The sequence below is a fragment of the Adiantum capillus-veneris genome, chromosome 18 (assembly GCF_014529385.1).
Source record: "Adiantum capillus-veneris isolate H3 chromosome 18, ASM1452938v2, whole genome shotgun sequence".
NCBI lineage: Eukaryota > Viridiplantae > Streptophyta > Polypodiopsida > Polypodiales > Pteridaceae > Adiantum > Adiantum capillus-veneris.
This window is the reverse complement of record NC_140948.1, coordinates 128810593-128882681: the sequence shown is the minus strand read 5'-3', so window position 1 is coordinate 128882681 and position 72089 is coordinate 128810593. Positions and strand designations below refer to the sequence as shown.

General features: G+C 43.6%; 2 protein-coding genes across 6 annotated transcripts in view; both read right to left on the bottom strand.

Moving 5' to 3' along the window:
* The window catches only part of LOC147436393 (uncharacterized), a 2577-nt gene extending 1151 nt beyond the window's left edge, over window positions 1-1426 (bottom strand). Inside the window, exon 1 of the mRNA XM_086489309.1 lies at window positions 1-1426. This exon is cut by the window's left edge and continues 1151 nt beyond it. Within this exon, the coding sequence (XP_086345435.1) occupies window positions 1-1242 (1242 nt within the window). The 5' untranslated portion in view covers window positions 1243-1426.
* Window positions 1427-34520: 33094 nt separating this feature from the next.
* On the bottom strand, window positions 34521-69936 carry LOC147436392 (uncharacterized). 5 transcript variants are annotated; one of them, XM_086489305.1, is made up of 12 exons: window positions 69541-69935; window positions 69422-69452; window positions 68912-69007; window positions 67906-68028; window positions 63626-63774; window positions 63454-63545; window positions 39215-39222; window positions 39061-39132; window positions 38808-38978; window positions 36118-36213; window positions 35728-35850; window positions 34521-35197 (listed from the first exon to the last, which is right to left on the bottom strand). In XM_086489305.1, exons 4-12 carry the CDS (start codon window positions 67990-67992, stop codon window positions 35153-35155), a joined length of 843 nt encoding a protein of 280 aa, XP_086345431.1. In that variant the 5' UTR covers window positions 67993-68028; window positions 68912-69007; window positions 69422-69452; window positions 69541-69935; the 3' UTR covers window positions 34521-35152. The 5 variants fall into 5 exon arrangements, with proteins under 5 accessions (XP_086345431.1, XP_086345430.1, XP_086345433.1 ...); XM_086489304.1 differs by lacking the exon at window positions 68912-69007 and having other exon boundaries at window positions 69541-69936; XM_086489307.1 differs by lacking the exons at window positions 67906-68028; window positions 68912-69007 and adding an exon at window positions 63871-63953 and having other exon boundaries at window positions 69541-69934.
* Between the last annotated feature and the right edge of the window lie 2153 nt (window positions 69937-72089).

Sequence of the window (72089 nt, the reverse complement as noted above, 5' to 3'; positions counted from 1 at the left end):
AGTACTGTAGAAATAATCATCATTATCACAGAGCATTTCACTGGTGCAATCGCACGCAAGTGACCGGTTTGAGGTGTGAGGTGACGATTGAAGCAGGTCATGGAGAGTATGCTTGTTGTGCGATGCAGCCACTGCGGGTGCGGCGCCGGGACATTTAGAAACCTGCATATCTTCTGCGCTCTCTTTGGCTGTGGACATGCTCTCTCTACTATCCAAGGCCACCTCATAATTAGACACATGTCCTGCCTTGGGAGTACTGTTTATTGCTAATAGAGGCTCAAGATCCAGTGCCTTTTGCACTTGATCAATTTGGGAATATTCCTCCAGCTCCTGCTTATCATCATGAGCAGCTAATTCTACTAGACCATCGACATGAGCTTCCTTTAAACCATGATCAAGATCAGCTTCCCTAACATCAGGAACAACAGCCTCCTCTACCCCTGGATCATGATCAAGAGCATCCTGTGGTTCGGCGCGATGACCACCTTCATTGTATGGCAGCGGCTCAAGCTTCCTCAGCATTGCCTGCAGCTCAAAGGAGTCAAAAAGAGAGCTCCTGTGATCAATTGCAGCACCAGTACCTTGCCCAAAGAAGGATATCAAAGAGGCCAACTCATTGTCTACATACAATGAGGAGGTACTCTTCCTGTTGCTGGTTCCAAGGAGACTATCCAACCAGCGACTGTGATGCAGCGGAGGATCATCTGCCGACACCGCGGCGCGATGTAGAAAAGGCAGCGGTGGAATAGAGGAGGATGGCGAAGGTAGATTAGATGATGATGTGGAATACAATATGTGATCAGCATGTGCTGCATCAAGTAAGTGTGGGGTGTCATGATATGAACCACACATGAGCTGATGATCTTCTTCATCAGAAAATAAAGATTGTGGACAAGCAGCACCAGAGCCGGCGCATCGCCATCGACTCACCGCCGCAAGTTTGTCTGCCTCCTGCTTGAAGCGCGAAGGTGGCAGGCGTCTACACTTGCTAGCTTTGTGCTCCACATGAGCCATTCCTTTACTACTCTCTTGTTGATTGTCATGTCCTCTACTATTTCCATCTGTGCTTATTCTCTGCATATACTTTCCCCTCACCATGAGAGCAGTGCTGCTGCCAGCTTGTATGCAGAGCGAGCCGCCACTGGCCGCCCCTCCACGCTGGTACCACGCCCATGCGGCCGCTTTGCTTCTCTCTCTTCCGTATTGAGCTCTCTCTGGTGATGATCCGGAGCTGGAGGGCATGGTGGAGAGAGAGAGAGAGAGAGAGAGAGAGGGGGGGAGATCAGAGAGCGCTCCGGGGGGAGGGCACCGCCAGCGAGCTTTCTGTAGAGAGGCAGCCTTTTGTCTGTGTGTGTGTGTGTGTGTGTGTGTGTGTGTGTGTGTGAGAGAGAGAGAGAGAGAGAGAGAGAGCGCTCTCAGGGGGCGGGGTTTAGAGTATAATAAGCGTTTCCACGTCGCAGCTGCACAACAGCGCTGGCGGAAGGCCACTGAAGCTGGATGACAATTTCATGATAATTCAAATTTAATTTTGAGAAGTTGTGGGCGAGGGCTGCCCAGCCTGCTCTGCAATGACTCTGCATCTCATACAATTACCTCACAAAAAAAAAAACATCCATTTCCAATCCCTTCCCTATCATCATCATTCATGCACACAAAATACAAATAATCAAATGTAAGCATGCTCACCCTATTTAAATTTAATAATTCCTGGAAAGCTTAACGTGTCCTTGTACAATGCATGTTCATTGTTCTTTGAATCTTAAATCTTTCTACTCTTCTCTATGTAAGCCTAGGTTCAGATGGGCGGATGTAAGCAAATCGAAAGGGGTGTGGAAAGTGTGTGGCACTCAACCATTGCTTTACATCTTCATAACAAGAGACCCCCCTCGGAAGAAGCATCATCCTTGTGGGCACAGGTAAAAACCAATCACGTGCTACTCTGCTCGCTTCTATTCATCCTTGCGGACGGCCTTTGTGAACAAGCAAGGCGAAAGTACTAGGAGGACTAGGGGAGTGTTGTCACAACCCCTATCTGAACCCGGCCTAAGCATCACCATCTCCCATGGGTCCCTCAGGATTCCAAAGAATCTAGGACCCAAATTAGGTGATGCGGTGCGGGTTTCATCTTCACCGTTGGGATTGTCGAGCTAACTACGGTGAAGTGCGAACTAGAGCATAAACTAGGGTAGTGTACATCTACCATGCCCACATTTCAAATAAGGTAAGGGGGCCAAAAGAGTAATGGCCCCCAATTCTACTTATGTGCGACGCCAATAATAACACATCCAGCATTCTAAAGCACGGACAACATGATGGCTTATAAGCTTACATGTTCATCTCGGGACTGTTAAGTCAAAGTTCGAAGTTCGAACATGCTCTACTTTTGGTCCTCGTGTGACACAAATATTGTTTTTGCTCCAATTTCCATTCAAGGATTGGCACGCCATGACAGATTGTCACAAGGCTTTTGCAGGGTGCTTATCTAGTGCATGTGAAGAGCACGACATAGGCGTAATAGCGAGATCTAGCTTCGAAGAGAAAAGTGTTGCCTTGTAATTATCTTGCCATAGTACAGCCCTCTCACCTTATGTAATGTGTGATAATGTGTTCCTAAGGCTGTCTCGTGGGGTATCCTCTTTAAGTCAAGAGAGCAATAAAATAGGAAAGTAAATTGTTCAAAGGAGCTAGCTTTGTTGTTTGAGCATTCATCCTTGGTGATCGAGGTCGTCGGTTTAGATGTGGCCGAGTGACCCATTGGCACTCACAGACGTACTTTGTCACATTGCAGGGAGTTCTGCGATTTGCCAAAAAAAATAAAATGGAGTAAACTATGGATGCCTTGTTTGGGCCCTTAGATCACCTAGTAATTTGGGCCCTTGATTTCCCTGGAGGGACCTTGCGTGAGAGATAGTGATGTGACATGGCCACCACATACAAACAATAAGACATAGAAAGCTTAATAGTTTGTCCTCGTGCAATGCATGTCCATTGTTCATTTTACACTCTTGTTGGCTTTCTATCCATAGTCTCAACTTCTCAAGGACTGCCTCCATCCGATGGATTCGGACCATAGCTTTCAAGCTCAAGTTAAGCCTTTGTACGACAACCTTTCACAAGCTAGCCTCCATTCTGTCCATATTTGCCGCACGATCATAGCCACCCTTTTCACCACGAATCTTGCCCCTCCAACATGGTGGCCCATCTTATCACACACATGTACCTCATGCCTACTTAGGCCTTAGATTTCTCCATTCCTTTATCTACTAGCTTAACATAATATGGCGGAAGGGGGAGTCCTTTACACGTGTCACAATCTGCGACCTTAAGGTTAAAGTTCAAAACTAAACAAAAATCCCTTTACACGTGATAAAGAGGGGGAGAGAGAGAGAGAGAGAGAGAGGCCGCCGAAGGCGGCCAGTCGTACTAGTCCTCTTTAATGTTTTGTGGTCCTCCCCCTCCCTCTCCAAAAAAAAAAAAAACACACACACACACACTTGTCAACACTAAATCACATAGGATCTTTGCTAAAGACCCTGTGATGGAATCAATGGTGAGGAGCGAGGCGCGTAAATCTCAAAGCAAATGGACGGTGAGAAAAATGCCCACGTGGGTGGAGCACACTTTTTTGTTTTAGGAGTTGGGTTGGGCACTCCCGATCGTTCCTCTCGTACACCAAAAAAAGGTGCGCAAGAAGAACGACCCAGACTATGCACCCAGGCTCTTAGGGTAGACGCTTTTGTCACTAGTTTTCTTTGGACTACGTGAGGCTTTGCTTCCCATCACATAGGCTATGGTAGCATGGTGGCCTAACTATGCACATGCATGCCTTTTGGTGTGCCCCTATGTCAATTTTTAAACTTATAAAGTGAACTTTGTTGGGCAAAAGTAACCTAAGGCAAAGAAAAAAGTAAACTCAGACGGCCAAGTCTACCTCGCATCCCACGTGCCTACTCTTGGCGGTTGATCCCATCACGGGGTGGGACTTAGTGTTGAGGCTCTCAAAAAAAAAACAAAGAAAAAAGAGTCAAGAAATCAAGAAGGAAGAAATGTGGCCAATTGAGTGCTTACAAACGAGAGAAAAAGTTTCAATGTTTAAAAACTTTATATATCAATTGGCGGCTCTCTTTTTTTTTAATGCTCATTGGAGCTAGAGTTGTATTATCTCAAAAAAAGAGCATGTAAACCGTGACATATCCTTTGTACAAGGACTTCCACCCAATAGAACACAGTTCTTTCAATGGGCATGTAGCCCTTTATAGGATTTGACGCCAGTGTCTTTACAATAAATTTCAAATCACAAGATTCTCATGAATCGTGATTGATTTCTCCTACTCTTTCTAGTGAAGCTTGCTCTGTTGCTTTCTTCTACTAAGAATAAGCCACCAGCACGTTTCCAAAACTTGTATTTTGTCCAATGGATCACATTTCTTCTGAAAGAGTAGCTTGTTTCTGGACTGCCAAATTGCTCTTAAAGCCGTCGCTCTTACTATATATATGTCAGTAAGGAGATCCTCATTATCGATGCGTCTAGAACCCATAGCCAAGTTGTGTCTAAGGAAGGGAGTGACCAACTCGAAAGACACCCATCTCTACAAACTAAACCTATGAAGCCTTTGATTGTTGTACATTCCCAAAATAGGTGTAAGAGGGTCTCTTCGGGTGTTTACATCTGATGCTCTTAATGAAGATCTTTTTGTGGAAGGTGCTATAGGGGGGCATGCACGACACCACGAGGAGGAGCACCAACTGGTAGGCAAGAGCTACCTTTTCTTATTCAATCTTTAAATTTTTTCCCAGTTTCATTTTACGGTACCCTTCTCTATGCAAAAATGTGAGAAAAAAGAAAATTTAGTAAACTCTTATGCTACACTCACATGATAGTCACATAATTGTTATATGACATTCCTGAGGACATATGGAGCCAGTGGCCATCCATCCGAGTGGATCTTGATGATTAACCTTGATTATAGCCTCCAAAAAATTCTTATAGAAAAATCTCAATGATTTCTCTGAATTGAGGCTCATGACTAGCCTTGTTGGGAAGATCTTTCTCTGGAATCTTTGACGCCTAGATGGACAACTATGGGACATCATTTGTATGCTTTACCAATTTTCTCAACTGCTCTTTTTCGTGGCTCGTCATTTCTCTAAAGGTGGCCAAGTCTTGCTTTAGCTCGGCAACTATGTCCTTCTTTTTAGTGGTATTGAGCAATGTTCTCCATGCTATCTGTAGAGTTGGTAAGAGATAGATAAGAAGAGGCTTGAGCTCTTTCAAGCACACACACAGATGGAGACAAAACCTTCTACTTCTTCTTCTTCTTCTTCATTCAGTCACGATAAGAAGTCTACAAAGAATAAACATGAAAATGTAGCATAAGGGAAACTAGTACTCTTTCCATACATGTGGTAATGATATGTGTGAACTAGTAATGTTTCCATATATGTGGTAGTGATATGTGTGAACACACTTAGGACCGTGAGGGCACTTTTCTGTTACTAGGAGGTTTTTTACCCCGTGCATTGTATGTACAACCATCAGTCTAGGGATAACTTAATCTTTCCACTGTGCACTAAGCAATATACTTTGTGTTGTGTTCCTTGAGCTTCTTCATCTTCTCCAAGGTGTGTGTGTATCCCTACAACCCTATTTCCAACAATTGATATTAGAGTAAGTTGCATCCTCCTCGGCATAGTCACCAACACCTACTTGCTTACTTTCTTCAATTTGGGTGAGAAGTCCCGTTGGGATGTTAAAGATGCGCAAGCTCGTGCATTGATTTCATTATCTGTGTATCACATTATTACCCCTCACATTCACTCAAAAAAATCAACAAAACAGTCTTGGGATACTTTGGATGATCTTTATGCAAGTCACGATGAGGCTAAAATTGCATTGCTACATAAAGAGCTAGAGTAAAAGATTATGCAAGAGTAAGATGGCATGGAAACTTTCCTTGCTGGTATCAAGGACATTAATGAGCAACTCATTTACAGGTGGTCATTTTTGACAGTTCACTTGTGCAGACTAAACTCAATGCATTGCCAAACTTTTGCTACTACTTGGATATTTCTGACCCAAGGAAAACCTGAAGCTATCAAGTTTGATGCATTATTCATACTGTTGTTGCAAGAGTCACTTTCAAGAAAGAACAAGGCTAAGCAGCATGCAATTGAGCACACTTGTTGTTGCTCAACGAAAAGGTGGTAACATCAATGTAGCCACTTCTCATGGTTCTTCAGTGAGAGTAGCAAATCACCTATTTCTAATGCTTCAGCTAGAAGCACCTCGTCTAGGATTTTTGGTGAAAAAGGTGAGAAGAAGATGCGTTGCCATTATTGCAAGGCTAATGATCACTTGATAAAGCAATGTCATAAGTTGAAGTCAAAAGAGACCAAGAAGAAAGAGAATGGATCCGTGTAGCTATTGTAAAACTTTTGGGAATGGAGATTGTGATGCTTATGTAAATGCCGAGTGGGCATTTAGTACAGAGTGTAATTACGATCCTTTTTTCCATGATGCATGTATATCAGTTGCTACAGATTCACCTGTGTGGTACTTTGATAGTGATGCTACAAAGCACATTACATCACATCGTGACTTGTTTACCTCTCTCGAGTTTGTGCCTCATGGGAATACGGTCACTTGTGCCAACAATGCCCCTTGTTCGATGAACGGAGTTGAAAAGATTGTGCTAACTACTATGAATCGAAGTTCTTTCACACTTGTTGATGCACTTGAGGTACCACACATCAAAAAGAACCTTTTTTCTATATTTGCACTTGCAGGACTTGGTCTTGTTGTCAAATTTGTGGATCACGAATGTGAATTTCATGATCTCAATTTTGGTGATGACATAGTTATATTTGGAATTTTGTGTCATGGGTTTTATAGGCTAACTTTTTATGACAAGTGTGGGCAAAATTTTGCAAATACAGTTGTGGATTCTAAGTTTATTTCAGATGCAAAACTTTGGCATGCACGTTTTGGGCATCTAAATTTTACGAGTATGCTCCATTTGCAGAAATGTGATATGGTTGCTTCTTTTTTGTCTCTTAAAGCACCTTCTAAGAATGTTTGTGAAGATTGTATTTTAAGTATGATGCAGCGTTCAAAGTTTCCAAAGGATGGTTCAGTAACAGCTACATGCAGGTTGCAACTTGTGCATAGTGATGTCTGTAGGCCTATGCAAACTCCATCCTTGGTCAATTACCTATACTTTGTGACTTACATTGATAATTACTCAAGGCATACACTCGGCATACATAGGTATATATGTGCTTCAAGCTAAGTCGAAAGTGTTCATGTGCTTCAAGCAATTTTTGTATATGCCTGAAAATGTCTCTAAATGTACTATAGATACCCTCCATTCAAATCGAGAAGGGGAGTATTCATCTCATAAGTTTATTGCATTTCTGGCTAATTGAGGGATAAAACACCAATGTACAGTTACATATACACCTCATCAAAATGGTGTTGCTGAAAGAAAAAACGGATCACTTATGGAGATGGCACAATGTATGGTCAAGAGTCAAGCCACATAGAGACATTACTATGTAAGTTTGACCTTGAAGACTGCAAACCTATTTCTACTCCGATGGAAATAAGTTTGAAATCAAGTCTTTATGATGTTGGTGATCTTACTGATGTCACTCTTTATCAAACTACTTGGATGCCTTATTTATGGATGCAATAGGAGGCCAGATATTTAGTTTGCAGTCTCACAAGTCAACAAATTTATGCATTGGTAGGCTATTAAGAGGACCTCTTGCTACTTAAGTGGAACTTTACATCATGGGTTGTTTTATCCCAAGGGGGATCATTGCCACCAAATTTGCATGCTTTTTTGGACTCATATTGGGCTAGTTGGTATGACATGTGAGTGTCCACAAGAGGTTTTTAGTTCATGCTCAACATTTCATGCATATTATGGTTGAGCAAGAAGAAACCTACTATGGCCACTTCCGATTGTGAAGCTGAGTACAAGGAAATCTCCATAGCTACAGTTGAGTGTGTATGCTCAGACGCCTTATGGCTGATTTGGGTGTTGGACAAGACACTACCAACATCATCTACACTAACAGTCAGAGTGCATTGGTAGTTTCAAGGAACCCATTTTTTCATGCTCGCACAAAGCAGATTGAGGTGCATTATTGCTATGTCAAATAGAGACTCTCAATAGGAGAGATCATCTTGGCTTATGTGTCGATATAGGACAACCTTGCAGCTCTATTCACAAAGGCATTGCCTCATGAGAATTTTGGAGCTTTCCACAAAGCTTTGGGCTTGATTCCCTTTGTGGATTGATCACGTCCTCAGAGCATAGCACTTCCCTATACACTATGTGTTAGCTCTCATTCATCGCATCACTCCCAAGGGTAATTTGTTACCATGTATGTGGTAGTTATGTGTGTGAACACACCTAGGACCACCTAGGGCATTTTTCCCTCACTAGGAAGTATTTTCCCCTCATGCATTGTATATACACCCGTCATTCTAGGGATAACTTAATCTTTCTATAGTTCACCAAGCAATAGACTCTTTTTTTGTGTTCCTTGAGCTTCTTCATCTTCTCCAAGTTGTGTGTGCATCCCTGCAACCCTATTTATAACAAGGACAACGGTCCAATGTGAACAGCTATTGATTTATCTAGATGGATAAATGTGCCATCACTCTAGTCAAGTTGGTGTAGTCCCACTATAATATCATTGGCAAAGACATGCATATCCTCTAATGCATGCCAGTGATCATGAATTTTGATGGTCGTCATCTAGCAGTAGTACATGTTGAGCACATCTCAACAAAAGCATCAGTTTGCTCATGTCAATCTCAAATCTAGTCTAAAATTTGAACATAGAACATTTGATTTGTAGGTTCTTCATATGTTAGGTAGACTACTAGGTAGAACCTTGGTAGTTCATCCTCATACATCAAGATAGGGGAATCTAGCACAATTTTAATATAATACAATACAGTGTCAATCTCTACCAGCATCGTTTTCCTGGTGACCTTGACCAGATGGAAAGACCCTTGAGAGCTTGTTCTTCCTCCCACACTATCATTCTGATCACCCTTCCTCTTCTACTTGATGTAGTGCTTTCCACTAGTACCACAGCCTTATGATCCTATATCTTTTGAGCAATCTGCAACTTATAAAGTATTTCCTTCATTTCATCCCTAATAACCTTCATGCACCTATATGTCGGTCTAACAGGACCTGGGTAGACTTTGTGTATTCATCGTAGCAAGCCTTCTAATCTAAGGACTCCCTTGTGCATCCAACTTGGGAATCATATATTCTAGAATCCAAAATTTGAATGACATTGGGATGAGATGGTAGCTCGCATTTCTCTTGATCGTGAATTTTTTGTGTTTTCCACTTAGACACATTCTTTTATCTCTGACATAAATCATTTTGAATCTTTCCACATCTGAGTAAGCATTGTCATCACATAAATCGGTCCAAATATAGATCTACTTCTCTCACCTTAGCTTCTTGTTCAAAATCAAAACTTGTGTTGAGAAAAGGGATTTAGATTGAGGGTTTGAATCTCTTTCTATTTGAATAGTTTTCCCTTTGTCCCTACATATAAAAACCAATTTTTTCTATGACGAATCAATTGACTAGCTATCTTGGATTTTCTTAGGCTGCTTGTTCGAAATCTAATTAGGTTGATTATCTGGAGTCTAGTCAGGTTGCTTCTTGGATGGATCTAGTGTTTGATCGGCCTATTAAGTGGCCCGTCTTTGATCTAGAGTATTCGTATTATCCTCATCATCATTTTCATTGGACTTAAGAAATGAATCTAGATCATGCTCAATGGAGTCATCTTCCTTTTCTTTGTCCTCTTCAATTTTGTGTTCCTCATCATGTGATCCTTTCTCAATTTCATGGATTGCTTAGAGGTGTTCAATAAGTTCCTAGATAGCTAGGTGACATTGGTGTATTTAGAAGCAGATTCTTCTAGGTCACTCTTTATATTCTCCACTAGACTTCGTTACTCGTCCAAACTCAGAGTTATGTTCCCTTCAAAATCTGTGATATCTATCAAAGATTATGTCCCCATCAAAATCTATGGTATCTAACAAAGTATATGTACCAATCTAACAAAGATTGGTACATATACTTATCCAATATTTCTTCCTTTATGACTTTGTGTATGGATTTTAAATCATCAACAGTTTCTTGCTTTTGGCTAAGGGTTAATTCATATTCAACAGTCTTCTTCCTAAGATCTATTACCCAGTTTTTGGTTTGAGCAGACAGATTTGAGTTGATGGCTCTCAGTTCTTCATTATCCTCCTTCATCTCCTTGATTGTCTTTTTGTATTACTCCCCATTTTATTGTTCTTCCTTAATAAAATTTTGGATCCAAGGACTTCAGACTTCCATTTGTCTATGTTGATGACCTTATGTGCTATTTGTTGCTTTAGCTCGGCCAATTTAGTAGATTCTTGGTTGGCTTGGGATTCAGTCATTTGGCCAAATGCACTAACTATGGTATTCTATATTCCCATCTGGATAGTTCTTATGTAGCAATCTATTATGGATTCCACATCCTTCTTTTCACTATCAAATCTCATCACAGGTATAGGGTAAGGTAAAGCTAGTTTCCCTAAAGTTTCCAAATATAGTTTTCCCAGAAGTGGTTGTTTTTGTAACACTTGTAGCCTATTTAATAGAAGTTATAGCGGTGGTGGTAGCTTGTGATGTAGTGGCACTGGTTGATTCTGGTTCACATCTCTATGTTTCTTTAATCTTGCTAGGCTTACATGGTTCTTGATATAGATCAATAGATGTTTCTAGAGTAGTACATGGTAGTGGTACTGGCAGTGTTGGTTGGTGATCTACCTACCAATTCATCTAACCCTTGAACCTGCTTGTCTTCAGATGTTCTTGTTGTTTTCTTTTCTTTGCCTTTCAACATGTCTCAGAAATCCTTTGACATATTTTGTTTCTTGGTGGGGTGTCTCAAATGGGTCCTTCCGGGTCAATTTCAAGATCATGTTTTTTTTGTGCCGTCCACTTCCAAACCATTGATCCCCTTACCACCCCTCATTTAATGTTTTGTGTTACTTAGTCTCAGTGCCCCCCCTCCCCCCCTGCAAATATAGTTTTCTCAAAATAGCCTTCTGGTCCTACCAGCTTTTCTCCTAGTGTTAGGACCCAGGGATGGGTAGGCACATAGGTTTTCTAGTGGAAAATTTTTCTATGCTTTCAAAAAATGTTGGGTTTTGATCTTACAAGTTTATGCCACTAAACTGTTGTACAAGATAGACTACAAGGGAAATTCCTATTTAGTGCTCTGGCCAACAACGTACTTAAGACCTTTTTAATCACATAGGTAGGATTTTTCAGACTTAAACCTTCAACAACAAACTTGTATGCAAACTTATTTGGTATAGCTGACATTGGAATACCCTCTCCTTTTGACTTTGTTTTGTTCTTCAGCTCTAGGGTTTCCTTCATAAATGTGTTGATTTCTCCAACTGTAAAGACTTAAGGGTTCTCATGGTTAGGGTATTTGAAGACATGTGCAAGCAAAGTAAAAGTTAACTGAATCTCCTTCTTATTGATGATGATATTGGCCTTTTTCAGTGTCCAAACTATCTACCACCTCCTATATCACTGACATATCTACATGAGTCTTGGCTACTTCCATCAAGATAGTTATACCCCAATTGTTGAGTATTTCTTATTTGCATCTTTAAACACGTTGTTGCCCCTATCTTGATATGAAATATCAACTACTCCCTCTTTCACAATCTGCTCTAGAACCTACTTCATAGCTTTAGAACCTTTTTTCTTCCCCATGGTAGAAGAGTGTAATGCCTATGGTGGATAGACCAACGAGGCATTTATCATAATGAGAGCTTCATAAAAAGTTAAAATCAATTAGGTTAGAGAGAATGCACCAATGAAATGAAAATGAAAATACTTGTGTTGGGATCGGAGAGCACACACACAGAGAGCCAACACGAAGAAGGAGATAGACACAGTGTGTGGCGGGGCGGTACTCACACTACAATGTGTAGTTATGAGTATAGTTATTATGAATGAGTAAATGAATGGCTGTACATGGGCGGCTGAACAACGGGCAGCCGGGCACACGGGCCTTTAACCCAACAATCTCCCACTTAAAGGCAGTGTGCCTTTAAAGTGGCCAAAGTACAGCAAAAGAAGTCAAGCCATACCCATCAGCGATCTGCAGTGTGCAAACCGCTGTGAGGCTAACGACTTCGTGAGTAGATCAGCAGGGTTATCGTCAGTGTGTACCTTGACAAGCTCTATGCGCTTGTCCTCTAGCACCTCTCGTATGAAGTGATACCTCACCTCAATGTGCTTTGTCTTCGCATGGAAGACAGGATTCCGTGCCAATACTATGGCACTCTGACTATCACAATGTAGAATCGGAGCATCACAAGCCATACCAAGATCTCCCACTAGTCGTGAGAGCCATACGGCCTCCTTGGCAGCCTCAGTGGCAGCCATATATTCAGCCTCTGTAGTGCTCAAAGCAACGCATGGCTGTAAACGTGATGCCCACGAAACCGGTCCACCTGCAACTGTGAACACATAGCCGCTAGTAGACTTCCTCGAGTCCACTGACCCTGCATAGTCTGAATCTGTATATCCGCAAACAGACATATCCTTCTCACCATAACATAGGGACAACTCTGAAGTCCCTCTCAAGTATCTGAGAATACCTCTCACTGCATCCCAATGACGCTTGCCCGGGTTAGACATGTACCTGCTAACCACACCAACTGCATGAGCAAGATCTGGACGCGTAGCCACCATGGCATACATCAAGGAACCAACAGCTGCGCATAGGGAATCTGAGACATCTCTGTAGTCTCCAAATCTGTCTGAGGGCAGTCATCATGGCTGAGTTTTACATATGGAGGCAACGGGGTACTAATGGCCTTCCCCCCTTCCATATGAAAACGCTCAAGCACCCTGTCAATGTACTCTTTCTGACTAAGAAAGAGCATCTTGCGAGAACGATCACGAGCGATCCGCATACCCAAAATATGACTGGCATCCCCAAGATCCTTCATGGAAAAGGTCTCATGTAGCCTATGTTTCAAGGCCCTGTCAATGTACTCTTTCTGAGTAAGAAAGAGCATCTTGCGAGAACGATCACGAGCGATCCGCATACCCAAAATATGACTGGCATCCCCAAGATCCTTCATGGAAAAGGTCTCATGTAGCCTATGTTTCAAGGCATCCACATCAGAGATACACTTCCCTGCGATCAGCATGTCATCCACATACAAAACCAAAACAATAAGACTACCATCTGCAGCCTTGCGAGTATAGAGGCATGGGTCCTCATAACTGCGTACATAGCCCAATGAACTCATGAATGCATCAAACTTACGATACCATTCACGAGATGATTGCTTCAGCCCATACAAGGTCTTAAGAAGCCGGCATACCATCTTCTTTGAACCATGAATAACAAACCCACTTGGTTGCTCCATGTACAAATCCTCGTGCAAGTCCGAATGTAAGAAAGCTGTCTTTACATCCATTTGCTTCAACTCCATGTCTTCTGTAGCTACCAAGGCAAACAACATACGCAAAGTAGACATCTTCACCACTGGGGAGAAGATCTCATCAAAATCAATGCCCTTCTGTTGCTTGAATCCTTTAGCCACAAGCGTTGCTTTGTACCTAGGCTTTGCATCCATTGAACACAATTTTATCTTGTAAACCCACTTGCATGGTAGTGCCTTCTTACCCTTTGGCAAAGGAGTAAGCTCCCACATTTTATTTTGGATCAACGAATCCATCTCTGACTGCATAGCCTGCTCCCACTTGAGCTTGTCAACACTGGACATGGCCTCATCATAACATGATGGCTCCCCACAATCAGTCAACAATACATAATCCATAGAAGGCACAAAACGCTGAGGCTGTCTTGCACGCCGCTCTGAACGCCTCAAAGACTGTGCAGGAGGTGCATCTGGCTGTCCCACATCTACATGATCTCCCAACAAGGGCTGATCTCCCACTTGAGGGTCAATGGGCTGCCCACGAGCAACCATGGGACCATCATACCGATGACCATCCTCCTCAAATATCACACGCCGAACCTCAATCGTTCACGGTGATGCTCTATACATAGAGTCCTCATGAAAAACAACATCATGGCTGCGCACAATCTTCCTGTCAATAGGATCCCACGATCGATAACCCATCTCACCAGAGCTACCATAACCCAAGAAGATACATCTCTTGCTCTTTGGATCCAATTTGCTGCGTTTTGCCTTAGGTACATGTACATAAGCTTCACAGCCAAAAACACGAAGGTGACCATACGAAGGTGTCAAACCTGTCCATACCTCTTCAGTCACTTTGAAGCCCAAAGGAACACTAGCTGAACGATTTATCAAATGCACAGAAGTGGCAACAGCTTCAGCCCAAAATCCATTTGACAAACCAGCCATAGAAAGCATACTACGGACTTTTTCCTGTATAGTCCTGTTCATGCGCTCTGCCACACCATTTTGAGGAGGTGTATAGGGAGCACTAAGCTCGCGCCGTATACCCTTCTCAACACATAATGTTGTGAAAGCATGAGACATAAATTCACCCCCATTGTCCGTACGTAAGCACTTCAACTTACAACCTGATTGGTTCTCAACAAGAGCCAACCATTGCTTAAATATATCAAACACCATATCCTTCTTACGAATGGGGTATGCCCATACCTTCCTGCTAGCATCATCAATGAACGTAACAAAGTACATAGCACCTCCAAGAGAAGCATTGGGCATCGGCCCACATACATCACTATGCACCAAAGCTAGCTTTTCCAAAGATCTGTGTAGAACACTTTTCTTATGAGAAGACCGAGCATGTCGACCATAAAGGCAATGCTCACAAAACTCAAAACCACCAAAATCTGAAACGGGAATGTAATCCGCACGTGCCAACAACTTCAAACCTTTTAGTGACATATGCCCCAAACGCTGATGCCATAAAGAAGCAGGAGGTTGCTCAGTGATCCCCACAATGTGATCAGCCACACTAGCTACACAAAGGGAATACAACGTATTCCTCTTAGCACCTTTAACCAAAACAAGGCTGCCCTTAGTGATCTTCCAACCTCCATCACCAAAAGATACATTGAAACCAAGTGAATCCAACTGACCCACACTAATCAAGCTTTTTGCAAGAGCCGGCACATGACGCACACGCTGCAAGACAAACGTAGTAGAGTTTGGCATAGCCAAATGAATATCCCCAATGCCATGAATCTGCATAGAATGCCCATCGGCAATCCTGACAGTACCTGTGCTCGAAGCATCATAGTCATGAAACCACGACCTATGAGGCGTAACGTGAAAAGAAGCACCACTGTCAATGACCCAATCCATAGGCATACTACGCTCATGAGTGAGAAGAAAAGCGTCATCAAAATAGGATGCAAGCAACACATCACCAAGCTCTTCACTAGTAGCACTAGTCGGAGCACATACATGGTCATCTTGAGAGCTACACTCTCCCTGTGTTGCATTTAACTCCTCAATCTTGACATTGGATTTAGGCTTGTCCTTAGCATCATGGTCTTTCTTCTTACCATCTCCATTTTCCCTTTTCCACTTGTAGCAATCCTTTTTGAAATGGCCTTTTCTACCACAATGGAAACATTCCACATCCTTTTTACTTGTGCCTGCACGGGACTTGCTTCTAGATTTACCCCTGTTGGACTTATACTTGTCCATAGTCCTGCCTCTGACAACCATTGCACTAGAAGACTTACTACCTGCATTATTCTTTCGATTAATCTCTTCCGTGAGAAGACTAGACTCCACATTAGTACTTGTCAACTCATTCGCAGGAACCGAGTTACTTATGGCTGTCCTAAATGTGTCCCATGACTCAGGCAACGTGACAAGTAAAAACATAGCTTTTACATTTTCCTCAAACGTAATTTCCTGCGTAGCAAGTTGGCTGAAAACTGTATTGAACTCATTCAAATGCGCATTCATGGAAGCACCTTCCTCCATTCGCAAATCAATAAGCTTTTTAATCCAATACACCATAGAAGCAGCCGAATGCTTATCATACATATCGCAAATCCGCTGCCATAGCTCATAAGCTCCACCCTGTGCATCTTTCACATTGTAATAAACAGACTTTGAAAGGGAAAGCCTAATGGTAGACCTGCACATCTCATCCAACTCCTCCCAATCATCCCTCTCCATGTTCTCTGGCTTAACTCCCTGCAACTTTAGAGGTCGAATCTGTTTCTTCTGCACCAAGACATCCCAAATCTGATCTTTCCAATATGAGAAGTTAGCACCATCCAACTTCTCAATATTGAAAACTGTGTCCTCTTTAGTGCCCATTACAACAAGAATGCAACAATGAGAAACCTGTAACCAACCAACAAACTGCCACAACAAAGTAGTGTTGCAAATCTGACAACACCTGCTGCTCAATCAAAGAGCAAACGCATAGAGTATAAATCAGCCCATAATATGGTCAAAAAACGTACGTAGAAATCCACAAAGAAATGCATAAACCCGTGACACCTGTAACTCAACCGGCCTAGGCAAACTGTGCCACAAAATGCATCAACAATGAGCTGTCATAGAGGCATAAACATACTCCATGTCTGAATAACCACAATAGAGACATAAGCTGACCAAGCTTACACAAATCCGTGAGCATAAATGGATCCAAGTGAGCATATAACCAATGCACAAGCTCAACGAAGTCCAATCTCTACTGTCAACCAAGTACCTATCCGTACTCAAACCGCAACACTGCAAGCAAGAGCAAACCCGCTCTATGTATAAGTGAACCAAATCTCCACAATATCATGCATAAAGAGTGTCTGTCAAACTGCCATATCCACATCCATCAACATACATAGATGATGTAAACCCGTAGCTCAAGAACACGCATAAACAGACTGCCGAGAAGAGTAGAAGCTCCCACTCAAACCACAACCATATACATGGCTGTCCCACAGTCAAAATACATGTTTTGTAACCACAGAAGAGACCTGTATCCAAAGCTCTCTGTAACCTGTAACCTGTACCCGTACCTGTACCTGTACCTGTACCTGTACCTGCACCTGTACCTGTACCTGTAGTCGAAGAAGACAATGTCGCCAAAACTCCCACTCTTTCTGTGTGTATGAGGCCACTCCAAGAAGAGGCTACACACTCTCAAATGAGCTGTGGGCTCACGTAAGTGGAAGACACTACAACAATGGAACCTGTAATGGCTATGGAAGCTCTGGTAGCAGAAAACTACCAAAGAGAGCTGAAAAACGCAGCTCCTAGTCTGTAGCTCGGATGGGATTTCTAATGGCACGAATGGCTCCGAAAGGGGGGTTAAACTGCAGGACACCTGCTGAAAATACTCGCAGAGTGCTGAACCTTCCAATGCCAAGCTCAGAAAAACCTTCTGCTCTTTGGAAATGCGCGCGTGCGCGAAACCGAAAAACGGCAATGAAACAGCAGCAAGTTTCAACACACTCAACAATGATGATGAAGCTCTCAATGCTCTCACTACCAAGCTCTGATACCACTTGTTGGGATCGGAGAGCACACACACAGAGAGCCAACACGAAGAAGGAGATAGACACAGTGTGTGGCGGGGCGGTACTCACACTACAATGTGTAGTTATGAGTATAGTTATTATGAATGAGTAAATGAATGGTTGTACATGGGCGGCTGAACAACGGGCAGCCGGGCACACGGGCCTTTAACCCAACAACTTGGATGATTAGAAAATAAGAGGGAGAGTTACAAGAGAAGCATGGTGGCCTTATATAGGCTCAATGGTGGAAATTGGAAATTAAAGAAGAAAGAGGGATATTGTCATAAAATCTAATATCTAATATCTAACCAACCCAAATGATTTTCTCATATTAAATTGATCACTTAATGTGGGAGAATAAACGGGAACAAGTGTTAAGATATAGACATGTGCTTATAGATCTATCTCAACACGGGGCCAATGGTAAAGGGGCCCAAATGAGAGATGGTCTATCAAAGAGCAAGGCTAACAAACGGAGCATAAGACCTTAGGGTTAGCTTCATTGAAGACCTCCAATAATGTGTGTAAAAGGCCTTTGACCTTAGGTAAGCTAGGGCTGAGCTTGAGGCGCAGGAACCCGACCCAGCTCGAGGTGCTTGTCCTGCTTGTCATGCTTGATGACTAAGGTGCTTGAGGTGCTTGATGATTGAGGTGCTTGAGATGCTTGAGGAGCTTAATTATTGAGATGCTTGAGGTGCTTGACATGCTTGAGATGCTAAGGTTGCACTTGAGGTGAGAACCCAGCCCAAGCTTAAAGTGCTTATGAGCCAATCTTGTGGTGGGAACTGGGCCTATGCATCAGGGGCTTGAGGTGTCAAAAAGTCAAAGATTCAATCCCTACAAGGAGGGGGCGATCCCTACATGAGGGGGGATGAGAGAGAACACCCACACACTCACACAAGGCATGCATGGTACAAATAAAGAAAAAGGGACACTTGTCAAGTTCCTCCTCATGGTGTGCTTGAAGCCTATTGGTTGGCCACCCAAGGGGTCCAATAATAATTTAGGAGATTTAATTAAATGATTTAGAATTTATCTAGCCCTCTCTCTCAAAGGGGAAAGGGGGACATTTGTCTCAAGGCTACCCTTGCTGCTTGTAATGCCTCATGCTTGTGATTGGCTAGGCCTGGAGGGGTCCAATGAGATTCAAGCATGAGCTACAAGGGGGGGTCGACCCAAGCAAGCTAGGGGGTTGCTTAGGGGATATACTCACCCACACACACTCACAAACACTCGCATTGTGTGCTATGCAAAGTGCAATAGCTCCTTCTCCTTCTCCAAGCAAGTAGAGGTTGAGAGCCTACACCAACACTCTTGGATATGGAGTGCAAATCCAACCAAGAGCCATGCTTCAATGCTTAAGCTGGCCATCTCCTTCTTCTTCATTACTATGCTATTATGTATGCTAGCAACAAGAGTTATGATAAGTGAGGAACTAATTCTTTCTCCTACGAAATGTTTCTTCTTCCTCTTCCCTACTCTCATCCCCTGCTAGCTCTCTCCACCTTCAAAGGTGTTTGAGGTCTTGGGACTGAGGCTTGGGATAGTTAAATCTTTCTTCAAGTTTATGTTATGTTTGTGATGCATGAAGTTTTCCATCTTCATTGCATCACCTAGGTCACAAGGAACACAAAGATTGTATTGTAACAAGTCTCTCTTAATGGGAGAAATCATAATACAAATGCATATTGGAGGGGGGACCGGCTCCACATAAATCCGGTCCTCAACTGTTGTCATGTTCTCTAAATTCTCTCTCTTGCAAAATTATTGTTCATGCCAAGTTAACTAATTGCTATGATTATGTTGCTATCTTCCATTATGTTCACCCGCTATGCTCACAAAGTCATTTCTCAAAAGTACTCTCATTAATTTCCGCTACTCTCAAATTAAATAGGCCAATTCCATTACATTGGTATCAGAGCATTTGGTTTCTCTTTTCTTGCTTAAGAAGAGAGGTCCTTAAGTAGCCTATAGATGGTTGATGTTGTTAATTATATTAGTGTAAGTGGAAGTGGGATCTATTATCGGTTTTGTTGAGCCCACTATGTGGGGGATGGTGCACACCTCAGGAGCTTTGGACTTAATAATGGAGTCTTTTTAGACTTGCCTACGGCTTTACCGTTATTGAGCCATAAGAAGTCCGAAAGGAGCTAGCCCTCGCAACTCTGCTATGTTAGACCTACTCCTCTACTCTCTATAATTAACCACTTTGAGCCGTGGGTGTAGATACTTCAGAGCCGATTTTCAAAGGCTAAGAGGAGTGGCAACTAAGGTTTTGAATTGCCAAAGCATACACTAAGTACATACATAAATTTTGCTAACATGGCTGACAATAATCAAGAGAGTAGAATGAACATTGATAGCATTGATTTTGCACATGAAGGTGCTAATGATGATGCTCCCATGTTTGTGAATTATCTCGTTACTAGGTTGCAGCAAGCTATGGGCAACCCTGCTTTGCAAGCCGAAGTTACTCAACAACTTCGTGCCTTTGGAATTTCCCTTCCTCTCCAAGAGGAGAGAGAGCTTAGGAGGCCTCTTGAAGAGACCCCCAAAAGAAGACTCTCTCCCATTCGAGAGGAGGAATCCAAAGAGCAAGAAAGCAATGAAAGTTTAAGTTCCTCTGAAGATGTGGCTCCACGAAGACGGCGGTCTAGACGATCGCCCACTCCTCCCAAGAGGAAAAGATCAACACATACTCCTCCTCATCACTCTAAAAGGCAAGAGAGGAAACAAAGGAAGAAAAGGGCTAGGAAGAGGTCACCCTCTTCTCCTTCTTCTTCACCTTCCTCCTCTTTCGACGAAAGTTATGGCTATTCTCCTAGAGAATACAAGAGGGGAGGACATCGCAAATCATTTCCTGCATGGCGAAGGTCACAAAAGCTAAAGAAGTTCAAGGAGGGAAGAAAGAGTATCTCTTTTCTCACCTATGATGGCACCTTTGGTGCTACCGACAAAGTGTTGGCCTTCATCCAACAATTTGATGCGGCCTTTGGAGATGAGGGCTTCACAGAGTCCTCCAAGCTACTCCATGTAGCTATGCACTTCCAAAAATCAGCTCGTCAATGGTGGGCTAGCCTTCATGGCAATGAAGAAGCCCCAAAGACATGGAAAACTCTACGAGTTTCCATCATGAAGCAATTCCTTGCAAGCGATGCAAAGGACAAAGTGCTTACCGAATGGCGCAGCTTGAAGCTCCTCTCCCATGAGTCTATCCACAAATATGTAGACAAGTTTTGGGATTTACATCTCAAGGCTATTGTCTTTCAAAAGATAGACTTTGTCGAGCAAAGGCAGCAATTCTGTGCCGGATTACCTGAAGAGATGGCCGAATACATCAACTCTCAATGGCCTGGTACTATTAGCGAAGTAATCCATCACACCATGGTTGCTTCACGCATCAATTTCCATCAAGGGGCTAGACGTAATGTCAAGCCCATGGAAAACAAAGACAAAAATGATGCAAAGGGGAAAACCAATGTTCAAAATACTTCCCAAGCCAATTCCAAAAACAACAACAATCGGTCCAAGGAGAAGGGAGTTTACAAAGGTAAAAAAAAACTCTCTCGTGAAGAGCTTGAAGCTTTTCGCAAGGACCATAAGTGTTTCAAGTGTGGGGAGCAAGGACATGGCTATCGTTCTTGCCCCAAGAAGAATACTCGCAATGAGACTCCTAGTGCTTCCACCATCGAAGCTCCAAAAGAGGATGCTCATTGCAAAGGATCATCACTTTCCTATGCTTGGGGAAAGGTAAGAGAGCATGATGACTTCATCTTGTTTGACCCTGGCTCTACTCTCAAATTCATATCAACGGAGTTGGCCACCAAGTTGGGCATTCAAGCTTTTGAGATGGGAGATATAGTAGTAGCTGATGCAGCTTTCAAGGGACAACAAGCCTCCGTTGCTCCCTTGATTGGGAAGTTGAGGCTTCATGTCCAAAGCTATGTCGACAAAGAAGACTTCTTCATCTCTCCTCTCCAACATGAGAATGTTACCTAGGGGCACCATGGTTTGATCACATGGCTGCCAACATGAAGTTCCCTGAAAGGAGAATCTACTTCACCTACAGGGGAAAGAACATATATATAGATGCTAGTGAGCGTGGTCGCACTATTCCACTTGTAAATCCTCTTGATTTTGATAAGTCAATGAAGAGATCAGTTTCTGCTTACATGATTTTTGTCAAAGAGTCTCTAAAAGATACTAATGTTTCATCAAATGTAAATGGTAGGAATCAAGAAGAGTTAGACTTGTCTAATTTTCTAGAAGGATTCCAAGATGTGTTCATCGATGATATCCCTATGGACTTACCTCCAAAACGAGGGGATGATGACCATCGCATTGAGCTCCTTCCTGGAAGCTCACCACCTAACAAGCCTCCTTATCGAGTCTCACAAGCTCAACAAGACGAGATCATGAGGCAAGTACAAGAGCTGGTAGACAAAGGGATGGTGAGGCCTAGTCCCTCTCCCTTTTGTTCTCCAGTCCTTTTAGTGCAAAAGAAAGATGGTACATACCGTATGTGTGTGGACTATCGAGCACTAAACCATATCACTATCAAAAACAGATTTCCCGTACCTCGGGTAGAAGATCTGTTTGATAAGCTACAAGGCTCTACCTACTTCAGTAGGATTGACCTTAAGAGTGGCTATCATCAAATAAGGATAGTGGATGAAGATATCTTAAAGACCGCGTTTCACACAATGTTTGGTCTTTATGAATATCTAGTCATGCCTTTTAGCTTGACTAATGCACCAGCTACGTTCAATCGTTTGATGGAGAAAATTTTTAGACCATACCACAAATTCACTGGAGTGTTCTTTGATGATATCATCATCTACTCCAAGTCTTTGGAGGAACATAAGCAACATCTCCAAGTGAATTTTCAAGCATTGACGGAGAAAAAGCTTTTTCTCAACCAAAAGAAAAACTAATTCTTCCTTCAAGAGATTCAATACCTAGGTCATATTATCTCTAAAGATGGTATCCGAATGGATCCATCAAAGTTAGAGGTAATAAAAGCATGGCCTAACCCAAGAAATCTACATGAGCTAAGAAGCTTTGTTGGTATGTGCGCATACTATAGACGCTTCATAGCAAAATTCTCTCAAGTAGCAGGACCACTACACGACTTAACTAAGAAGAACATTAAGTTTGTATGGACTGCTAAGGAGCAAAATGCTTTTGAAAAGCTCAAAGAGATGCTTACTTCCCAACCAGTCCTCGTGCTTACAGATCTCTCAAAGCCATTTGAGGTCCAATGTGATGCTTGTGGTGATTGCCTTGGAGCCGTTTTGCTTCAAGAAGGGCATGCCATAGCATATGAGATTCGAAGGCTCAATATTGATGAACGAGTCTTGGGCATTTATGAGAAAGAGCTTTTAGCTGTTCTACATGCCCTAGACACATGGAAGTACTACCTATTGGGGACTCCATTTATCCTATGAACCGACCACCAAAGTCTCAAGTATTTCATGATGCAAACCAAGCTTTCTGACGAACAAATGAGGTGGGCAAATTTTCTTTCGCAATTTAATTTCCATATTGCTCACATAGCTAGTAAGCACAATCAAGTGGCCGATGCACTTTCACGACGACCCAAAGTTAATGCGGTGTCTATAGGTGCTCACAATGATGTATCCTCTATGATAGATGAGTATGCTACTGACCCTGACTTTAGAGACATAATGTCAGCCCTTGCTTTGGGGAAGAAAGAGGAGCCATTCACCTTGCAGGATGATTATCTTCTCCACGGCAATAGGCTATGTGTTACCCATTCCCTTCGTGAGAAAGTTATGTATGAATCCCATGCTCCTCCATATGCACGGCATAGAGGTATTCAACCTACTCTTCGAGGAGTAGAGACGTACTTCTATTGGCCTACCATGAAAGTGGACATACAAGAGTATGTTTCAAAATGTGTAGTATGCCAAAAGACCAAGTATGATAGAGGGAAGCAACCTGGATTACTCCAGCCATTGCCTATTCCAAATTCACCATGGGAGAGTCTATCCATGGATTTCATCTTTGGATTACCCAAGTCTATCCATGGGAATACAAGAATATGGACAATAGTTGACAGGTTTAGTAAGCAAGCACATTTTATTCCTATCAAAAAGACTATTAAGGCACATCAAATGGAAACTCTCTTCATATCTCAGATTTTCAAGCACCATGGATTACCCACATCCATCGTGTCAGATAGAGATCTAGAATGACCAGTAATTTATGGAAAGGTCTATTTGAAAATCTAGGAACAAGATTGAATTTCTCTTCGGCCTATCACCCACAAACGGATGGCCAAAGTGAGATAGCCAATCTTACGATACTTGATCTACTCAAGACTTATGTTACCAAAGTAGATCAACGCTCACAATGGGAAAAGTACTTACCTCTTGTAGAGTATGCCTACAATAATACTGTACATACTTCTACGGGAAAAGCACCTTTTGAGATCATTGAGGGAAGACCTAAAAGTCCCTTTCTACTCAAAGTACATGGGAAGATCTTCGCCGCCGATGAGTCTAGCCGTGACCTACAAGAATCTTTTCAAAAGATTAGGGAGGCTATATCCATCTCTCAACAAAGGCAAAAAGCTGCTGCTAATAAGCACAGAAGATCCTTAATGTTCAAAGAAAATGATTCGGTCTTACTCAAGTTTCCTAAGGCTCGATTAAGGCAAACGACGGGCAAAAATCCTACGGGCCATCAAAAGTATTATGCTAAACTAGTAAAAAGATACTATGGTCCTTTCCAAATCTTGAAGCCCATCAATGAGACGGCTTATCAACTCAAGTTGCCCAACCATTGGCTCATACACAATGCCTTTCATGTAAGCCTACTTAAGCCCTACAAAGGAGAGTCACCAACTGAACCAATTATTGAAAACCCTCCCGAAGTTGAAGACCAAGAAGAGGTGCTACAACCCGAAGCTGTCCTTCGGCATGAAGACAAGGTACTACGACATGGTAAGATTATCGACGGTATCTTATTAAGTTCAAAAATTATCCTTTTGAAGATGCTAGATGGATGCAAGCAATACAGCTTAAGGATAGTATGAACCTTGTCAATGCTTACAATGCTACATTAGAGTAAGCAAATGTACAAATTTCTTTTAGATGACTCATGTTTTTGTCTTATAAGACTAGTCCTCTTTTTAATTGTGCACAAATTTAACTAGTATGCATGCTTAGAATCATGTTTGTGATGACGATGTCTCTCAAACACCAAGTAGAATTTGTCACTCTACTTTGGGGAATGAAATGGACTAAAGAGCAGATATGCTTGCGGCAGCTATGTCTCCCAAGCACCAAATGGATTAGTCATCCATCTTGGAAAGATGTCGTAGGGGAAAAAGGGATCCTCTACCCGCTAAGTAAAATTGACTAATGACTAAGGCTTTATCTCTTCTACCTCATAGTCGAGGACGACTATGATTTCAAGAGAGAGGTAATGTCATAAAATCTAATATCTAACCAACCCAAATGATTTTCTCATATTAAATTGATCACTTAATGTGGGAGAATAAACGGGAACAAGTGTTAAGATATAGACATGTGCTTATAGATCTATCTCAACACGGGGCCAATGGTAAAGGGGCCCAAATGAGAGATGGTCTATCAAAGAGCAAGGCTAACAAATGGATCATAAGACCTTAGGGTTAGCTTCATTGAAGACCTCCAATAATGTGTGTAAAAGACCTTTGACCTTAGGTAAGCTAGGGCTGAGCTTGAGGCGCGGGAACCCGACCCAGCTCGAGGTGCTTGTCCTGCTTGTCATGCTTGACGACTAAGGTGCTTGAGGTGTTTGATGATTGAGGTGCTTGAGATGCTTGAGGAGCTTAATTATTGAGATGCTTGAGGTGCTTGACATGCTTGAGATGTTAAGGTTGCACTTGAGGTGAGAACCCAGCCCAAGCTTAAAGTGCTTATGAGCCAAGCTTGTGGTGGGAATTGGGCCTATGCATGAGGGGCTTGAGGTGTCAAAAAGTCAAAGATTCAATCCCTACAAGGAGGGGGTGATCCCTACATGAGGGGGGATGAGAGAGAACACCCACACACTCACACAAGGCATGCATGGTACAAATAAAGCAAAAGGGACACTTGTCAAGTTCCTCCTCATGTTGCCCTCATGGTGTGCCTGAAGCCTATTGGTTGGCCACCCAAGGGGTCCAATAATAATTTAGGAGATTTAATTTAATGATTTAGAATTTATCTAGCCCTCTCTCTCAAAGGGGAAAGGGGGACATTTGTCTCAAGGCTACCCTTGCTGCTTGTAATGCCTCCTGCTTGTGATTGGCTAGGCCTGGAGGGGTCCAATGAGCTTCAAGCATGAGCTACAAGGGGGGGTCAACCCGAGCAAGCTAGGGGGTTGCTTAGGGGGTATACTCACCCACACACACTCACAAACACTCGCATTGTGTGCTATGCAAAGTGCAAGAGCTCCCTCTCCTTCTCCAAGCAAGTAGAGGTTGAGCCTACACCAACACTCTTGGATATGGAGTGCAAATCCAACCAAGAGCCATGCTTCAATGCTTAAGCTTGCCATCTCCTTCTTCTTCATTACTATGCTATTATGTATGCTAGCAACAAGAGTTATGATAAGTGAGGAACTAATTCTTTCTCCTACGAAATGTTTCTTCTTCCTCTTCCCTACCCTCATTCCTTGCTAGCTCTCTCCACCTTCGAAGGTGTTTGAGGTCTTGGGACTGAGGCTTGGGATAGTTAAAGCTTTCTTCAAGTTTATGTTATGTTTGTGATGCATGAAGTTTTCCATCTTCATTGCATCACCTAGGTCACAAGGAACACAAAGATTGTATTGTAACAAGTCTCTCTTAATGGGAGAAATCATAATACAAATGCCTATTGGAGGGGGGACTGGCTCCACATAAATCCGGTCCTCAATTGTTGTCATGTTCTCTAAATTCTCTCTCTTGCAAAAGTATTGTTCATGCCAAGTTAACTAATTGCTATGATTATGTTGCTATCTTCAATTATGTTCACCGGCTATGCTCACAAAGTCATTTCTCAAAAGTACTCTCATTAATTTCCGCTACTCTCATATTAAATAGGCCAATTCCATTAGAGATATGCACCACAAATGTGAAGGGGCAAGTAGCATGTAGGCTACAACATATAGCTTGTAGCTTTAAAGTGTAGCATGTGTGCATGGAATGAGAAGCATGTGTTAGGGATTTCTATGTAGGAGGTTGCATCCATGCACAAAGGGGTGCATGCAAGTCTACTTGGCTTTAGGGATTGTTCATGCATTGAGTGTAAGCTAAAAGGCTTACCTCAACAAATGCCCCCTTAAGCTAAAGCTTACACAAAATGCATGGGTTCTTATCAAGGAGTCTAACATGGGGTACTTAGGGTAACTACATATGGCTCATAAGATGAATCTAATGAAGCTTACACAAAATGCATGGGTTCTTATCAAGGAGTCTAACATGGGGTACTTAGGGTAACTAAATATGGCTCATAAGATGAATCTAATGCAAGAGGGTAGGTCTTACCTCCAAACTTTAGGTTTGGGGAAGTTTTCTAAACCCATTACAATACATCCTCATAGTAAAAAATGTTGATATCCCCTTCTTGTTCTTCTTCTTCCACAGCGTGTACTTTGCCTTTGGAATCTCTAGGATTTTTTAAATTCTTTGCATTCCCTTCTTGTTTGCATGAGGGCACACCCTCATGCAAAAGCAATCTTGTATTTGTGGTTTCTTTTTCCACAATATGAGAAAAAGAAACCATATACAACAAATGTATTATTTTAACCATTTACAACAAATGCATTATTTTGAGACCTTGTGTAAGTGTCAATTCTTTTTTCTTCCTCTAGAACTAAATTGAGTACACCTTCAAGTGTGGGAATTGGATCTCGCTCCTTAAGCGTAGTACAATGTTATTAAAGCTACTTGGTAGGGCTTTGAGAAGGATGGTAATTTTATCCTCATCTGGAACTTGTACCTCTGCATAGACAAGTTGGGTTGAGATACTCTTAAGTTTGTTGAGAAGGCTAGCAACATCATCTTGTTCGTGCAAAGTGAGACCATAAAGCTGAATCTTGAGGCTCATCTTGGAATGCTTACCTCAAGCACCAAAAAGACTCTCTAGATTTTCCAAGCATGAAGTGTGAATGTAGCATCATCTATGTCATGAATGAAGTCATCTTTGAGTGCAGTGATGATGATTCCAAGTGCTTGCTCATATTTGGCTTGTTGTTGAGCATTCAAGGTTCATGTCAAGTCTTCCCCCAAGAACGGGATGGAGGTTTTACAATGCTCCAAAAATTATTTTTCATAAGCACTTCCTTTATCTTTGTCTGCTAGGTGTGAAACCTGATGCCATTGAACTTGTCAATGTTTTTGGTGGACATTTTGTGTGTGAGGGCAATCTTACCAAGCAAGGTCTTACGAAGAAGCAATTTGGCAGTGTTGGAACCCTTTTAAAAATGAGAGAGTGCAATAGGTAGAACCTAATAGCGCAAATTGTGTAAACAAAATAGATTCTCTAACAAATCAAGGAGTCGCATTAGCCGCAAATGGGTGAGCTGAGTAGCGTACAGTGAGGTTGGGCCTTGATGCAATGATGAGCAACAGGTGGTGTGTGTAGTAATCATAGCGGCACCCTTGCAATGGTTTGATGAGGATATCGTGAGGATGTATAGTCAGGCTCACCAAGCAATCAAACTATATGTGATGGCCTTGGCCACTTGGGAAGCACTTTTTGGGGATTGTAGGGCAGCAATTGAGGTGTCGACACCAGTAGCGGGGACAACCATCAAAGAAGACCTTTGAAGAAAATTAACGACTTTCCTAAAGCATTCAAAAGTTCTTTTTTGTCTTGTAGGCCACACACACTAACACTCTCCTTCAAGAAAATTGCATACACTAACCTACACACATATGCCTCCAGGGAAGAGCAATAAGAAAAAGATTAATAAAATAGAAGCTCATGAGAGTTGGATTATAATTCCATTCTCGATGCTTGGGGTAAGCGGAGCATAGATTAATGCATTCAAAAGCTTGTGAAAATGCTATGCACGCACATACATTCCGAATTCTTAATTAACACTCAAGAAAAATTAATCAAATTTCCTTCGGCTCAAGAAAGAGAGGGGGGGGGGAAGATGACATAAAGCAATGCATGACACAATCAAGGAAATTTTGATAAGTTTTAAAAAAACCACACAACCTCTAGACTCGATCTTAATTATCTCTAATCACTTGGTTAGGGAAGTGACCATGTTAACACCTCTACAAGCTGTTAAACCACTTGTTGGGCTAGGATGGAAAGAGGAATGAGGCATTCACACTTAAGAGCACACCATTACACATGAGAGATAATCAAACACACAAATTAGAAAAGTTTTAACTTGAATGAATACAAGAGGTTCTCTTGAAAATATCTCAAAAGGCATCTAGGGCTAGTACAATCAGGTTACACATATGCATTAAGAAAAGTTTGGAGTCAACTTTGGGCTTTGTAAGAAATGCCATGTCAGCATAGAGATAGATAATGGAAAACTCATTTTCTCCTCTTCCATGTGCTTTTTTCAAAAATCCAAACATATCCTTTATTATAGGGTGCATTTATAAGAAACCCAAAAAGTAATTGGATAAGGATAGTGCTTTAGATCTATCACCGCCACAAATTCAATGTTAAATATATCACTGTTTTGCATTTTTGAAAATTGTGCTTGGTTCTCTACGTGTTTTTGGATGTCTTTTCATAGCAAATCCAATGTCATTTTTCTCCCATTCCCTCTTGTGTGCTATTGTGTGGGAATCTTGAACGTTCTTTCCTCCATTTCCCTCACCTTGCCCTACTAATAGTTTCAAGTAGTCATGCTTTAGGTGACACTTATAGCTTCTCCACAGAGAGCTCCTACAAAGAATCAACTAGATGTGCATCACATGCACATAGAGCACTCGTGAGAGTAGGAGTCCCTCTTCAAGAAGAACAAACATAACACCATTTCTCAAGCTTTGAAAGAGAACTTTAGGTCACAAATCATGCAAAATGTTGATCTTTGGATGGATGATAGAACGTATCCCAATTATCCCATCACAAACTCCAGTCCACCTTTCAAGCATACAACCTAATTGGTGAACTACATGGGAGATGGCCACAAAGGCATGTATGGCTACACCACATAGTTGACTACAAAAAAGGATGTTTTGCAATGAAAGATAGACATTTCATGTAACAAAAATGTGTGCTTATACTAGATAGTCGAGCAATGTGCTCACAAAATCAAAGGTAGCAAAGAGATCATCAAGGAGCGTGTTGTGTATGCAATATCTTGGAGAAAAGAAAAACATTAAGTCCTTTACAAAGAGAAAGAATTCTATGGGTCATTGAAGACTTGAAGGGAGTTTACACAACAACGTAGAGGAAAACAAACAGCAGAAAGACAAGTAGAGGACATCAAAGACTTAGGTTGTCTCCAGATGAATTAAGAAAAGAGTGCATTCCATTAAGTAAATCCATATATCTTTCATCATTTTTTAAGTTCGTAGAATCTAACATATCTCTTACTTTTGACATGCGTGCCCAGATCCTTGCTTCACCTCAACAAGGAAGTGGAGTGCATCACAACCACTTCATCTACTCCTTATAGTTTCATACTAAGTTGATAATTAGTTTTTTTCCCAATTTTTACGATGACAATAGCCAAAGTAGCTTGAGCTAATATGGCATTCTTCATGTCATTGTCATTCTGATTATGATAGGATTTGATGTCCATTTTCCCTCCCTAAAGCTTTTTTTCCGATTTGAAAGTTTTCCTTCCATAAGAAAGGGGAATATAATAGTTTACTTGCCAATGGAAGGAGAGTACACTAAGATGCCCATCTATTTAGCAAGCAAGCATATACTATCATATAGAAAATGGAAAAGTATCATTTAAACCAAAAGTCCCTTCTAGTCTTCATGTATGTCTAAAACTCTAGCCGATAATGTTTTGACCTATCCAAAGGCTTGTAAATATGAAATCTACTAATATTGTCACAAAATACACTTTCTTCCTTTGATCGCTCGTTGTTTCTCTTGCTCACCTGTGCACCCCCTTTTCCCATTGCATTGCACCTCCCCCTTTTCCATCCCCTCCCCCTTTTGATGCATGCCCTCCTTCCAAGTGCGCTACCCCTACACCCAGCCCAATGTCCTCCAGCATGCCTCTACATGCTATCAAACCACCCCGCTACTTGTGGGTTGTTCTTAGCATGCTAGCATCCATTTTAGCACCATCGACGTCCTTCACAACAGTAGACATGAATGAAGGCTCATGCTCTTCCAAAAGAGTGCGTATGAAGTGATATGTCACCTCAATGTGCTTTGTCCTTGAATGAAAGGCTGAGTTCTTCACAAGATTGATAGTGCTTTGGCTATCACTGTACAAAACACAATTGTCTTGTTTGAATCCAAGCTCTCCTAAGAATCTGTAAAGCCACAAAATCTCTTTGCTTGCCTCCGTCATTGCTACATACTCTGCTTCCGTGGTAGAAAGTGAAACCGCTTTCTGTAGCTTTGAAGCCCAGCTTATTGTTGTGCCTCCAACCGTGAGGACATAGCCAGTAGTGCTCCTTCAAGTATCTTTGTCACCTGCCATATCTCCATCAGCATATTCTTCTAGAAAAATATCAGTTCCTCCAAAATACAAAGCATTTGTTGTTGTTCCTTTTAGATACCTAAGTATCCACTTCACAACTTGTCAGTGCTCTTTACCTGGGTTGTCCATGAACCTACTTACAACTCCTATTGCCTGTGCAATGTCTGGCCTTGTCCAGACCATAGCATACATAAGAGAACCTACTGCTGCAGCATATGGAACTTTAGACATATATGCTATCTCCTCTTGTGTCTTTGGACACGTATCCTTGGTTAGTTTAAAGTGACCAGTCAAAGGTGTAGAAACCATTTTTTGCATTTTGCATTGCAAACCTTTCTAGTACCTTATGGATGTAATCCTCTTAAATTAGCTTTATTGTCTTCTTCGTCCTGTCCCTTGATATCTTTATACCAAGTATCCTCTTTACAGCACCTAAATCTTTCATTGAAAAAGATTTAGATAGCTCCTCTTTTAGGTCTTTGATGTCCTGCATGTTAGCACTTGCAATCCGCATGTCATCAGCATACAACATTAGGATGATGAACTTCCCATCTCCCAAATTCTTCGTGTAGATTCGAGTTGCATCTTGTGAATCCATGATCCAACATCCATCCATCGAACTTCAATTACCATTGTCTTGATTCTTGCTTTAGACCACATGGTGCTCTCCTTCCATAGACAGAGCTATGTGGTGGACTCTCTGTATCAATACTAGAGCTTCAAGTTCAGAGTTCTGACCTTGACGTTTTGGTTGAGGCAACTACTTTAACACACAAGTGAACCACTCAAGTGATAGCAACCACAATTCTAACATCTGAAGATGGCAAGTGATACCTACGAGGTTATCGCACCTTGCAATGGCATTTCATAATTCCAATTGAGTGGGACACAGACGTGCAAAGTTACCTAACGCTTACCCATAGAAAGCAAAACAGTTATGTTGAAAGTTAAAAGAAACCCATTGGTAACAACCACTTCCAAGATTCATTTGCTTGTGGAGGTGGTAAATATTCCCATGCATGGTACCCCTCATTCAGCCATCTCTTATTCCTTGTACCATCCTGACACAATTGCATCAACACACAATGTTTCGAGCTAAGCTTTGCTTTGCATTGATCCTTGAATAGTAACTCGAGGTAAAGTTACACATGGAGGACAAAACCACCCACTTTATTTGTGTGTGTGTGTGTGTGTGTGTGTGTGTGTGTGTGTGTGTGTGTGTGTGTGTGCGCGCGCGCGCACATTGCTATAAGAATGAGGTCTCATTCTAGTGTAGAAGTACAACTAAGTTTTATGAGATGACAAGAGCTTGGTATGTCAAAGGTAGACATTTGCTTTAAGCCAAAAAAATTCCAAGAAAGGATAGAGTTCTCACCTGCATCCATCCAAACAAAACAACAAGCATGTTAGCTTTGAATGCGTTTTACAAGTGTCAACGAACTATATCAATTGTTATCCATGTGCAGCTTACAACTTTTTTAACTTAAAACAAATGTTCAAAGTGTTTTTGTAAGATGCAAGGTGTGTATTATCCTTTTTAATTATGGCAGTAGTTATATGTAACATTTTTATATAGCCCTATTTTGTAATGGACCTTAAATAGATATTATTATATATATCATTTTGATTGAAAGACCATCACCCCTTCCGATTCAAGTGTCCTAATACTCCCCTTTTTTTTAACCCTAAAGATTTCTTTGTACCTATGTCTCATCCTGATAACACCATAAAACTCTTTGAAAGGTTGTCCTTCTCTTTCTTGTTGTAGCAAATTAAACACCACATCTAGTTTTAACCAAGTGTACATGGTTTCAAAAAAACCATTAGAAAGACCGTAGTAACCTATACTTCATCATTAGATACAACTCTAAGAAGAACCATACATGCTTTTTGTTTAGGTTCGGGTATCACGCACAACTAAGCCTATCAAGCCAACATAAATCCCTAAAAAACAGAGACTACATCAATAGACGTATACCTACCAGCCTAAAAAATCCATAAGCAATTGTTTTATGATCGAAATCATAATGAGCAATACAGTATCCTAAAGGCGGCAACATCATTACGTTTAGCAACACATCCCGGTACTCGATGCAACAACCACCACCCATAGCAAGAAATGACACACATAGTGTGCAAAAACCAACAATCAAAAATCTGTGATGACAGACACCTTTTTGGTATGGGAGTATCAAAGATACTTATTCACTTAGTTTAATCTTGCCAACAACAAGGGTCTTACCACCCAATCTTCACTTACCAACTCAAGCCACATGGTTTTTTGCCCAAGTTAAATCATATCGAGCTAAAGTTCGTCAAAAAATCGGTTTATTTACAAAGCTTGGTACAACGGCATCGTCTTAAGAAAGGCAGAGAAAACGAAAAAGGTGAATGGGGTGGTCTACTACTCATGGCCAATAAACCCCAAGCCAAACAATCCCAACCAATAATTTTTAAAAAAATTCTACAAACCAAGGTATACCATATAAAACCAAACAATGTTGTGAAAAAAACCCAACTCAATTTAATTATGTCACCACCCAAGTGAAAGTAGGTCTTAAGCTTGAAAATAAAAAATGAGAAGTTCCTGATAAGTTACCGACCTGAGAAGTACCCCCAATTTCCACCAACTCCATAGCTATACAACAATTAGTCGAGCAGAGGAAGCCCTCAAAAAACAACTCTCACATGCACACACAATACACAAAAAATAAGGCTAAGTGAGGAGTATAGAGCCTCCCTCACCTTGTTTAAATAGTGAAGCCCCTTCAATGGATGTACTCTGTAGCGTTCAACGAGGAGAATCCCTTCCACTTTCGTCCATCAACACGCCAGAATCCCAAGGCATAATGATACAAGCGACAGTCGCCAATGGGAGAGAGGCATCGTCCTTTACTCAGTCGATGCACATGTATAGCACACAGAGAGAGAGAGAGAGTTCTTTGAGAGAGAGGAGCGAAAGTAAGAGGTGCAGAGTGTACACACGCCAGTATGATGTGTTTCATAAATGAGCCATGCCCCCCTATTTGGGAAGACATTTTTACACGTAGGATTTACTAGGGGAGGCCAAGCGCCTACTGAAGGGCCCCGTCATAGCGGGACTTAGAGTTAAGAAACTCATCTAGTGAAGGGGTTTATCTGACCAAAATTAAGCTGATGCCCTTTAAGGGGAAAAATTTAAGTTTTAAGTCAAAAAGGGTCCCAGATTGCTTATGTGTATAGAGTACTTGCCCAACCCATGGGAGTTTTTTTGTAAAAAAATCCTGATTCTGTCAGATAGTGAGACTTAGTTTGTAAGGTCGTCTTGTTATGGTGTAGAGCCACAACTGTATCAGTAGTTGAGAGTGTGTGTGTGTGTGTGTGTGTGTGTGTGTGTGTGTGTGTGTGTGTGTGTGTGTGTGTGTGTGTGTGTGTGTGTGTGTGTGTGGAAGAGAGAGAGAGAGAGAGAGAGAGAGAGAGAGAGAGAGAGAGAGCTTGTGTTGGTCTCCACTTGTCAATGTTGCCTGTAAAGTCCACAAGAGACCCAAGAAAGAATCACACCTAATCCATTGAAAAGAATGATATCCAACCAAACCTTAATATGCACCCGAACAGGTTATAATCTCAGAGCTTGTCAAGATAAATTAGCAATGGGCATGAATAAATATCGAGGTTCACCATCCCTGCACTACCATCAGGAAGCCCTCCTGCTGGTATTCTGCACGGTCTTAGGTTGTCATGAATGATGAGCCACATATTGCAGATCAAGAGCCTTTCAACCGAGAAGGCTCGAGTGATCCTTGAAAATGTTGGAACGATCTCAAGCTCCCTGCTAGCTGTAGAGAAAATAGGCAGAATAGAACTGTCGAGTTTGAGTCACTGTTGGTCCTTTACTCCTTTGCCCCTTTTTTGTTTCATGAACTGATATCAACCTCCTCAATGAAAGACAGCTTCGTCCATCCGGCTCTTTCAACGTCATTCTCGCACCACCCTAGGCTCCTCTTCCAAGCAAAGCTTGTGACCGATCATGTCGAATCTGTAAGAGTATAATATTGTCAAAGACCACTACACAACTTCCAACTTTGACAAAGTTTGGTTACGTGTTTAAAACTGTGTGCACATTCTTTTTTTCAAGCATTTACAGCCTGATCTTCTACCACATTACAGGTAAGAATTACTTTTTCCCCTGGGAAAAAATGATTATGTTTTTGTACTATAATGTCATCTGACACATCTAAGCAAATAACATAGCCAGCGAACAATATATACAGAAAAAAGAACAGGAAACTTTTTTTTTCCTTTTTTGGGAGGTACAAATTTTAATAGATGCTCTGCTGGGTATCGAACCTGGGTCTTTACACACAGATGCATCCACCTCAACCACTGGTTACGAACCCCGTTGAAACAGGAAAAAAGATGCATGCAGACACACAATATCTATAAACCCACATATGATCAGAAAGACCTGAATGTGTTGAATAAGCAGGAAATGGAAGAGCAGACATTTTATGTTCAACAGACATACAACAAAAAGAGCTTGAACAAAAGATTGAAATAAGCACAAACCTTGTTTAGAATGGCATCACTTTCAGCTTCCAATCGCCTAACATCATCTTCAGAGAGATCAAACCATTCATCTATCCAAGAAATGCATCGCCTGTGACTCTCTAAGAAAAGAGCTCTTTCTGCCTGAGTGAGAACAGATCCACATTTTACTACTCAATTCACTCACATTTAAGCAAAAGATGCTTAAATAGTATCTTTTCCAGATCGATCCACTCAGATTTAAGCAAAAGATACTTAAATAGTGACTGAACTATGCATGTAAGTCACCCACTACTCTTTAGTATGCATGTAAGTCACGACTACTCTTAGGCTACAAAAACTAAGGTCTACAAGTTTGTTGAAAGAAAACTGCCACAAAGAAAGAAAATGGCTACAGAAAATGTGGCTCACCCCCAAAATTGCTTGCTCCATTCGGTAACCGAATCCCCAATATGGTGCATCCACCGTTACTAGCTTGTAAGCAGTCATCACTGGGCTACAAGTTCCCTGCAAAAAGTATCTCCATTACTAATGTGGCATGAGAAGAAGCTTGAGATTCCTTGAACATTTTGTCAACAAAGCACTTGTATACTTCCTTACACAATCATAAAAACTATCAAGTTCAACAAGTATATTATTCGGTGAACGAGAAACCACTCTATCACGTTGCACATTCTCTTGACCTAACCTTCATATTGTATACAACGAAAGGTGCTGTTAAGCTTGCCATGGAGGCTAGAGTAGGTCTTACCAAAGATCTACCAGAGAAGTTGAAGGAATTTCCTCCTGCTCTTAAGGAAGCTGCAAGAAGATTCTCCTTCAACCAAAAATGATTGACACAACAAAAGCCACGCTTGGGCGGTTCCCTTGGAAACCCAAGCGAGCACCTCCAATACTTGTACAAGAGGAAACCTCAGAAGACTCTAAACTGGGTGGGGCCAAAAATGGAAGTCAAAGTCATAACCACGGAAATACCCAGGCCTCTGACGAAGCACAACAATCAAGCCTCAAGGGCTACCTCAAGTCAAAAGACGACTCCTAAGAAATAAGATTCGTGCTTTTTAAGGAAAGGCAGTTACAACAACCTCAGACAATAACTAGACGCCAACACTAGCTTGAATGCAGGGGACCTGCTTCTTGCTACCCTTGCAAAAATTGGAACAGACAATGGTGTCCCCTTGTGGCAGACGAGGTTCACTGTAAACAGGAACAATGCACTGACAGTATCTCCAGTATGACGACTACTCAATACTAAATATTGTCCTTGCTAACCCATTGGCTTGCAGCTTACCCAACTTGAAACTTGCAGCATGCACGCCAAAATCTTCCACGTAGAAAATACTCATCTTTTTTCATTGAACGTGAGAAGAAACAGCTTCATTTCCCTTTGGTGATGAGGATGCCAAAGTGTTACACTCAAGGTTTCATGATTCGTTTTCACAGAGCTTCTTCCCCAATGACATCAACTAAAAAATCTTTCATTGCATGTAGTGGCACCGCATAATTTAAACCCCCTCTTTATGATGAACCAATGGTGCAGGCTCCTCGCGTAAAGCTCCCCATGAGCTTGACCAAAACAAGCGGAAGTCTCTTTTGCACTTGGACTGGATAGCATCAGCCCAGCTTTCGTCAACTCAACTGACCCAATATGCACATATTCCTATTGCAGCTTAACTGCCCAAAAAAGAACGTGCATACAGATGTGTACCCACATCATGCTCTGAACCATGAAACCTGATCAAGTATATGGCCTCGATACAAATCCAAAATCCCTTGACCTCCATCACTGTGTGCATGCTTGCACTTTTAGTGAACGAATGCTAGTGCGCAAGCACACATCCCACACCCATGCATGGCTGTCACACATAGTCACCTCCAATAAATGAAATCCAGTGTTAGAAAGTACTAATCAGACTCTTAAAAGTTGCATGTATTTCTAAAAAATATATACCTAGATGAATCCAGGATAAGCCCACATTCACCCTTAAAGGAAAGTGCAAGGTATAGATTCATGGTAGTCTCCCACAAGACAATATATAAAAACTATGCCTGATCAAGAGAACTTTGCTGAGTTCTTTTCAGCATGTACTTGAAAAGTTAGACAGCAACTAACATGAAGCACTCCAGCACAACCATTGGAGAATGATTAGAAAGAGAGATAACGGAGTTTTTATCAAACAACATTACCATACAACAATTATCATAAATGCAAGGAGCCTGAAGAGAACTTTGATATAAGTCCTGGAAAAACTGACAACTGGCACTCAAGTTACTGCTAGTCTCCTTTCTCTATTTGCTCACGATGTCATGCCTCGAATTCTGTAGTCTAGGAGATATAACATCTCACCACAAGTCAAACATGCACCTCTGTACAGTACTGTAAAAAGGGCACAAATTTTGATTTTAGAACAATCAGAATACAAGTGCAGTCGCCTTCCCTATAAATCAAACTAAGGATGCCAGAAGCTTGAGAAAGGAACTAAGGATGACTTGGAAAAGTTTTTGATACTATGCCTGTATGGAGACCAGTAGAAAGCTCAAAAGACTACTAGAAGCAAGAGAGCCTAACAATCAATCGTTTGTGCCTCTTTGTCTACCTATACTATGTGCCAATGTATGTATACCTTCGCTCGCCTCTTAAAAATTGGTATTACCAGTTGGCCCTGCTAAGCAAAATGTAGATGGGCAGCTTTCATCATGATTCATGCTGTAAATACATTCCCAAGTGACAAGCTGGTTAAACGTTCATGTGTGTCAACTATGTAGTGAAGTTTTGGTTTTTAATTTTACAAAAAAAGAGATTAAATCTTGTGGCAATAACTTTCCAGCTTCAATCCTTCAGGTACTGTTGGGCCAATCTAGGAGGAGACAGAAGTTCTCAACAGTTTCATTTCAAAATTATACCTTCATAAGTTCAGAATAGTTTGAACTCATGAATTATGAGAGGGAATAAAGCAATCATAAAATTATAAAAGCAAGGGACACAAGAAAAGGAAAAAAAAAAAAGGCCAAAACGAAACAAAACTAAATAAAACAAAACATTATTAACTTAAAAACATAATGGACAAATGACCATACTTCAGCAGCTTGTTTAGATGTACCTGCCATCCTGGTAGCAAGGGTCCACGCTCTGCCTTTTTAGGCTTAAATGTGGATAAATTTATGGATGAATCTTCAGCCAGCATGTAACTCCAATAGTCTCTCTCTGTAGATGCTATGTCTAGCACTTCTACTTTGCGAAGAGCTAATGACTGAGCATCAAGGTTATGTACCTGATTTAAGGTCAACACTAGCATCCCTTAAAACCAACAAAAACAACAGATGAGATGAACAAGTTCAAAGGCTCAACCTTACATTTGAGGATTTTCCGTTGTCAGCAGTATGTATGGTCTCTATTGTAATCTTAAACCTGGTAAAATACGTGCACTGAAATTACAAAATCAGTCCTCAGCATGTCAACCATGCATGTACTTATGTCTCTCTACAAAACAATTACGAGTGGAAGCACCTTGAGCACTGAAGACCGAGAAGGAAAATTGTGATCCCCGTGTCAGCAAACACAACAGCATTAGCTCTCTCTCTCTCTCTCTCTCTCTCTCTCTCTCTCTCTCTCTCTCTCTCTCTCTCTCTCTCTCTCTCTCTCTCTGTGTGTGTGTGTGTGTGTGTGTGTGTGTGTGTGTGTGTGTGTGTGTGTGTGTGTGTGTGTGTCTCTGTCCCCTACTTTATTTGGTATGTACATAGATGAGGTATCAGATTACATTGATAGAGAAGGTGACAGAGGTGCTCAGCTTGCAGGGTCATGGATCCCTTTGTTGTTGTATGCAGATGATATTGTATTGATAGCAGAATCACCACATGGAATGCAGAGGCAGCTAGATGCATTACATAAATTCGCGGAGGACAGTGGACTGTCGGTAAACTTGGGTAAAACCAAAGTTATGGTGTTTAACACCACACCACAGTGGGTTAGGAGATCGGCACCTACATTTGCATATGGCCAGGATACAGTAGAGTACACAGATGCATACACATACCTGGGTGTGATATTTGCAGGACCGAAGTTTACTCTTAAGAAAGCAGCGGATGCTAGATTGTCCAAAGCCTCTATGGCCTTGGGAGGGTTGGAGAGGATGTGTTCACAAGTGCAGTTTCAGGAACCACGAACAAAACTTTGGCTCTTTGATACTCTGGTGGCTTCGGCTATGCTTTATGGGGTCTAGATTTGGGGACCATCTGTGGATCAGGATAATTGGAAGTCAATGGAGAGACCTTTGGTATCTATGATTTCCCGAATGATTAGAGCCAAGGCCTCCGTATCACACGCGATTACTCGAGTGGAACTAGCTGCCCCTCCGATAGAAATTGAAGCTCTTACCAGATAGCGTCCTTTATACATGGTTTGTGGGATACAAATAATTGCCGATATACTAGACTGGCCCTCAAATCTTCTCGACAATTAGCAATGAAAGGGGATACATCATGCTGGTATGCGCAACTGTCCTCGTGGTTTCAGAGACACGGGTTCAGTATGGAAAGATTGCCCCCCTTCCAATACTCTCTTGCGGCTCCATCACTAGCAATTACACGAACGGAGATTAATAAAATCATCCGTCAGGATCTTATACAGTTGGATACTAAGAGGACATGGGTAGACCCTACACAAGAATTGGGCACGAAGATGGCCGACTACAAAGAAAACTTCCTACAGCTATCTAAAGATGGATTTGTGATTCGCCCGAGCTACATGGATACCCACCTGTCTCATGGTTTGAGATGTGTTGTTGGTCAGATTCGTACATCCTCGCATCAGCTGGAAATTGAATTTGGCAGATTTAGGGGAATCCCACCTGAGAGCAGAATTTGCAAGTTATGCAGAATGGAGCCGGAGACAGAATTACACTACATATGCCATTGCACCGTATACTATGAGATACGTGGGTGTTTCCATTGCCTATTTAAAGAAGGCTTTGGACCTCTAGATAGAGTCATGCAATACCAAGATCAAAGATGCTTAGGCTTGTACCTACTCGAACTACATCGACACATAATCTAATGAGAAGACAAAGAGCACTACAGCCTCAGAGGCAGATCACAGATTTCTTCGGATCGAGAGAAGCAGGAGTGGAAGGAGAAGTAAGAGGCCAGCAGCAAGCACAAAGGAGTACCCACATTCATACCAAAGGTTCATACCAAAGGTTCATACCAAAGGCACCCTCATTGACAAGGCGATTGAGCTTAGGAAATCGAGACGACCACGACCGAGATGCAGAAGCACACTTCACCAGAAGAGACTACAACAAAGGATTAGAAGCATTATAGCCAGACACCCAGAATGCTCCTAAGAAGTTTATTTAATAATTTGAATTTAGTTTTTCACATTTATTTTCACACTTTCACACTTTTCACACTTAGTACTTTAGTACTAAGGTACCTAGACATTGTAACAGATTCACCACTTTTGTATCAGTTTCGTCTCATAGGTCATTCTGGCCTTTTGAAGACGTTAATATAACATTTCATTTCATTTCATTTCTCTCTCTCTCCGTGTGCGCGCGAGAAACTCTAGCTCGCCACCAAAGCCTTCCCCTGAGCAAGAGGCTGCCCTGTGGGGAGGCGTTAGCCTCAGCGCAGCCTCTCCTGCAGCAGTAAAACCCTCTCTGTCGTAGCCTGCGCAAGAAAGCCCCATCTCTCTACAGCTCAACTGTCGTAGCCTGCGCGACCCCGATCTGCGCAGCGAAACCGACCTGGCATCCTCCCTTGTTCACCGCTGGCAGCGGCAGCAATGAAGGGGGGACCCCTTCACATGGTGAGCCTCGGCCGCACCCTAAGCCTAAAATTAAGGGGACGTTCTCACCTTCGTGGTAAGATGTCCTCTACACCGATATCCCGCACCTGCAAGACCTTTCTTGCGGTGGTAGCAGCACCGAAGAAGGACCATATGCTCGCCAAGATGCGAGGATCACAGCCCTAGACATCGAGGAGAATGCACAACTCAAGAATCATTTGTGCAAGCTTGAGGAAACGAAGGAAGTAGAGAGCAAGCTCTACTTGTGGAAACACACGAGGTTGAGAACTCTTTCGCCGAAACTGTCCACGAAGTAACACGTAAAAAAATCGTCAACAAAGTTCAACCAGCCTTACGAGAAAATCGGCTACAAGAATCTGTTGGTCTCAAGGTACGGATTGGAGGACTCCACTCACCATGGTGCTCAGACGAAGACACTCTTGAAGACGCAGCATGTTACAAGACATAGAAACATATAGTCGCCAATGAACACTCCTCCTGCAAATAACCATCCTGATCTGGGCCATGAGCTGCCCTCATCACTCCTCCCGCAAATAACCTAGAGGGGTCTGGGCCATGAGATATAGAGGCCTTTTACAACCAAACGCTCCCCAGACTACAGAGTGCGTCGCTTGGAGGTGTTGAGAGTAACCACTGTTTAGACTTCTCAATACTCCCCCCGTAAATAACCATCCAGGTCCAAGCCATGAGTCAACACTTTTCAAACATTCAATACTCCCTCCATAAATAACCATCTAGGTGCGGGCGTTGAGTAACAACAAAAAAAATATTCGATACTCTCCTCGTAAATAACCATCAAGGTCCGGGCTATGAGTAAAAACAGCACTCAATCGTTCCATACTCCCCCCGCAAACAACCACGAGGATCCAGGCCATGAGTATGTGCAAGCATCCAAGCATCAATTCTTCTGTTCAATACTCCTCCCGGGAGTAAATCACAAATCATTATAAACAGTATTAAAACCACAACCAAGCAATCCTTAAATCATGGCCAAGACAAGTTCAAAATAGATAACGTCTGTTTCAAACGAGTTCCAAACACTATTCTCGAACGAGTTGTTAAACAGATTCTCAAATAAAATTCATAAAGTGTCTAAATCAAAATTTAAAAAGCATCCTCGGTGTCAGTCAAGCTCGAAAAGACGACTAGCTTTCCACCCTGAGACCTACACCAAGATTAGGGTTAGGTTTTTTCCATAAGGTTGTAGCTAACCGCAGCATGATCCATAAGCTCTTGAATGGTCGAAACTCGCTTGGACAGACAGTGTTCCCCTAGCAATGATGGTAGTCCAATGATATAGCAATGTTGGAGTCTCGAGAAAAGACACCTGATGAGAGATGTCCAGAAATTTCAAGTTGTACTATGTTAGGGTTTCCCCATTTCAAGATACCCCGCTCTACCAGAAGCATTGCATGCCACTGTCTTTGAGAAAAGCAGTGGTTCGAAAGATCTTTGATTCTTCTCAGTAGTTCCCTATGGCATAGAGGTTGACAAACTCCTGCAAAAATTGTAAAGCTTTCCTTGGACCTTTCTCTCTCTACCAATATGCTTTCAAAAAAGTACCACTGGAACAAGACGGCACCACGTGCCAGCGAAAAAAGAACAGACTGAACAGACTTTTAGTACTTTAAAACAACTGAATTGAAAGAGATGCACAGCACAAGAGACACGGAGTGGCGGAGTTCCATCCCTAGAGAGCACTGGCCCTAAACCATGGCAACCCTTTCGGTATTTCTGTCACGTGCGCACTTCACTTGCGCCAATTGGACATGCTTCTGTCATAGTCTAGCGTCAATCTTAGCGTAGGACTTAGCCTGGCACCGTTGTGAGCCTCTAGCAGGACGTGCATGTCCAAACCAGTCATAGTTACATACCCTCTCTTGCACAGTACAGTCATTTCAGCATGAGCATTTTCCAAAGCATAGAACCCTTTTTGTCAAAGTACACACTTTTCACTTATTTATTAATAAGTGAAAAGTAGGTAGGGCAAATTGCTAGAGCTATAAAAGAAACCCATTGGGCACTCAGTAGAGGCAGAGGAGGAAGCAGAAGGTATAACCAACCTGTACAACATAGAGAGCGGTACTATTTCAATTACCTGTTAACTTTACACTAAGCACTGTGAAGAAAAGAGAACACAGTTGCGTCCAACGACTAGAATGTCACTGCGCATACGAGACCGACACCCTGTAGGCCCCAAAATTGGCGCCCCTTTCGGTAATTCTGCAAGCTCATTTCCTTCTACTAAGAAAGACCATCAAAGCTGATCACAAGTATCTACCTCTTGCAAAATTTTCCTATAATAACACTGTACATTCCTCTACAGAAAAAGCTCCTTTCGAGATTATTTACGGCAAACCACACCTTCCTCCAAACCTTCTTACCAAGGATAAGATATTCGCAACCGATGAATTTGTTCAAGACCTAGATACCACTTACACGTGAATAAAACACGCTATCCTTAGATCTCAAGAAAAGCATAAAAAAGCAGCACATAGACATCGTCATGATCTCAAGCTAGCTGAAGGACAATTTGTTCATCTCAAGTTTGACAAAGCCAGACTTAAGAAACAGACCAATCAGAAAGGAAAAGTTGTAAAACTTTCCAAAAGATGTTATGGCCCGTTTAAGATTACTTAACAGATGAACAAAGTCGTGCATTTAGATTGAATCTTCCATAGATTTAGAAAATCCATAATGCTTTTTACACGAGCCTTCTACAATCTTTCCGAGGCGAACCTCCTGCAAAACCAGTTACTGAAGATCCCTTGAGGTAGATGAAAGTCAAGAAATACTTCTTCCAAAACAGATTATCCATCATCAGGAGCGCCAGCTAGGAGGACTCATCGTAAGTACTTAGTAAAGTTCAAGAATTACTCCCCTCTAGATGCTCCCATGGATGGCAGAATCTGCACTAACCAGACATCGTACATACGTAGCATGAAGCCCTACAATTGGGGACAACTATTTAGAAGCCAGAGAGATGCAACACTTTTAGCTACGGCTACAAATGAATGAAAATTATTTTTGTGTGCACAGAAAAGATTTATAAATTTATTGGTACCAATTAATAATTTAAATGGAAGGATAAATTTTCCGGTGCAATGTGCCATTTGGAAATTTATCTGTGTCCAAATAGTATGATAAGTAGAACAGCAGCCAAACACATTACAGAATAGATCAGAACAAGCACATGAATAAGATGGTGTCTCCAATCCACTCATCACAAAAGTCACGATTTGATATTTTCACAGTGGCCGCCCAAGAAAGTGGTCGGTCGGACACAGCGAACATAAGTCTTGGCGGGACCAGACAAACTAAGTTAAGAGAGGCATTAAATTGGCCCATATAATAATGCTTCAAATTGGTCAGAAACCGGAGTTTAACGCTCATTTTGTACTGTAAGATTAAAAACCTTTAAAAATGAGTGGTCAGGTCAATCTGAACGCGGCTAAACTTAATAAACATTCAAAAAATCAGTAACTAGCGTGAAAATTAGAAAGAGGGCAGCGTGGGCAGCTTGCGAGTCTTCTCTCTCTCCACATGCAGTGCCATCTAGTGCAAAGATCACCACCTGCCAGCAATAAAAAGCAGTAGCGCTACCACTTTGCAGCTCTCTGCAACAAATTACACACACACACACACAAAGCTCTCTCTCTCAGCTCCCAGTTCAGCCCCCTCTCTCTCTCTCTCAGCTCCCAGTTCAGCCCTCTCTCTCTCTCTCTCTCTCTCTCTCTCTCTCTCTCTCTCTCTCTCTCTCTCTCTCTCAGCCGTGTAGAACCTATGCAGCTTGCAACAAAGGTGATAAGACAGCCATAGAAGCCTCTGTGTGTCCCCTGGGGGAATAGCCGCACTCAGAAAAGCGTAGTATTGGCTGTCCGCTCAGTTTTTCAACACTGTCGAATTCGAGTCACAAATTTCAGCCAAGGCGCTCCCCTTCGGCTACTCCTTACGTGAGCAGACAGCAATAGAGATTGTTCTCACCACAAAAACTCCAATACAAAGAAAAAATACCCGTTCTCTGCTACAGGTATGACAAAATTCAGCCAATAGGCTCATGAATACATGCATTCTTATGCATCACAATAGCCTCCGGGAAAGAGAATAGTGTGAGCTTTTCCAATTTATGTGCTTGTAACAGTTCACAAAATTAATAGAAAATCTCCTCAAGGGAAAGGGGGCGGGGGAGGAGGGACTTCTAGTTCCTAGTGCTATGTTCTTGTTTTGCATTGCTTTCTCAGTATTACTCTATGCAAAATCCTATGGAATAGCTAAATTAGCTTTAAAGTATTTAAGTGCACACTTCCGTTTCTGTGACAAACATCAAGTCATGAATGTGTGATCCTCGTCTATGCATAGAGGAGATCTTGATCTCAAATGCAAAGAAACTGGTGCATGGTCAAACAACACTATAGCAGGCAAGAGCCAATGTAAAATCTGTCTATCTCTTTTGCAAATAACCTGACTGTCTCCAGAATGTCAAAGTCGACGATGCGGAAGCGTAGAGACGTGGGGGAGAGAGAGAGAGAGAGAGAGAGAGAGAGAGAGAGTCGCGTGAACCAATCAACCTTGGCAATGAATGTTAGGTGCAGCGGAATGAATGTTTGCGCTTTGCTCAAGATGAGTGCTCCGAACTGTGCTCAAGGTTCCTTTTAGTTCTTATGGAAGGGAGAGCCTTCCGTTCTTAATGAGAGAATGCTATGATCACAAACAAAGTGAATGGACATTGTGCGTGCAAGTGTGTGTATGAGACTGAGAGATAGAGAGAGAAGAGAGACACTACACCAGAGACGACGTAAAACCCTCCTCCGAAGGCCCCACTCTCGTCAACGAGAGTGGTCTACTTATGATTGCACAATCTGGTACAAACGGTATGCATGAGACTGATGCAAGTCTAGGCTATGTCGACAATGACGACGGCGATGACGAAGTCGACCTAATGGCTGAAATCTGCAATCTTTCTACTGCTGTCCAAAAACGCTATGGGCTGAAATCTGCTAATCTTCTATCTGCTGAATTATGACTCTATGTTGATGACGATGTCGATGGGGACGATGCGACGACGACGCGCTGAAAACGCAGATGCTGAAATCTGCGTTTTCAGGGCTGAAACTGTAAACCTTGCGGAAACTAACCGTGCGGCGAGGAACTGCTGCGGGAAGGTGAGATCTGCGAGGTTCGGGACTTGATCTGCGATGTCTAAAGGCTGAAAACTGAAAACACTGGTGGTTCTTGACTTTCCGTCACGAGGAATCTGCAAAACGCTAGGTGTGTAGCACATGCAAAAACGCTAGGGGCTGAAATTGGTCTTTTTGTCGCTGTGGTTCTGCAAAGGCAAAAACGCTAGGCTGATCTGCTGTGTCTAACTGTTGCCGGGTTGATCTGCCATGCAAAACGCTGGGGCTGATCTGCAATTGGAGAAAACGCCAGGCTGTCCTTGGCTGAAAACGCTAAGTCTCCTGCCCCGGGGGGGGGGGGTTCTACTGAGAAGTTGCCTGTTGGGCGTGGACTCCTGCTGCCTCTTCTGACATTTAGTGCTAACTTTGGTTTGCTTATATATTTTCTTACCCAAATTGCCCTACCTACTTTTGTTGGAAAGTCACTTAAATTAATAAGTGAAAAATGTCAAAAATAGAGAAAATAGGCTAAATTCACTGGAAAATTCCCCTAAGTGATCCTAATGGATTCTGATGGGAATACTGATGATCATGTTGTGTGCAACCAGAGGATATGCATCTATGCTAAGTGACTGGGCATGCACGGTCTACGAATAGACTCACAAAAGTGCCACATCACTTCTAATCTAGACTGACTGGACTGACTAAACCCTGATCATGCTGTAGCTTGTCCACGGACACATAGGGTTGGATGTGTCACGTGACATCCCCTCCTTTTCAAAGTGAGGTACTGGTACCGAACTGTATGGCGTCGAGGGAGATCGCCAATAGCATCCGGAATCCTGGAAGGGACTCTTCGCCGGCCCACTCTGATGTGTGGGTCGTACGGTACTTGAACTTCATAAAGGTCTACAACGCTTGCTTCTTTGGCCGCGCCGAAAGCGACAAAGTCTTCTGTGGCTCCTTCGATGCTTCAACTTCATCTAGAGGCATGCTTCTTTCTTCTTCAAGAATCTCGATGGCTGAAAATTCCTGAAACCATTTCCAACACAAAACCATGAACATATCCATTCCATGTAAAGTGAGTGGAAAAAATCTTGTCTTCGCTAAAGACTGTGTATGCAATGTAGATGAACATAGAGACAGAGTGACAACCCGTTCATCAAACATATGCAAACAATGAGATCGAATCTTTCTCTTATAATCTAGAGCAATCAACTGTGGCAAAACACCATGGAAATGCCCACGCGTGGTGCTCATACTTTCATGTGCTCTTTCGGAAACTGTGTCATGCCAACAAAGAGACATGGAATGTGACTTTCTTACATACATACTTTTCAGCTTTTCAAGAAAAATCCGCATACATTCGTGCTCATCCATGAGAGAAACGTGCTCAACATACAATATGTCATGCCTAGGAAAAGGGATCACATAATGATGCTGACTAAAATACAGGAAACGATCACGAAAAGAAACATTCGAACAATGTGTGCGTATCAATCATGCGAACACATAATACTTCCTGTGAGGGTTCTTTGGACCTAGGCTCGAGAGCCAAGATCGCTTCTTCCTGAATGATCGAATTGTATTGTGGGGGTTCTTTGGACCTTGACTCGAAAGCCAAGATCGCTTCTTCGTGATTGATCGAATCTACAACGAGGTTAGGTTCGCTAGAAAAAGCATCCACTAACACATCATTCTTATGAACAATCACGTCATCTTCATGCAACTCATCATGCTTGTGAGAAATCACATCTTGATCATGCAAATCATCATGCTCGTGAGAAATCACATCTTGATCATGCAAATCATCATGCTCATCATTATCATTCAAATCATCATGCAAATCATTGTCATTCAAAGCATCATGCAAATCATGTGTGTCTTGCTTTGGAGAAGAAGAGACTGAGATAGTCTCCTTTTCCCGAATCTCTTGCATCTGTGCCTGAACTTGAGAAAAGAGTCGCAAGAATTCTTTCATGTGTTGGTCGCTCTTTTCTTTCATGGCTTTGTTCTCGCGATCAAATTCTGTTTGTCTTGCTTTGTTCTCGCGATCAAATTTGGCTTGACTTTCTTTTTCTTCCAAGTCGTACTGACGCTCTATGGCTGCCATTTCTTCTTTGTATTCACAATCTATGGCTGCCCTTCGTTCTTCGTAGGCCTTTCTTTCTGCTTCTCTTTCTGCTTTTTTTTCTTCGCGTTCTAATTGCCTTTCCTTAAACAACTGCTTCGACTCCTCCATAAGAGTTAGTGCAATCCTTGGCGTAGATGGGGAAGGGGGAGGGTCGGAAAACCCTCCTGGTGGGGAAAATTCTTCTTCGCCTCTCTCATGCTCATCACCTCCAAGCGAAGTATCCATTCCGCTTCGAGTGATGACCATCCACTGAAGTCGTGGGTGCTTGTGGTTCTTCGGGTCTTGGGTTCTTAAGTTCACGAGGAACTTGGGTTCTTGGGGGTCTTGGGTTCTTAAGTCCACGAGGAACTTGGGTTCTTGGGGGTCTTGGTTCTTGAGGTTCTTGAGGTTTTCTTTCGCTTGCAAACTGCGTTTGAGAAGGATCTTCTCTTCACCCGAGTTCTACTCCTTTCCGCAGGCACACCCCTTGGCGGCCTTGCGCTCACACCAAGGTTGCTTTTTCCCACCTCACTCGATTGGCCGGCCACTAAGTACACGGTCCGCTCTCAATGAGTAAAAAGAGACACAAGGGAAGGCTGGACAAGCCTTTCTTTCTTGGGATTCCTGTCACTCTTCAAAAACACAATTAGGAATCGAAATTCGACATGCCCAAGCGAACTTGGGTTTGTGCGACCGCAACAAGCAAAAAAAATTATGTGGTTCTTGTGGTTCTTTCCTTGAGTGATACAGAACACTGCCAAAGCTCTAATACCAATGTAAGGTGCAGCGGAATGAATGTTTGCGCTTTGCTCAAGATGAGTGCTCCGAACTGTGCTCAAGGTTCCTTTTAGTTCTTATGGAAGGGAGAGCCTTCCGTTCTTAATGAGAAAATGCTATGATCACAAACAAAGTGAATGGACACTGTGTGTGCAAGTGTATGAGACTGAGAGATAGAGAGAGAAGAGAGATACGACACCAGAGACGTTGTAAAACCCTCCTCCGAAGGCCCCACTCGGCAAGTGGTCTACTTATGATTGCACAATCTGGTACAAACGGTATGCATGAGACTAATGCAAGTCTAGGCTATGTCGACGATGACGACGGTGATGACGAAGTCGACCTAATGGCTGAAATCTGCAATCTTTCTACTGCTGTCCAAAAACGCTATGGGCTGAAATCTGCTAATCTTCTATCAATTGAATTCTGACTCTATGTTGATGACGATGTCGATGGCGACGATGCGACGACGACGCGTTGAAAACGCAGATGCTGAAATCTGCGTTTTCCGGGCTGAAACTGTAAACCTTGCGGAAACTAACCGTGCGGCGAGGGACTGCTACGGGAAGGTGAGATCTGCGAGGTTCCGGACTTGATCTGTGATGTCTAAAGGCTGAAAACTGAAAACGCTGGTGGTTCTTGACTTTCCGTCGCGAGGAATCTGCAAAACGCTAGGGTGTGTAGCAGATGCAAAAACGCTAGGGGCTGAAATTGGTCTTTCTGTCGCCGTGGTTCTGCAAAACTCTAGGCTGATCTGCTGTGTCTAACTATTGCTGGGTTGATCTGCCATGCAAAACGCTGGGGCTGATCTGCAATGGAGAAAACGCCAGGCTATCCTTGGCTGAAAACGCTAAGTCTCCTGCCCGAGGGGGGTTTCTGCTGAGAAGTTGCCTGTTGAGCGTGGAACTCCTACTGTCACGGGGACGTGGCAACTGTTAACTATGTCACCAGGACGTGGCAACTGCTAACTTTAGTTGTTGGTTTCTTTCCAAGGGGTTTTGTTTTATTTTTGAGACCCTCTTCTTGAAGTAGCAAACGGTCGGACATTGCATGGCCAATGTGAACGGTAGTTTCACCCGCAGATGGGTAGTGGTCGGCACTAGAATTCGTATGGTAAGAGGATGTCTAGACTCAAAGCAAGATCATATAGGTTCCCCCCCGTCGCACTTAGCAAGTTGGTGGATACTAGAAAGTGAACTCAATAAAGGCCTAAAGTCAAGGTGTGACTACCAACTGAAAGTATCCAATAGTTGGGCCACATTGCATTTTTGGATGCGGTCCCAATGAGGATAGATGGTCAGAAGACCAATGGGAGCCCAAGGGAAGCATCTCCTAAAATTTAGGGAACTGCTATTTTGGGCCGAGAAATGTGTTCGCGTCATTACCTCCGGCATGACTCGGGGAACATTTTACAACTCTGCCGCGAAGTCAACTGGGCAACCGGTCATGATATTTTTAAGCGGCGAACCCGAAACGGAAAAATGCTTGTAAATGCGCCAAGTGGCACATTTCTGTACACTTGCCTCTCAAGGGAAAAATGGGCGCTGAATTTTAAGCTGGGAGAGGGCCTCTTTTGCATTCTGTCACAGGTTAAGAGCTATGGAGTGCTTCCTTTTCCCTCTTATGTACAGCGCGGTGCCAGGAGTGATGCCCTGCACGCTACGCACTGCCCTCTCTCTCCCCTACGAGCAGTATGTTATGCCCCACTAGTGGGCTTTTCATTTGACCAATGTACAGTTATGTGGGTTCATGCGAGATTGCCGAGGCAAGAGCCTCTTGCACGGGTACTGGATTAGCTAGCGGCTAATCCCCCGCAGGTACAGGTGAATTTGGAGAGGTTTCACGCTCGAAATCTCGTCCGATTCAAAGGGCAAGTAGCCCTACAGGTGCGGGAGCTCGAGGTCTTGCTACAGATGCGATCGGCACGCAGAACGGAGCCCAAAAAAGGGAATTACAGCCTGCTGTGTATTTTTGCAGGTTTAGGGTTTCGGTCCGTTTAAACGGACCCTAATACCCCCAGGAGGTTCGGGGACACAAGGGGACCGCTGTACAGGTGAACTGGCGCATTTTCGGGGCAGAAAACAGAGAATTCAGCGTGCTGCAGATTCTCGCCAGGTTTTGCAAAGTGTCTGTATGCGTCGGGAAAGTCACCTATTGCGTGGGGATACTGATTGTGAAGCGTCCTAGTACAGTTATGCTGCCGAAATCGGGCCAGAACGGGTGTTTCTTAGCCTAGATTATGCGGGGCAGCTTGTAGGAGAACACAGGTTTTATTCCCTCTGTTAAAGAATAAAGAAATACCGAAAGGGGCGCCAATTTTGGGGCCTACAGGTTGTCGGCGTTGCTCGGAGCATTCTAGCTCCAGAGCTGTGTGTGTACTTAGGTGTTAATCCTCGTTACAGGTTACCTTTGCAAAGTACTCTGTGTGTGTCTAAAGTAAAGAATTTCGGGTGAAAGCCAACGTCTACCGCCTACGGGCCGGTTTCACCTGCTGCCTCTTCTGCCATTTAGTGCTCACTTTGGTTTGCTTATATATTTTCTTACCCAAATTGCCCTACCTACTTTTGTTGGAAAGTCACTTAAATTTAATAAGTGAAAAATGTCAAAAATAGAGAAAATAGGCTAAATGCACTGGAAAATTCCCCTAACTGATCCTAATGGATTCTGATGGGAATACTGATGATCATGTTGTGTGCAACCAGAGGATATGCATCTATGCTAAGTGACTGGGCATGCACGGTCTACGAATAGACTCACAAGTGCTAGATCACTTCTAATCTAGACTGACTAGACTGACTGAACCCTGATCATGTTGTAGCTTGTCCACGGACACATAGGGTCGGATGTGTCACGTGACAATGAATAATTGATGCAATGTACAATGGGGGCAATGGGTCTCATATATAGCCACCTCAATAAATTGCCCTACCCAGACTTTGACAAATAAGTAAAATAAATACCTAAACGCCAAAATAAGTAATGAAATCACATTGGGAAGTTCACTTGAGATGCCATAACACCCTCTCTGCAACTCATAGTGGACATAAATGGTGAGACCAAGTAGATGAAGAAGCTACCATGGACACCCCACTAGGGGTACCTTCCACTGGATACACCTCGGTTTTGCTACCCTCAACTTTGTACCTTAGAAGAATGCCATCTTGAGCATCGATTGCCTTTTAGAAAATTGAACTGAAGACCACACTACGTCCAAGAATTCCCATTCATGAACTGTGAACACATCACGTCTAAAATACTCCAAGCTAATGAGCTTTGGAACATATCCTGTCCATAATCCGGCCAACAACAATGAATTGGTGCACTAATCCATAGTGTTTTAGATACGTGTGATTGGTTCCCTGCCAGATGCATGTGCCTTGAACTCCGACCAACGGGTTCAAACACCGATAACTTGAACTCCAACACAGGGGTCCAAATTATAGAGCATTGTTTGCCCCTCTCTGCCACTCACAAGCCTCTCTCTGGCTGAAGCTGGTGACGGCAAGGGTCTCCATGTGACCAGAAGGTGGGAGTCCTTGCCAATGTAGTCGCCAACACTCTTTACTGTCCTTTCCTGAGTCACTATCACTGCTTTCCTCATGATGCTTGCTTTTGCTTTTGAGCTTTGTAGAATCTCTGTCTTTGCCTTTATATCTACAATCTTTCAACAAAGGACCACGCTTTCCACAATTGTAACAACAGATCTTGGTCTTCTTTTTGGAATCCAAAGCAGCAAGTGCTTCCACACCTTTCTCAAAAATCTAAATTTTGCCTTTAATTATCAACACGGCTTCCTCCTCAATGAGAAAAGAGCTGAGATCATCAAATTCTAGCTTTTCCTTCGCGAATTGTAGCCAAAGTGTCCTTCATACGCCTCACGTAGCTTTGTGAGAACCAAAGCAGCTAACTGAGTACTAGTCAGTGCACTTTTCATAGCTGATAGTTGATCATGAATAACTTCATAAGAAATGATTGCATGGAACTTCCTCATGGAAACTTGATGGCAAATAATTGTCCAAGAAGAGTGACTGCTCGCATCGTAGAATCCCGATCAAACATTCCAACGAGCTTGAACCACATATCGTTGGCAGTCTTCAAAGTCTGAATGGCTGGAGAAATTTCCTTTGTAAGAGATTTCGCAATGGCCGACATTGCCTTCGCATTACAAGCATGCCATACGACACACGATTTTTGATACTCGTCATCTTGAAGGCGGGTGTACCTATTGTTGGAATCCCTTGTAGGACGAGGCTCCGAGCCATCAACAACTATGTCCCATAAGCCTTTCCGTGAGAACCAGAGTTGCATAATCAAGTTCCAATGGGCATAGTTATCGCCATTCAGTTTGTCGTTGGCGCTCGAGCAAAGGGGTGCCATTCTAAAGTTACAAGACCTGGAATTTGGTGTTCCTTCTCGCACTCCAAGGGGTGGCCGTGCACCACCTCCCAAGCTACTACAATAAATCCTTCAAGGCTCCTTCAAGTCTACCCACTACTCAAATTTCCCTTTTGAAACCTCTATCTCACTTCCCAAAGCCAGAAAAACCTCCTCCGATGCCCCTCGCTTAGGCTATCAACACCCAAAGCAAAATTGGCTCCAGAGTTTTAAAACACAGCAAGGAGAGAGGTGCAAGGGAGGGATGCGTTTTAAAACGCAATGGGCAGAAGAGGGGGAGTAGCGTCGGCTACATTCTATAGTAGGCAGCACTGCAGAGGGAGTATGTTAAAACGCACGGCGGGAAGAGGACGACACTTTGTCGATGCCGGCTCAGGAGCACTTGCGAACTCTAGCATTTTAAAACGCTAGCGACAGCGCTAGTTGAGTGGCACGCACGGGGAGAAACAGCGAGGAAACGCCAAGGGCCTCCGATAGCAAGCGTTTCAAAACATTAGAGGCAGAGATGGAGATAATTAGCCCCGGCGACAAGGGAGGCAATTTACTTCACGGCTTCTTCTTCTCAACGTGCTCATTCTCCACCAAGGGCTCTGATACCATGTCAAAGTCGACGATGCGTAAGCGTAGAGACCAAGGAGTGTGAGCAAGAGAAAGAAAGAAAGAAAGCTTTTTAACGTCTATGTGAGGCCAAAGTCGGCCTATGAGACAAATCAAGTATACATGTGTCTATGTCCTCAGTCTATTGGAAAAGACAAAATAGTTCAAATTGGTACAAAATAAAAGAGAGAAGGACCTCTGGTGGGTGATGAGATCTATGGGGATGGGTGGAGCTCTAGTACTAGGGATATGTGCATGTTGATATGTTGAGGGTATGTAGCACAACCATGCAAATGCATCAATCTAGCTAACTCCATCCTGTGCTAATGGGGGGGTGTAAAATGTAGTACATGGAAGGGTCATGAGCAAGGGCTGCCTTGATGAACGTCTCTAGGTGCACCATCATCTCGGCTCGTCTCTCCTCAACAGCTCGATGTGCTCGAGTCTGAATCTCCTCGATCTGTCTGCGGTGGACCTTTGGTAGCCCGTGGACGTCGTCTAGCCCGGCTCGCCTCAGCGTGCTTAAGGGTCACTCCCCTCGGTGGGTCTGGGAGTGAGGGTGTAGCTCTCTGAAAGAAATTTGTAAGTTGTGATTGTCTCCCCCCCCTCCCGCCCCCCGAGTCTCTAAGCGTGGTCGTTGTATGAACCCGTCCTCCTGTATGGTAAGAAAATGGTCTTTGTAGTGTGACATCTTCCGCCAGAGGGGAGATGTGATCCAACTCCATCTGACACAGAGTTGGCAGGTCAGATCACTATGTTTCTCTCACTATGTGAGAGATGATGCTAAGGGGAGTAGGGGTCGTATTGCCTAGGGCCCACTGGCTATCTGTCAATCCAAGTGCCCACACTTTTGTTGCATACATCAAGCATGGAGTGACTAATGTGTCGAATAGCCACCCCTTCGTGCGGAGCTCCTGAAAGTGTGCCTGATGGTATCTCCGCTCTAGCATAGCCAGTGCTACGTATCCTCTAGTGAGTGTCAATGGCGGCCTATGCCATGGAGAAGGGTCCCTATCTGCTGGTGAAGGTGACTCCAGGTAGATGTAGGAAGGTGATCACCTCTACTCTGTGGCTGCTCGTCGGACTGCTCTCGAGGTGTGGAAGATCATGATCTTGGTTTTCCCAATTCGTTGTGAGTCCCCTGTCTGTACAAAACTCATCCAAAGCTCTCAGATGTCTCTATAGGCCCTCTAGTGACTCTGAAATCAGTACGATGTCATCAGCATATAGCATAATGTGGATTGTGGTACCAGCTAGGTCCGCTCCTACCCCTCCCGCTCGTAGGATGTAGTCGGAGATCTCGTCGATGTAGAGTCCGAAGAGGGTTGGGGAGAGGGGACATCCTTGCTTAACACCAATGGTGCTAGCAATAGACTCTGACATACCGCCTGAGCAGCGAACTCTCCCAGTCACTCTCATAGAGAGCATAGATGGCCCATATCATCTCCGAAGGTATCCCCAAACATTGAAGTCGTCGAAAGAGCCTCTCCCGTGGGAGTCGGGAAGGTGTCAAAACGCTTTGCGGAAAGCCACAAAGCACCTATAAAGCCTCTTCTTTCGCACCTTTGCCCCATCAATGAGGCAGCGTAGAACAAAGATGTGGTCGATAGTGGAGAAGGTCCGCTTGAACCCTACCTGCTGGCCAAAAGCCCGTAGGCCCTCAGCCTCCCCATAAGAACTAAGCTCAGCCTCAGGACTGGCCCATATAGTTTGGCCATCGTATGGCCAATCATGATAATCCTGTAATTCCCTGGCTCCAAGGTGTCTCCAGACTTGTGGATCGGCACAATGGTGTACTGGTCCACTCCTATGGGAAGCCCTCCCCTATAGCCCGATTGAATGCATGTGGGATCAACGGGGCTATCGTGGCGGCTACATAAATGAGGTGCTCACTCTGTAAACCTTTATGATCTTATGATCGGCGGTGCTGTAGTCGGTGGATGGCCTTCTTGACTGTCTCCTTTGTGAAGGAGGAGCTCGTGGGTCGAGGCCTGGGAGGTTGTGGAATCGGAGGCTGGTTTGGCACCTCATAGAGTCTCTCTACATAGTTGTGCCACACATGTGGATCCTCAATGGGGCTAGTCGGTCGTGACTCCTGGAGGGTGCGGTGCACCATGCTCATGAATAGGTGGTATAGCTCTAGCTCTTGTACAGAGAGAGCGAGAGAGAGAGAGAGAGAGAGAGAGAGAGAGAGAGAGAGAGAGAGAGAGAAATGAAATGAAATGTTATATTAACGTCTTCAAAAGGCCATAGTGACCTATGAGACTCGAAAGTTACAAAGTGGTGGATCTGATACAAAGTCAGAGTAACAAAATAACCTAACAACAATACAAAACAAAGATATATACTATGGGGTCCTAAGTTGGTCGATGTGCCAAGCAAAAAACTAAGCCAAAAATGGGCGGCTTGTTGGGATAGCTGAATCGCAAGAGATCTAGCATCGGTCGTTGGCGAATCTCATCAATTTCCTCCATAGTTAGTAGTCTGACCGGGCGTCGTGCATGCCTGGTCAGCGCGCTCCGAATTTCCTGTCGTAGCCTCCGTCGATGCTGTGTAGTTCTTCGCAGTCGCGGGCGCATGGATTTCCCCAGTTCAATTGCTTGGTCAATCAGTGTGCCTCTGGTGTGAGACGAGGGGGAGCTCTGCTCTGGGAGTGGCTTTTGCGGTTGTCCCGTGTCTGCTCTGAAGAAGTCTGTGATCCGTCTTTGGGACTGGCTAGCCTCGTCATTCATCAGGCTATCTCTATGTCTTCGCAGCTCGAGCAAGAGCAAACCCAGACATCTCTGATCTTCGTATCCCATGACTCTTGAGAGTGGTCCAAAACCCTCTCTGAACAAGCAATGGAAGCGGTCTCGTATCTCGTAGTAGACGGGGCAGCGGCATGTATAGTGTAGCTCTGTCTCAGGTTCCATGTTACACAAGGGGCATGTCCTGTCCTCTGCTGGTACTCCGCTGTATCTCCCAGTCTCATTCCGCAACTGGTGAGAAGATGTGCATAACTGGCCAATAGCACATCGTATCCCATGAGACGAGTGGGTATCCATGTATCTGGGTCTCGTCACAAAACCATCTTCCGTAAGCTGGAGAAGGTGGTCTCTGTAGAAAGCCATCTTCGTGCCCAATTCCTATGCTGGGTCTCGTCACAAAACCGGGCCTCGTCACAAAACCATCTTCCGTAAGCTGGAGAAGGTGGTCTCTGTAGAAAGCCATCTTCGTGCCCAATTCCTATGCTGGTTGTATCCATGTCCTCTTGGTGTCTAGCTGGGTCAGGTCTTGGCGGATGAGCTTGGTGATCTCTGACTGTGTAAGAGTGAGAGATGGTGCATCCAATGAGTAATGGAATGGTGGCAGCCTGTCTATGCTGAACCCATGTGCCTGAAACAATGATGTCATCTCCCCATACCAGCATGTTGTATCTCCTTGTATGGCTAATTGTCGAGAGGATTCAAGTGCTATGCGAGCATATCTGTTTCTAGGAAGTTCCCATGTGCGGTTTATGAAGGAGACTGATCTGGTGAGCGCCTCCACCACTAGTGGGGGGCCGCTAGCTCTGCTCGGATAATGGCTCGTGGTACTCATGCCTTGGCTCTAATGAGCCGCAAGATCATAGAGACAAGAGGTTTCTCCATGTTCCCCCATCCGTCGGTGCGACCCGGCCTCCCATGGTGATCCAGTGAAGGTCCCCATATCTCGGTTCCATAGAGCAATGCTGAAGCCACCAAGGTGTCAAAGAGCCAGAGCTTCGTCTGGGGCTCCTGAAACTGAAACCTACGAACACATCCTCTCCAATCTACCCAATGTTGCGTGGGCTCTAGTAAGTCTGGTCTCAGCTGCTCTTCTGAGTGAGAATGCAGGTCTGCTAAAAACCACTCCAAGGTAAGTGTAAGCGTCTGTGTACACCACAGTCTCCTGGCGTTATGTGAATGTAGGTGCTGACCTCCTGATCCACTGTGGGGTGATATTAAACACTATAACCTTGGTTTTACCCAGGTTGACAGATAAACCACTTTCGTGGGCAAACGTATGCAAAGCATCCAATTGACGTTGCATTCCCTCTGGGGATTCAGAGATCAACACTATGTCATCAGCATATAACAAAAGTGGAATCCATGTCCCTGCCAACTTAGCACCTTTATCCCCATCGTTGTCAATGTGTAGTCAGAAACCTCATCCACATACATACCGAAAAGAGTAGGAGAGAGCGGGCAGCCCTGCTTCACCCCAATAGTGGAGTGAACCAATGTAGAAAGTCCCTCCGGGGTGCGTACATGCCCTACTACTGATCTGTACAATGCCATGGTCCCCCAAATGAGTTCTTTGGGTACTCCCATTTCCTGTAATCTGCGCATCAGTCTAGCTTTGGGTACTGTGTCGAAAGCTTTGCGGAAGTCCACAAAGCTACAATAGATCCGTCTCCCATGAGATCTGCCTTCCTCGATGATGGCCCTGAGTGTCAGGGTATGGTCAAGAGTAGAGAAGCCCCTCCGGAATCCTGCCTGCCCAGTTGCGCGTATTCCCTCCCTCTCTGCCCATCTACTCAATTGTTGCTCAAGAATGGATGCATACAACCGTGCCCGTGTGTACCCAATCATAATAGTGCGATAATTCCCAGGCTCCATGGGGTCTCCTGATTTGAAGATAGGTACGATCGTAGATAGGCTCCAAGTGTCCGGTAGGCCCTAACACATGGCACAGTTAAACATAACTGCTAGAAGCTCTGCTAGTAGGTCTTTGGCATGCATGAAATGCTCAGCGACTAGGCCATCATGATCATATGCTCTCCCGGTCTTCATCCTGTCAATAGCTTTCTTCACCATCTCAGCGGTGAAAAAGACACATGCGTGTGGGCATGGATCGAGGGGGTTGGGGAGGGGCGGCTATCCAGGTACTGTGTACAAAGATGATGCGTACTGACCCCAGGTCTCTGCGGAGGAAATAGCAGGGGGAGGGGGGGGGGGGGGAAACTGCTCATGAAAGAGCCGCCACACCTCACGTGAGTCCTAACTCAAGAATAGCTGATATAGATCCTGCTCGAGTCGAACCAAAAAAGCCCTCTTCTTCCACCGCACCAGGCATCAGAAGTCAATCTGTGACTGTCTGTGAGTGACGTCCCCCAACAACACCTCCCTCTGAAGTCTGGCTCTAGTCTGGCGGCACTCCTTATCGTACCAGCTATTCTGAGGCATGCTCCCTGCTCGACGGCTCTGCTCAGGCTTGGTGTGTGGGTATGCTTTTGCTGCTGCCTCATGTAATGTCTGTGTCAGTATAGTAGTTAGCTCCTCCAGAGGTCGCCCCGGGTCCTCAGTGCATAGGCGTCTGTAGATTCCGTCCATGTATACAGAATCCGTCTCCCGTGTGAATGTGTAGCGAGTCGGGGCTGCTACTCGTGGCCTGTGTGCTACACTGAACTAGAAGGAGATGGTCATCGACACCAGAGCATGATCCACTGCGACCCCGACCAGTCTGGGCCCAACTTTGAGATCCTGGATACTAGAGATGAGATTCGTTGTGCCATGACATAGTCCACAGTGCTGGCTCCATGTCTGTGTGGGAAGCATGTAAAACCTCCCGCAGCAGGAAATCTCTGTAGGCCGTTCAAGATGGCCAATCCATGTGCAGTGCCCATGTCTATCAGGTGTCGCCCATGTTCAGTATATTCCATGTGTGATAGTCTGGAAAGGCCCGTCTCTGCAACATCTAGCTCTTTTAGCATCTCCTCTGAAGTATCATAAAACACTGCCTGGTGATGGGCAGTCCTAGCATTGAAGTCCCCTAGGATCATAATGTCACCATCCCTAGAGAACTCCCATATGTCATCATCCAAAATAGAGAAAGGGGACTGTTCTCTGGGTGATGCATAAACTGATGTACTCGGGGGAAAGTAGCAAATAGCTAGATAGAGGTATCTGCCTGTCTCTGCTTTCAGTCTCACCCACATGTACCTAGCCTGCTCGTCCCTGCGGGCTATGTGTATCAGTGGCTGCAGATCCTCTCTAAATAACACTGTCACTCCCCCCGAGCCCCGCCCTCTGTGCTCTGAGCGTGTCTCCTGTCTGTAGGCTGTCTCCCACCTGTATCCACTGATGTGAGGCATAGATTGCCCAGGGGCTTGGTGTGTCTCAGAGTAAAAGATGATGTCTCTTCCAGTAAAGCTATCCTCAAAAGCTCCCACATCAAGACGCATAGATCCATTGCAATTCAAGGCAGCTACTTTGAGTGTGGTCCCATAAGTCTCGCACCGTCATGTGGAGCGTCGCTCTAGTATTACCACTTTTCCGTTTCGGTAAAAAGCGATCTTGCCTTTTCCCCTTGCCGCTCTGATATCCGGCATTACTCCCTGCATATGAGCAATCTACGAGAGGGTGAGATCATCCCCGAGAAAGATGCCAGTCTCTTTAAGAGTTAACTGGTCTTTTCTTCAAGAAGGACTTCTTTGCTTCCATGGAGGGAAAACGGAGGATGAGTGCTCTTTCTTTTGAGGTTTCTCCACTGCTTCCATTTTTCTTTATGTTGCCCACTCTCCATGCCCTTGTGTGCGTCGGCTCATGAATCCCCATCAAGGCTGTGAGTTCTTTTTCTTCTTCGTCCACATTGCCTTTGTCTTTAAGACCGCAAATTCTCACATGTGAAGCGCGCACCCTTCTCCTCTGCTCCTCCTCTAGTGTCTGATTAATGATGTTGTTGGGTGTGGACGTGGGCGTTATCTCCTTGCCTTTCCCTTTCTTGGCCACCTTGATCCATTTCTCGGCTTCGTCCGCCTTCTGTTGAGTTTTGGTAAGAACATCCACCCAAGAAGTCGTCATTTCTTTGTGCTGCTCTTCTCCCTCTTTGATGGCCTGTACTTGCTCCTTGATCGTGTTGATTTCTTCGATTACTGAGGGTTGCAGTTCGCCCTCTTCCAGTGTGTTTCTTGATCGTGCTTCGGCGAGATCTTTCTTGAGTGACGCGATCTCTTCCTCTTGGGTCGTCACTCGGTCTTCCAGAGTGCTTATCTTGCTCTCTTGGATCAGCACGCGTCCTTCAGGCATGTTTATTGTACCCCAGAGATTGCGGTTCATCTTGGTAATGATCTCCGTCATTTCCTCTTTGCATTTTTGAATGGCATCCTCTAGGGGGTCGGCTTTATCGTTCATCTTCCTCATGCTTGATCGCCGTCCGCAAGGGGGTGGGGAGAGAGAGGGGGGGGGGGGGGGGGGGGGGGGGCGCGGGGTAGGGGGGAGAGAGAGAGAGAGAGAGAGAGAGAGAGAGAGAGAGAAAATGGAAAAAACGTGATAGAGTGCGGGCGAGAAAGAGAGAGAGAGAGAGAGAGAGAGAAGGGGGGGGGGAAACGCGCGTGGGGTAGGAGAGAGAGAGAGAGAGAGAGAGAGAGAGAGAGAGAGAGAGAGAGAGAGAGAGAGTACGATAGACTTAAATTTAACAAACGATAGACTTAAAAAATGGGGGGTTAAAAGGTTCGTGCGTTAAGAAAATTAATAGCGCCGGAGAGAGAGAGAGAGAGAGAGAGAGGAGAGAGAGAGAGAGAGAGAGAGAGAGAGAGAGAGAGACGCGCAGGGGGCTGGTGCGGGGGCAGCGCGCTAGCAGAGGGCGGGAGTGCAGGGGGCAGCGCTGGTGAGCAGAGGACGGGGGTGCAGGGACAGCTCGCGAGTGGGGGGGGGGGGGGAGCAGGGGGCGGTGGTGCAGGGTCAGAGCGCGGGCGGGGGGCAGGTGCAGGGGCAGCGGCAGCGAGAGAGAGAGAGAGAGAGAGAGAGAGAGAGAGAGAGAGAGAGAGAGAGAGAGAGAGAGAGAGAGAGAGAGAGAGAGAGACAGTGAGAGAGAGAATAATTGATGCAATGTACAATGGGGACAATGGGTCTCATATACACCCACCTCAGTAAATTGCCATGCCCAGACTTTGGCAGATAAGTAAAATAAATACCTAGAGGCCAAAATAAATAATGGGATCACATGGTATACCAAGATTAATCCAGGATAAGCCCAGATTCACCTTGAAGGAAAGTGCAAGGTATAGACCCATGGTAGTCACCCACAAGACAATATAACCATCAGCTCCATTATGCATAGTATTGACTAAATACCACAACATCCCCACTAACGCCATCAGTGCCCAATAGTGATCACATGGTAGTTCACTTGAGATGCCATAACACGCAAACCCCGCAAAAACTGCAGACTGCAGAGTGTGAGTCAAGGATGGGACATGCAATATATTCATACCAAAAAATGCAAAAGAAATATGTCCCATGCAGCTCTCTCAATGTGCGCAATAGAAGGCATGGCAGAAGGCACAACAGCCTGCCAATCCTCAGATTACATCTTGATAAATTTGCTTGATTGAGCACTTGCATACCTAATTCATATTCGTCTAAGTGTTCAAGCAATCAAATGGTTGTGATCGTTGTAAAAGATAAATGTAATAAATGTGAACCAAAAAAAGTGTCAGAAACCTCCAAAACTAGCACCCAGCATGTGTTCTCAGCAGCAAACGGAATCATATCAACCACGTTGACCAGCACATGCAAGGAAACCTCCATGTGCACTTAAGGCACAAAGATTGTGCAACAAGCAGAAAAAAAAAAATCACAAGCAAAGATATAATATATATGTTAACACATCCATCATTGATCATATCAAACCAGTTGACCAGCATGCACTATGCCCACTTAAGGGGCACAACAAATGTCAAAAAATGGCCATAATTGAATGTGGCCCAGTAAGCAGGAAAAAGAATGTCAGATGCACAAAAAATATATATTAACTCACAAACTGCAACAAGCTGCTTAAGGCGCACAAAATAAACGTAGAAAAATTACCATAATTGAATGCAGCCCACAGCAGGAAAAAGAATGATGCACAAGATAGATATATATGTTTAACTCACAAACTGCCACAGGACTTTAAACATAAAACTCCTTCCATGCCACACAAATGGGTAAAAAATAAACCTGTTTTACACTTGGGATAAGCATTCCAAGCCTCTTCCTCAATTTGCAGACAATTAGCAGGAGCTATTGCAGTGACCCACGAAGGAAATTTGCTGGATGTTAAAAAAAAGGACACTGAGTTTGCCTACTTTTATGTTCAAACTCGGAAGGGTCTGAAGGTAGCAAGGAGTACCTCTGCAAATGATACAGCTTCAGTGTATACTGGCCTTCCCCAAGATCTTCGTCCTTGAAAGGCCTGTTGACTAGCACCTCCACCCCCTCAGTACTAGAGGTATTCTCTTGCTGCATTTTTGTCACCATGTACATCTGGGCAACCCTATACTGTAGAGAAACGCATCACAAATTGGTTATCTCAATTCGTTAGATTGCATACATGAAGTATCTAAATATGGACTTTTGAACATCACAAAAGCTCACATTAGCCTGCCTCTCCACAAAAACATCCTTGCTTGACATTTAATGCCATTTTGACTAGCACTACCACATGTCAAAGTAAGAAGCTGCATGTCCAGCCATGACAATTACAACCGAACTTAGCAAGAGCCTACACATGCCCAACCGAAACCAAAAATGAACATTCATGTCTAAACTAAGAAGCTTTGAGCACTCAAAAAGAATAGTTGCCTGTAAGACCAAAATCTTGAATTCAACATTCTCTTCCATGGTGATATCATGGTAGCCATAGATGCTTTAGAAAAACAAAGATACAAGGGACCAAGATGCAAAGTTGAAAGAAACAGAACCATTAGTCCAAACATGTGATGGACCAGCTCACAACGAGGACACAGTCAAAACTATCACAGAATGGTATCTTGCAACTATAAAGCTGGATGAAGACATGAAATAAAGAACCCAGTTGAGCTCAACTGGGAAAACAGAAGCTTGAAGCACATCAGCAGTCATAAAAATCATGAGAAATTGGCCACTAACATGCCAGATAACTGGCGGGCCTTTTCCTTCTTCACATCATTCCGCAATTCAATGAATGACCAATTAGGCATCAAAGGGTAATAAAGGGAGCAGTGGGCAGTCCCGGAAGAAGCAGCAGTGAAGAAGCTGACCAAGGCAGTTGCTGACATGACAGAGCCGCCACTTAGCAGGAGGCCCCAGATTTTTGTCAAGAGGCAGTGGAAGCAGAGAGAGAGAGAGAGAGAGAGAGAGAGAGAGAGAGAGAGAGAGAGAGAGAGATGAAATGAAATGTTATATCAACTCGTCTAAAGGCCAAAATGACCTATGAGACCAAAGAGTTACATCATGATACAAGGTCTGGATAAAAAGAAAAAAGCTAACTAAACGGAAACACTATTAGAGCTGTAAAAGGTGGGTATGAAGAGCGTGAGGGGTACATATACAAAAAAAAGTGGGTGCGTATCTCAGAGAACAGATACAAAATGGTGGATGTATGTATCAAAATCGGGAGATGACTTGCATCGGTTGGTTCATGATCGTCACTGTCCTCCATGGTGAGAGTCTGCACAGGGCGTCTCCCATGTCTCGCCAATATAGATTTGATCTTCTACTGCAACCTCCTCTGGGAATAGGAGCATCCCCTCATCTTGGGCCTCCTCGATCTCCCCAGCTCTGCTCCTCGATCACTCGGTATACCTCTGCTAGTGATATGCTTTGTATCTCTCTTAAGGCTGCTCTCATCTCTGCTCGATCTCTAGATGGCAAAACACTGTGATCTGTCTTTGGGTGTGTCTCCCTGTCTGTGAGCCCCTCTCTCTCAGTAGCCCTGCTCAATGTCGTTGAATCTACGATAGAGTCCAAGACATCTCTAGATAGAGGCCCAAAACCCTCTCTATCGTAAGCCGTGGGACAAGTGAGTGGCCATGTAGGCAGGCCTAGATAAGAACCCATCCTCTGTGAACTAGAGAAAATGCTCTCTGTATGTAGTCATTTTCATGCCCAACTCTTGTGTAGTTTGCATCCGTGTCCTCTGGGTATTCAACTGGAACACATTTTTGTCGTATAAGTCTAGTGACCTCTCTCCGTGCACACACACACACACACACACAGGGGGATCTTTGGGGTGGTTTTTAGTGGCCCGATTTTCTCCATGAGAAGAGCGGAAGAGGCTAGATTGACTAGAGCTTTGGGAGGTTTGGAGAGGATGTGTTTCGCAGGTTCAGTTCTAGGAGCCTCACACCAAGCTATGGCTTGTTGATGTTACTTACACCACTCTGCTCCACAGGTCTAGGGCATACTTGTACGGCTAGTATGTCCGGGCTGGCCACCCATAGCCTAGGTTGCTCCTTGTCCGGCCGCCCGAGTTTGGGGCCGGCCGCCCACTTTTGTCCTGGCGCCCACATATATTTCCATATATCATTTTTATGTTGGTTCGTGGGGATTTTTATAAGGCCTTGCCCTACCTCCCCTTGGGAACCTATTTATAGGGCCGGGGGGGTACCCACTTCCATCATTTGTATTGAGGTTCTCTTGCTCTAGTAGTCAGTGGGGGGTTGTTCGCCCCCTTTCCTACACATAGCGTTTGTGGTCTTCTCTCTCTCTCTCTCTCTCTCTCTCTCTCTCTCTCTCTCTCTCTCTCTCTCTCTCTCTCTCACGCGTACTCTCACATGGTATCAGAGCCCAGCTCACATGGTATCAGCAGCTTAGGCTTTCCATGGCCTGGGACAACGCATCTCCGCATCAGGTTCTCCTCCCAAGATCAGCATAACCAACGTTTTCATGCAAATTCTGCCAGTGTTTTGCAAACAACCAGGCGCGCGATGAGATCTGCGTTTTTCGTCGTGGAGGATCCCCCTGCACCTCCGTTTTTGCAAACCAGATCAACGCTTTTGCATCAAGTTGCTAGTGCTTCACTTCTGGGATCATTTCATCGCCAGAAACCTCCTTTGCTCCATCTGCATTTTTCAGCCAGATCTGCGTTTTTGGGTTTTCAGCCCATTTTTGGCGGTTTTATTGGTCATTTTGTGTCGTTGACACCTTCCACAAGTTGCTGGGAACCTAGGGTACCCATCAAGCCTTTGTTTTTTCAGCGAACAGAAGGTTTTTGGTGCCAAAAAGTGCAACAAAAGCGGACTACAAATTGACCTGCGTTTTTGCAGGTCAGCAGGAGGGCAGCGCTAAGCTTCTGACCCCGGATCTCGCCACCACCTACCCGGCCTTGGCATCGCCTTGCCGGCGAAGTTCCTCTTCAAATCTACAGATTTCAGCCATTACCCCTTGCTGTTCTCTATTTTCAGCCCATCTGGGGCAGTGACAGTGATTCACCACCCCTCCTACACCCTCTGCACCGCTCCAGACCCTGCCGGGAGCGTAAGAGCACGCTGAAAATCGCTGGACAGCAGCGTTTTCATCACCTCGCAGTTGCGTTTTTGGGTGGACAGCAGACACTTGGCTTGCGTTTTTCACAGAGGATGGAGTTGCCCCTTGTCCGGACACCATCCGGTGGTGGTCCGTGCGGTCTCTCGGCGACTGCTGCAATTTACAGTAGCTTCTACAGTGCAGACTGTTTAGTCTAGCTTTCCTCGATTCGGAGGACGATTACAGCGTAGATTGCTACATCTGGCCTTCCTCGAGTTTTTAGACAGCTTAGCCACCTGGCCACATTGGGTTGCAGGTTCATGCATTGATAGGCTTCCGGTCATTCTCATGGACGGTTCCTGGGCTTCCCCATTTTCTCCAAACGGTTTGATTACAAACACCACAGTCCACAGATCCTATTGGGCAGGACACTTGCAAGTCTATTGGCACTTCTTTTACGACAAGGAGTTGTTTTGACACTCAGTTGGGACCTTCACGCAGTATCTTCACCCTGTATCGGTGGAGTACAGCAGTTTGCTACACTGCTCGTGAGGGCACTTTACCACGGAGATTTCTTGGCGATTTGGAACACCCCAGATTGCTGCTACACTCGCAGATTTCACCGGAGTATTGTCCTTCAGTGGACATCGCAGCAGACATCTTCATCATTTGCCTCACGTCTTCGGCTTCATGCGGTTTGTTCAGCATCAGGTGCTGAGAGGGGGTGTTAGACTTACACCACTCTGCTGCTTCACAAGTCTAGGGCATACTTGTACGGCTAGTATGCCTCCGGGCTGGCCACCCATAGCCTAGGTTGCTCCTGGTCCGGCCACCCGAGTTTGGGGCCAGCCGGCCACTTTTGTCCGGGTGCCAACATATATTTCCATATATCATTTTTCTGTTGGGTCGTAAGGATTTTTATCAGGCCTTGCCCTACCTCCCCATGGGCCACTATTTATAGGGCCAAGGGGTACCCACTTCCATCATCTGTACAGAGGTTCTCTTGCTCTGGTAGTCAGTGGGGAGCTGATCGCCCCCTTTCTGAAATAAGCACAATATCATCCACATACAACAATAAGGGTATCCATGTCCCTACCAACTGTGCTCCTCTATCACCCTCCCTCTCTATGTAGTCTGAAGCCTGATTCAAATATATGCCAAAAAGAATGGGGGATAATGGCCAACCTGCTTCACCCCAATGGTGGAGCGAATAATCTTTGACATCCCCTCAAGCATACGGACTTGTCCAATAACTATCTTGTACAAGGCCATGATCCCCAATGTTTGGGAAAAGTGTCTCAATTCATCCTTCAATGTTACAAAACGGAAACAGCAGGTTAGGACGAGGGTAAAAAGGAAAAAAAACTGCCTAAAATTTGTACAAATTAGTGTAAAAAATGCAATATTACCTACCTAATTTGCAAGCATTCCTATTAGTAATTGCAGTAAAGGGCTTTTTGGATGTTTTGACCCCTGATCCTCTCCCAAATCAGCCCCAAGAAGTATATCTACAAAAGGGTCCCTTAGAGCCATCAAATAGGAGGAACTTCTAGCATTAAATAGAGAGGACAGTTGGAGCCAAGTTATCGATGAGTTGGTTCTTCACTAAAGATACAAATCTTGTAATTGTTTACGCCACGCAGAAGTAAATATCCTCCAGCAAGAGGGTGGGGGTTGGTTGAACCCAAAAGTGATGTTCTCCTTCCCGCATAAACCCTCCCTGAAAGAACCTTCATCATTCTCTCTAATTTCTCCATAAGAGTTAAAGAACATTCTCAAAGTATAAAATGAGTCAAGTAGCTAAGCAACCGAGCAAGGAGTGGTGTTTACATTAGAATGAGAATTGTTCTTGTTTCTTGTGTAGAGTAGGAAATACCGTGAAAGGTGCCTGCTTCAAAACCAGGAGGCTTGTCCATGTCTTTCTATTTTCCTTGTTAGTTGCCATCAAGTGTTGTGTTTGAAAGATACTCTCAAATCATCCCAAGGGTGTGTACTGTGTGTTTCATTGTTGAATTGATTAGGATCCTTTATAATCTAGTATGCCAGATCTTTATGTATGTGTTGTTGCATCAGACCTGGAGGCTCGTGCAAGTCTAAAATGTGAGAGCTTAATGCCGTATGTTGTAAGTGCACTATCTCTGCAATCTCTAGTAACCTTATCATTAGATAAGCTACTCCAAACGATGTGTACCTTTTGCAGTACTTGTTGAGTAAGCTAATCCCCCAGCTTTATAGACGAGTCACAATATTCTACTGTGCGTTCCAAGAGGGGTGAGCACCTCCAAACCTATTATTCAAGCCAAAAAGAGTCCACGTACACCTGTTTAAACACCTGGCATAGTACTCTACACAAATGTATTCAGTGTCTTGCTAGTTCTTGACTTTGGTTTCAAGTTAGGCTTTTACAAGCTATTTAGAGAAGGCAAAAAAATTTCAGGAAAAATAAGTTGTCCACATGTTAACGCCTTTTGCGACCAACTACTCTGTCTTAAGGACTTAACTCAGGATGGTTAAGGCTTTAGGAAACAACTAAGATTCCAACAAACCGGGCCTTCAAAGATCAAAAGAAGCAAGAAGCTTTGCATACAAGGTCTCAACAATAAGCTTAAATAGTTTGAGACAAGACAAAGATCCCAATCAATCATTGCTTGATTACTAGGAATGCAAAGGAATGAGGATGGCAAGAACCCAAGAAACGTACCTCTGCCAAAGATAAAGGCATGACAACTCGGCTGCGAGGTGATCGAGTTAAGGAGGCCATTGTGTGAGAGAAGCAGGAAATCTGAACATTTAAAAGTAAGTCAGAGATGAGAAGGATACAATTCGGTAATCTGAACCATGCTGGAGAGGCCTGTTCAAAGCAGAGGACGCATCTACAGAGAGAGGAGCAAGAGACCCGCCCTTCTCCTTGTATGAGCTACTGCTGATGTGGGTCGCCTTATTTTAGCTTGTCACTGCTAATGCGCACAACCCACCATGGCGTTCCTGCTTCCTTTGCTGCTGTGCTTCTCTAGGAGGCCTCTGCTGCGGTATCGATCTGATGGGGGCAACTCTTCTTTCGTGGGCGATTCTATTCTGAATTTCTCATACGCCAAGGTCTTTTCTTTCTTGTCGAATATGATTGACCTTGCGTTTCTTACTGCTCTTCTGGAAGAGAAACAACAGATTCCTCTATATTTTCTTCTCTGGAGACACCTACGTAATCCAGGACGGCTGACTTTGCGTTCCTCGGGAATGTTTAAAGGGAATAATACTACTACCCTCAGGACAATGCCCCTGTAATTTTAAAACCTCCCAAAATGCCCCTCAAATTTGAACAAATCTTCCCAATATGCCCTTGAAATTTACCATAATTTTTATTATGCATTTTAAATTTTCCAAAATTTCCAAAATACCCCTCAAATTTTTGAAAAGCATCCCTCGATACATTACATTTTAAAACTTCCGATAGAAACAATTGCGGTTGCACTAAATAGACGGCACCTTCAAACTACAATTACGTAGGAGGTAAAATTCCTCAAATATTTGTGCATTCTCGAGTGCACAATTATCCAAAGGTGCTCAACAGCTACGATAGATTAGAGGGTTCTTGGAGGTGGAAAGGAGTGGTTCAAAGACCCCTCAATCAAGCAAGTACGACCATTTTTTAAATAAATTTTTTTAAAAAAATAGCAAATTGTGATGAATTATATTAATCAACCCAAATAGTTACAAGGTCTTGTCATGCTCGTGTTGAGCCATGCCATCATCCAGGGATCCAAATTACATCAGCGAACAGGGCAGCCACCCCAACCAAGACGGGACCCACCAAGGTGGCTAGTATCCAAATGAGGTTTAAAGAGCCCTAGGTGTGTTCTGATGTGACCTAAGCGTATTTGGCCCTTCATGTAGTCTCTAGCACCAAATTTATGACTATTTGGCCCTCATCTCTCTCTCTCTCTCTCTCTCTCTCTCTCTCTCTCTCTCCCCCCCCCCATGTTGCTAACCTTTCAAAATAGTAAGGTCATGAAGAGGCCTTTCCACATGTGGCTTGCCAACTCATAAGGCTTGCCAACACGGAAAAAAGCTCTAATCAAAAGGTTACTACCATGTGAATAACTTTCCCCACCACCTGGAAAGAGCAAGATTTCAAGCTAGAAGATCTCTCACTTCATAATGGATCCTTGGAGAGGCTTATGATTTGCACTAGTAGTGTTTGAACACTTCACAAGTGAGGATTTGCAAAAGATAAAGAAGGAAATTGGTGCTTATGAAGAAGCTCCACTTTCTAGATGATTGGCACCACTCATATATCAAGGTGGGGCAATGCTCATACTTTAGGATTTGGAATGTAAATTTCCGATTAAACATGAAAATTCTTGATTTTGTAATGCACTTTGATTTTCTTGATTGTAATTCATTGCACCTGCATTTTCAACGTCAAACTTTAGGCCTAGTAGTTGAAAAAAGTGTGGATTTTTGGATACATCCTAGTTGTCTATCTAGTATGGCCTTAAAAATCAAGGCCAGATAATGGTTTTTTTCTTTTGCTCGTAACGTGTGTTACTACACAAATAGTTTTTTTATTGCAATTCTTGTCTTTCATTAAACCTAGGGAGGCACATACACCCATTCATGCTCATCACTCTTTCCCTCTTGTTAGGATCGAGTGGGATAGTAGTAGCACTACTTGACACTATTACGGATATTTTGACCCCCAAGTTAGACACATATCCACCTCCAATTCAGAGACAAGAAGTTCGAAATATTCTTAGAATCTTGTTTATGTGTCATGTTGTGATTTGTTAAAAATTGCACCATTATATAATGGGTATGGAGTGTTTTGAATGCTTCAAAAAACCACAGAAAGTGATTTTTTTCAAATCGCACATTTTTAAAAAAATCTAAAAAGTATTGATTTTGGTAGCATATGATTCGCCTTTTCACTAGGAGTCTGGTGTAATGTCTAAATATAGAAAATAATTAGATTTCTAAAATCTCCTTCAAAAATATCATTTTTCCACAAAACATCTTTGAGCTAGATCCTTTACCTAATTCTATAACTTGAGGTTTTATCTTTGCATGATAAATGGTCACATCAAAGGAAGGCAAGAAATGAGATGCCATAAGCAACGAAAGAGGGATGTTTTCTTGCCAGACATATTTTTGCTTTGATTTTAATAGCACATTTTCATTATTGGTACCAAATAGATAGTGGGCCAAAAGGCTAGATTGCAATCAAAACATCTTAAGCGCATAAGTGAAGGGTGAGTTTAGGAAATGAAAAGACACACGAAGGTGGAAAGTCAAGAGGTAAGCGCATAAGTGAAGGGTGAGTTTAGGAAATGAAAAGACACATGAAGGTGGAAAGTCAAGAGGACTTTTTGTGT

What these genes read in the sequence shown, in the direction of transcription:
- LOC147436392 (XM_086489304.1), bottom strand. Translation starts at nt 69,560, where the DNA reads ATGGTTCAGATTACCGAATT. An exon ending in ATGGTTCAGATTACCGAATT is followed by an intron (nt 69,453 to 69,540) that starts GTATCCTTCTCA and finishes ATCACCTCGCAG; the next exon opens with CCGAGTTGTCATGCCTTTAT. An exon ending in CCACCATTGGGGTGAAGCAG is followed by an intron (nt 63,775 to 67,905) that starts GTTGGCCATTAT and finishes GTTTCTCTACAG; the next exon opens with TATAGGGTTGCCCAGATGTA.